The sequence below is a fragment of the Bubalus kerabau genome, chromosome 8 (assembly GCF_029407905.1).
Source record: "Bubalus kerabau isolate K-KA32 ecotype Philippines breed swamp buffalo chromosome 8, PCC_UOA_SB_1v2, whole genome shotgun sequence".
Lineage (NCBI taxonomy): Eukaryota > Metazoa > Chordata > Mammalia > Artiodactyla > Bovidae > Bubalus > Bubalus kerabau.
Window position 1 is genome coordinate 101719623 of NC_073631.1, and position 59456 is coordinate 101779078.

Genomic DNA, 59456 nt, shown 5'->3' on the forward strand with positions numbered 1-59456 from the left:
CAAACCCATTCAACACCTTTTTAAAAATAATGGCTAGATGTTCCTGGGTCACCTTAGTAAATATCGTATAGTAATACTCTAAAGGTGGCCAGGGGTCCAGTGGGCTGGGATGCACCCAAAATACAGGGGTAACTCCCCAGCAAAGAGGTAGTTTGCGGATAAGCAGTGGAGATGCTAAACTATTGTAATTTAACATCGAGGAACCACAGAACCTCCTTCCCAATGCATTTTGCTTGAGGTGAGCCTTGGAGACCCACTCTGGTAGTATTTCAGGATTCATGAAAATCTCGCCTTCTCCTAGAACTCAAGATGGTCTTAGGGAGTCCTGACCAAACCCCAACTCTGAGGAAGAGGTTTCTTAGGCATGTTGAGACTCTGGGGAGTTCGTGAACTTGTCCTTCTCAAAATGTCCTGGAAATGGGGGTAGCTGACCCAAAAGTAGACACTCCATTATAGCACCTCCCTTATGCTCTCAGTATACACCAATGGGAGTGCCTGGTCCCCACTGCCCTACCTTGCACACCAGGAAACAGTTCTAGGAGAGTAAAAATGGCTTGTCTACAGTCCCAGTAAAGTGATGGCAGGGTGAAGATTCAAATTTATATCTTCCAAACCCCAAAGCTGCATTGGTGCATATGATACGTGCCATGGGGACATTTTCAAGCAATTATGAAACTAATATTATGCTTTTAGTTATTGAGGAGTGCTTTGCCAAACTTCAGACTTAATTATAAATAGATTTATATATCTATAAATTAAGTCTCTTAACATCCATTCATAGAGTTGCATTGAGTACTGAATGAACTAACATATATGTCGAGCTCCCAACATTTCTTTTTTCCTGGAACATAGAAAACTCATAAAATGTGAGTGCTAATATTTTTATTGTGTTTGGGGAGTAGAAAGGAATGGTTTAGGTGAAGTGTGCACACAGTTTTCTATGACTCAATACAGAGACAAATGAACTCAATGATTTGGGGGCCCAGATCATGAACTCCTTATTGCCAAATTCAGACTTAAATTGAAGAAAGTGGGGAAAACCACTAGACCATTCAGGTATGACCTAAATCAAATCCCTTATGGTTATACAGTGGAAGTGATAAATAGATTTAAGGGACCAGATCTGATAGACAGAGTGCCTGATGAACTATGGATGGAGGTTTGTGACATTGTACAGGAGACAGGGATCAAGACCATCCCCATGGAAAAGAAATGCAAAAAAGCAAAATGGCTGTCTGAGGAGGCCTTACAAATAGCTGTGAAAAGAAGAGAAGCAAAAAGCAAAGGAGAAAAGGAAAGATATAAGCATCTGAATGCAGAGTTCCAAAGAATAGCAAGGAGAGATAAGAAAGCCTTCCTCAGCGATCAATGCAAAGAAATAGAGGAAAACAACAGAACAGGAAAGACTAGAGATCTCATCAAGAAAATCAGAGATACCAAGGGAATATTTCATGCAAAGATGGGCTTGATGAAGGACAGAAATGGTATGGACCTAACAGAAACAGAAGATATTAGGAAGAGGTAGCAAGAATACACAGAAGAACTGTACAAAAAAGATCTTCACGACCAAGATAATCATGATGGTGTGATCATTGACCTAGAGCCAGACATCCTGGAATGGGAAGTCAAGTGGGCCTTAGAAAGCATCACTACAAACAAAGCTAGTGGAGGTTGGAATTCCAGTTGAGCTCTTTCAAATCCTGAAAGATGATGCTGTGAAAGTGCTGCACTCAATATGCCAGCAAATTTGAAAACTCAGCAGTGGCCACAGGACTGGAAAAGGTCAGTTTTCATTCCAATCCCAAAGAAAGGCAATACCAAAAGAATGCTCAAACTACCACACAATTGCACTCATCTCACACGCTAGTAAAGTAATGCTCAAGATTCTCCAAGCCAGGCTTCAGCAGTACGTGAACCGTGAACTTCCAGATGTTCAAGCTGGTTTTAGAAAAGGCAGAGGAACCAGAGATCAAATCTCCAACATCTGTTGGTCATCAAAAAAGCAAGAAAGTTCCAGAAAAACATCTATTTCTGCTTTATTGACTATGCCAAAGCCTTTGACTGTGTGCATCACAATAAACTGTGGAAAATTCTGAAAGAGATGGGAATACCAGACCACCTGACCTGCCTCTTGAGAAACCTATATGCAGGTCAGGAAGCAACAGTTAGAACTGGACATGGAACAACAGACTGGTTCCAAATAGGGAAATGAGTTCGTCAAGGCTGTATATTGTCACCCTGCTTATTTAACTTTTATGCAGAGTACATCATGAGAAACGCTGGGCTGGAAGAAACACAGGCTGGAATCAAGATTGCCGGGAGAAATATCAATAACCTCAGATATGCAAATAACACCAGCCTTATGGCAGAAAGTGAAGAGGAACTAAAAAGCCTCTTGATGAAAGTGAAAGTGGAGAGTGAAAAAGTTGGCTTAAAACTCAACATTCAGAAAACTAAGCTCATGGCATCTGGTCCCATCACTTCATGGGAAATAGATGGGGAAACAGTGGAAACAGTGTCAGACTTTATTTTTTGGGGGTCCAAAATCACTGCAGATGGTGATTGCAGCCATGAAATTAAAAGATGCTTACCCCTTGGAAGGAAAGTTATGACCAACCTAGATAGCATATTGAAAAGCAGAGACATTACTTTGCCAACAAAGGTCCATCTAGTCAAGGCTATGTTTTTTCCAGTGGTCATGTACGGATGTGAGAGTTGGACTGTGAAGAAAGCTGAGCACCGAAGAATTGATGAATTTGAACTGTGGTGTTGGAGAAGACTCTTGAGAGTCCCTTGGACTGCAAGGAGATCCAACCAGTCCATTCTAAAGGGGATCAGTCCTGGGTGTTCTTTGGAAGGAATGATGCTAAAGCTGAAACTCCAGTACTTTAGCTACCTCATGCGAAGAGTTGACTCATTGGAAAAGACTCTTATGCTGGGAGGGATTGGGAGCAGGAGAAGGGGACGACAGAGGATGAGATGGCTGGATGGCATCACCGACTCAATGGACGTGAGTTTGGGTGATCCCCGGGAGTTGGTGATGGACAGGGAGGCCTGGCGTGCTGCCATTCATGGGATCTCAAAGAGTCAGACACGACTGAGCGACTGAACTGAACTAACACGTGTTACAATTGTCTCCCTATCCAATTTGGACTTGACAAAGCTTTAAACTAGTCAACCAACAAAGAAAAAAAACATTAGGGATAATTGTAAGATTCGATAGGGATGAACTCAAGACTATTTAGAATTGTAAAACAATTCAGAGTTGCAAATACAAACAATAAAGATAGTGAAAGTTGCTCAGTCGTGTCCGACTCTTTGTGACCCCATGGATAGTCCAAGGAATTCTCCAGGCCAGAATACTGGAGGGGGTAGCTGTTCCCTTCTCCAGGGGATCTTCCCAACCTGGGGATTGAACAGAGGTCTCCTACATTGCAGATGGATTCTTTACCAACTGAGCCACCAGGGAGGCAAAAAAGGACATAATAGCCAACCTGCCAACAATAAAAGGGCAGCCAAAAAGGACATAATAGCCAACCTGCCAACAATAAAAGGGCAGCCAAAAAGGACATAATAGCCAACCTGCCAAGACAAGAAAGATAAAATATCCATCCTTCATTCTGCAAGAAATGCGAACTTACTGCATGGTGAGAAGTGTGCAGCCTTGATCTGTGCCCCTCTCAGGAGGGCATTTCTGGTGCTAGAGGCTAAACTGGAGCCTCCAAGGGCTACAGACAAATCACAGCACATTTCTATAATGATGGGGGAAGACCATCCCAGAGGAACCCGTGTAGGAGACGATAGTAATATAGCTCAAAAGTTTTTAGCAGTAACAGCTGCTTCTGCTGTCAGTGTTTCTTCCAAAGCAGTTGTATTTATTAGGAAAGCTTTTGTAAATACAATTTTATTGAAATTGTGACATGATGTTTTGAATAAAGAATGTGAGAAAGATATGGTTATTCCTATCAATCAAAATATGAAAATAATGAGCATTCATTTTGAGGGGTAGGTGTTCTCTTGTATTTATGTAGCTGGTGAAGTTTGTAGAAAGGAATATCAGAAAAATGTCTGCAATTTCAAAAAGCACCTGTGGCCAACCTATACCTAATAATATAGATAAAAATTAACCCCCAAAGGATTAAAAACCTAAATGTAAAACCTAAAACTATAAAACTTTTAAAAGAAAACACAAGGCAAAATCTTCAGGACATTGGATTTGGCAATGAGGTCTTGGATATGATACCAAAGGCATAGTCAAGAAAAGAAAAAATAGACTGGGCTTTATGAAAATTTTAAAATATGTGCCCCAAAAGACAAAATCAACAGAGTAAAAAGACAACCCACAGGATGGAAGAAAATATGCACAAATCATATATCTGACAAGGGATTCATATCCAGGCTATATGGAGAACTCATAAAACTTAACACTGAAAAAATGACTTGATTCCAAAATGGACAAAGGATTTGAATAGGCATCTCTCCAAAGAAGATATACAAATGGCCAATAAGCACATGAGAGATGCTCAGCATCACTAATTATCAGGTAAACACAAATCAAAACTACAAAGATATACTACCTCATGCCCCTTAGGATGGCTACTAAAGGAAAAAACGTAATGAAAAATAGCAAGTATTAGCATGGATATGGAGAAGCTGGAACTACTATGCTCTTTTGGGAATGTAAAATGGTACAGCAGCTATGGAAAATAGTATGGTGGTTTTCAAAAAATTGAATATAGAACTACCATATGATCCAGCAGTTCCACTTCTGGGTATAAACCCCAAATCATTCAAAGCAGGGTCTTTTTAAAAATTTTATTGAAATATAATTGACTCATAATGTTGTGTTAGTTTCTGCTGTGCAGCAAAGTGACTCAATTATATAATATATATTTATACATATTACAGCAAAATGAGTCAATTATATATATTCTTTTCCATATTCTTTTCAGCTATGATTTATTACAGTATATGGATACGATTTATCACAGGATATCAGATATAGTTTCCTGGGTTACACATTAGGACCCTGTTGTTTACCCATCCTATACATTATAGTTTGCATGAAAGCAAATTATTGTTGAAGATGTATTTGCACACCCATGTTCTGCTGCTGCTAAGTCGCGTCAGTCGTGTCCGACTCTGTGTGACCCCGTAGATGGAAGCCCACCAGGCTCCTCTGTCCCTGGGATTCTCCAGGCAAAAACACTGGAGTAGGTTGCCATTTCCTTCTCCAATGCATGAAAGTGAAAAGTCAAAGTGAAGTCGCTCAGTCATGTCCGACTCTTAGCGGCCCCATGGACTGTAGCCTAGCAGGCTCCTCTGTCCATGGGGTTTTCCAGGCAAGAGTACTGGAGTGGGGTGCCATCGCCTTCTCCATTTTGTACCTACTGTTCATAATATAGGATGTTTTCCTCAGCCATATTTGTAAATGCTGACTTGATATCATTTTGCATGTTTTATTTCCATCAAAACCCATGTTCTAGCATCTCAAAAGTCTAACATCTCATCTAACATCTCAAAAGTCCTTGGTACCTTCAGGGAAATGGATGCTAATGGAGACTTTCAGAGCACATCTAATGCACCACACACACACACACACACACACCATTGGTCTTGCTACATTAAAGTGATACCTCCTTTTTTGACCAAAATCTACCTTTACTTAGTTTGATGGCAGCTGGGACCACTAGTTATTCATCTAATAGTCTCCTCAGATAGTACATCCAATGGACCATTCCACGAACAGTGCCCAATCAATATTTCTTCATTGATATAGCCTTTGATCGAAGATTCCCTTGAGTTACAGGATTTTGTTCTGAATAACTTATAGCTGCCTGTTTCCCAAAGCGCAAGCCACTTTCAGAGGCATGAAGTAGATGTGAGGTGGAAGGAACACTTCGCTTGGAGCCAGAAGTCTGGTTTATTTGCCAGCTCCATGTTCTTGGCAAATCACTTTACAACTCAGGGCCTCTTTCATGCTGTGGAAGTAATATAAAGTTTGGGGGCTGTTTTGAGGATAATTGGGATGATGTATAAATATATGGTATGGTTATTTGTTATTGTCATTTACAGGACTTTCTATAGGTTGTGAAGGAGTTTCACACAAAGATTTCCCCCAAATGTTTGGATTCATGAAAGTTAATTGGAATAAGTTTTTGTCTTCACAAGGTAGACATTTCTCATTTGTTGCATTAGTCCTGGAATGTTGATTAAAAATTCAGTCACTCTATTACAATTTGAGGGCTTAATAAAATGAGTGACAATTTGACAAAGACTTTTACAATTCCCAGCTTTTTCATTACCATTTGCAAAGCAAAGGAATGCTATTGAGACCAAAATGAGAGGGAGGTAGAGATTTAAAATGGAAAGTACCATGACGGGGCATCCGAAGTTTCCTTCGGATTAGGCTCTGATTAAAGAATGGAAAATATTTTTGCAATGAAAATTCTTGTCATTAAGCCAAACACCTTGGATTAGGTTCCTCTTGGGAGAGCTGAAGCTCCCTCCTGGGCAAGGTACCTTATCTCTTTAAGGGCTGACATCCCTTCTGTAACCAATAATCTCAGTATGGATCTGTCTGAGCCTAGTAGTTGTAGGACTTAATTTGTTAAAATAGATTGGTGTAGCATTTAATTGCCAAGAAAGAGGTAAATATTTAAGTTTCTCTATGTTGGTCAATTTTGAATCACAAACGTATATATTTTGTACACTTTTACAAAATATATTTAAATGTTTAGTTATAAAATGTGTTTATGTTTTATCATAAAAATGTGATATTTTGTACATGTATACAAAATATTTGGAAAATGCATAAAAACATAAAAATCACTCTTACTCATAATTATATTTCATTTTTGAACCTATCCTCATTCTATGTGTGTGGTTATATATATATATATATATACACACACACACACACACACACACACACACATATATACACACACACACATATATGCTTACTTGGGGCTTTGGGGCTTCCCAGGTGGTACTAGTGGTAAAAGAACCCGCCTGCCAGTGCAGGAGATGTAAAAGACACAGGTTGAATCCCTGGGTCAGGAAGATCCCCTGAGGAGGGCATGGCAATCCACTCCAATATTCTTGCCTGGATAATCCCATGAACAGAGGAGCCTGGCGGGCTATGGTCCTTGGGGTCATCAGTCAGACACGACTGAAGTGACTTAACACAGCACATTTATATATTAGATATATATATAATATATGGAATACACACTTTTAATGAGTTCATATTTACAAACTGGTAGGAACTGTATTTTTTTTTAATTTAGTGCCTCATGAACATTTGCCCATGTCATTAAACCTTCTCCTACTGAATGACTGGAGGTGGCTGTAGAATAGCCCATCGCCGTGTGTTTTGGTATAGTCTGGCCACTGGGTTCAGGAAGCCCTCTGCTGGGCCAGGCTGGTTAGCACTTCCCTGCCCTTCTGTGCTCTAGAGGAACGTGTGTTGTGGTGAGGACATCCCATGGAGCGATGCTTGCTGGCATCCTCTGCTGGGTCCACTGCCACACTCCGTGTGCTACCCCCTGGGGCTCAACAGAATCCGCAGCAGCAGCCTCTCATCACTGAGGACTTCAGCAACCTAGAACCGCCCCTTGGAGGGTGGGAGGAGGCAAGGATGCCTTTGGTAGTGGCCATCCTGCATATTGAGTGGGACTATAAAGAAAGCTGAGCATCAAAGAATTGATGCTTTTGAACTGTGGTGCTGGAGAAGACTCTTGAGAGTCCCTTGAACTGCAAGGAGATACAACTAGTCCATTCTGAAGGAGATCAGCCCTGGGATTTCTTTGGAAGGAATGATGCTAAAGCTGAAACTCCAGTACTTTGGCCACCTGATGCGAAGAGTTGACTCATTGGAAAAGACTCTGATGCTGGGAGGGATTGGGGGCAGGAGGAGAAGGGGATGACAGAGCATGAGATGGCTTGATGGCATCACCGACTCGATGGACGTGAGTTTGAGTGAACTCCAAGAGTTGGTGATGGACAGGGAGGCCTGGCGTGCTGCAATTCATGGGGTCGCAAAGAGTCAGACACGACTTAGTGACTGAACTGACTGACTGATCCTTCATACTGAGGGAGGCAGCCTGGCCACCACATGACCGGCCTTGACTCCCTATCCCACTCTGTACCAGCTGTAGGACCTTAAGTAAAGTGCCTCACCTCTCTGGGTGAGAGAAGATAATAATAATAATGCCTGCTTTATAAAGTTGTGAGAATTAAATAAGAAACTCATGCAGAATAGCCCATCGCTGTGTGCTTTGGTAGCACAGTATCTGGCAAATAGTAAGAGCTCAGTAGATGTTAGCCACTCTCAAAGTCACCTCAGTGTTCCTCGGTAAAGGTGGGGGATATTTGACAGAAAAACAAGATGGGACAAGGTACAGAGATGACTCACAAGAAGAAAGAATCCAGGAAGGATCCTGGAAAGGGTGGGGGGAGAGGCTGTGTGATGGTTAATTTTATATGTCAAGTAGTTCTGGTTGTAGTACCCAGATATTTGGTCAAACACCAGTCTAAATGTCACTGTGAAGTCTTTTTTTTTTTTTTTAAGATGTGACCCACATTTAAATCAGTAGACTTTGAGTAAAGGAAAACTGTTTTACTCTACCCTCTATAGTGTGGATGGGTTTCATCCAATCAATTGAAGGCTTATGTTAAGAGAAGACTGACCTCTATCCAGGAAGAAGGACTTCTATAATACCTCCAGACTGCTTTTGGACTTAAACTGTAACATCAACTCTTTTCATCATCTCCAGCCTTCCTGCCTGCCCTTTAGATTTTGGACTTAGCAGCCCCCATAATCATGTGATCCAATTCCTAAAAATCTCTCTCTCAAAGAGAACTATATATATATGTTGAATATCACAGGTTTAAACTGTGCAGGTCTACTTATATGCAGATATTTTTTCAATAGTAAACACTACAAAACTGAGGTTGGTTGAATTTGTAGATGCAGAACCATGGATACAAAGGAAATTCATGTATGGAGGGCTGAGTGTAAGTTATCCATGGATATTTGACTGTGCAGAGGCTCGGTGCCCCTAACCCCTGCCTTTATTCAAGGGTCAATATATACAACATATGTGTGTGCGTGTGTGTGTGTGTGTGTGTGTGTATCTCCTATTGATTTTTTCTCTGGAGAGTGATAACTAATACAGGCTGTCATCTAAAATGTAGGAAAAATAGAGAAAGGTAAATGGACATGAATGTTCAGATAAAGTCAGTGGGAGAGGAAAATGGGCAGTTGGGGGTATTGGGTATATTCAGAGCAGAAGCCATGCCATGTCTCTGTAGCTTAACACAGTTCCCAGTGTTTAAGTACCAACGAAAGAAAGGAGAAGAAGGGATGGAAGGAGGGAGAGAAAGAGGAAGGTAGCAAAGGGAGAGGAAAGGAGCGGGAGTGGGGCAGACAGGAAAGAGGGGAAGGAGGAGAAAAGGAAGCCCCACGGGAGGCTTGAGGCAAGACTCTTCTAGTTGTCCTTTTCTTTTTAATTCTTGACCTGATGCCTGAAGTATTCCTCTTCTGTTTACTTAAAATCAAGCAACAAGCCCAAATCTCTTACCATTTCCCCCCAACCTTTTTCCTTCATCAGACACCTCTCTCATCTACATCACTTGGAGGTCTGGCCAACAATATCTTTTTAAATTAAAGTATTTAGTCTGAAATCTGTCTTGGCAGAACTGTAACATTCTCCTTTGATTATGGATCAGTTGGAGAGATGGGACCAGGAAGATGAATGCTCAGATTGCTGGCTAATTACGTCCTGACCACTAGAATTCCCCCTTGTGGTTTCAGTTGGATATAGGCATGCTTTCCTGGCATGCACTGGAGTCACCCACAAAGTAGTCACATTCCTGCCCAGGGCACAGGGACTATGTCCCCTGGAAAACATTCCACCTGGCACAATACCTGGAGGGTACTCTGGAATGAAAGTAGAATCCAAAAGGTGATAGGCTATCATTTTATTGTGTTCATTTCATGGCTCCTTAGGGTTCATTTAAGAGTGGGTTTTCTCTTTTGTGATGATATTGCAAAGATCTGGAGAGACTCTGATGCTCAGAGGTCCTTCCCACCATAGAGTCAGAGAGTCTTTTAAGTAAGATTTGACTTGCATCAAGATAACAACCTACCCCTGAAAAAAGAGCACTTTAAGGTGGAATCAGGCATGTCTTCCTGACTTCCTGGGACTTCCCAGGTGGCACAAGTGGTAAAGAACCCACCTGCCGATGCTGGAGACATGAGAGATGTGGGTTCAGTCCCTGTTGGGAAGATTCCCCTGGAGGAGGGCATGGCAACCCACTCCAGTATTTTTGCCTGGAGAATTCCATGGACAGAGGAGCCTGGCAGGCTACAGTCCACGGTGTCATAAAGAGTCGGACACGACTGAAGCGACATAGCACAGCACACAGGCATGTCTTAGTGGGAAGTTTTCATAATAGAAGGAAAGAAGAGAAGAAAGACACTGAAACCCAAGACAGGAGAAAACACACCTGAAAATAAGCTTTACTTTTTTATTTTTCTTATTTGGCCTAGAATCATGTGCCCTCACTTATTCATGAAATTCATTTAAGACTTCATTGAGTGTCTATCACATGCAAGGCACTCAGGTATATATCACAAGGAATACCAAATGGTAAAAGGAACTTTAAACCCTTTTTTTATATTGACACACAAAGTTCTGGAGAGTTTTTAAAATTACTTCGAAGCAAGTCAGCACTGGGAAGTAAGTGACGTTAGTGTTTATTTTCCTCTCACCGTCTTTTCAGTCCCTGTTCTCTGGGCGCCCTGCATACACACACACATCTCTTTGGGAGTTGTACTGAATGCCTGCCTAGAGCCTACACTGATTTGTTAATTTCCACTCTGTGGCTCAGACTGTAAAGAATCCGCCTGCAATACGGGAGACCCAGGTTTGATTCCTGGGTCAGGAAGATCCCTTGGAGAAGGAAATGGCAAACCACTCCAGTATTCTTGCCTGGAGAATTCCATGGACAGAAGAGCCTGGCAGGCTACAGTCCATGGGGTCCCAAAGAGTCAGACACAACTGAGCAACTAACACTTTCACTCTAATTCAAACTTATCTGACCTCGGTCCTGTTCCTTCTCACCTGGAAAATAACCACAGCAAGCAATTTCCTTTTAAGGAGTTTAGCTGACTATGTGTTTGGCTCCCCAACATCCAGTTTCCTGAGATGTGGACAGAATGGTGAATGATAGGCTGTGAATGTGACTGAGAGCAGAGGCCTCCAGGAGATGCAATATTCCTCAGACCGTGTTCTCTGGAACATGAGTTTGGGGAGATAGTTACAAGCACTCAATAAAGAATTTATTTCTCAACTGAATGAACGTGGGAAACATGACATATTGTTTTCTCCTTTGGAAATTCCCAAGAAACATTACAGTTTAAGTAAAGACTTGATATTTTGCAGTAAAGAAACTCATTTAATTTAGTTTAACTTAATAATAATCCCAGGTGGAAAAATTTTTTTTTTTCCCTATGGACTGATGATTCACAGAACACTAGTTTGGAAAAGGCACACACCTGACCTAATGAAGTGGAAAACAAAGAACAAACAAACAAAAAAACCCCAGAAGTGTAGATGAAGGGATTTCAGGTGAGTCCAGACAGCAGAGAGAAGGGATGTCTTGAACCGCGAGGGCTCGTTTGGAGCAGAAGACATTCCAGCTCCATGACATGATCCTGCACAACCACAGAGATGGCTAGTCATTGTCATCCTACATCTCCTGGACAACCTCCTCCTCGGCAGGGTCTGTCCAGACCTTTGGGTGTCTCCCCTTCCAGTCTCTGTCTGCTTCTCAGCCAGAGAAGTTCTATGGAGAAGATCCTGCTCTATTCAGGTTTCTCCTTCTCTCAGGCTGTTTCTTCCTCTACAGCTCTGCATGCTGGCACCAGTTGTGGCTTCATGTTTGCCTAATGAGTGGAGGGGGCTTCATTTTCCTGGTCATTTGGATCAGTTCCATTCCTGTATTATCATATGTTACCCATGGAGCAAACATATGCCTGGTTGCAAAGATTCCATAAATGTAGAATCCTAGCTTCTTCTTAAAATACACACACTTCAACTATTTAAAAAAAGAAATGATAATAAACACATGCTCTAATTTGACACGTACCAGGTTTTAGCATATTTGGGACCACCAGTACTGTGACTCGTACTGTTGGGCGAACTTGGTTTAATTCAGACCTGGAAATAGCATTTCTCTTTATGTCTATGTGTATGTATATATTTGGATGTCTCATGGATAGATGTGCCTCTGAACAGAAAGTAGCTCTGCTCCTTTCTGTTCCTGAATTCAGGCCTGTGTATTTTTCCTGGGGTACATTATTACAAGTGCCTACCCTCCACTAACACAGGAGTGACCATGCTTCATTAAATGCTGGGCAAGCCTTATGTGCATGTGTTTAGCACATGCGCTCCTCATGGAGTGGAAATCAGTTGCACAATAACAAGTGGACATTTAATGCATTGCATTATGATAGTATCGCATTATTGTGGTTTTAATGAATTGTTTCATCTCTTCAATCTTCATATTTGCAAATATAATACATATATATGTATCTGTGGGCTTCCCAGGTGACGCTAATGGTGAAAGAACCCATCTGCCAATGCAGGAGTCATAAGAAATAAGGTTCAATCCTTGGGCCAGGAAGATCCCTCAGAGGAGGGAATGGCTACCCATTCCAGTATTCTTGCCTTGAGAATCCAATGGCAGAGGAGCCTGGTAGGCTACAGTCCATACGGTCGCAAAGAGTCGGACACGACTGAGACGCCTTAACACACACGCATATGTGTCTATGTCTTTGAGAGAGTTTATATTTATCTCCCCCATTGTTGTCATTGTTTAGTCACTAAGTCGTGTCTGACTCTTTGTGACCCCATGGACCGCAGCACTCCAGGCCTCCCTGTCTTTCAATATCTTCCAGAGTTTGCTCAAACTCACGTCCATCGAGTCAATGATGACATCCAACCATCTTGTCCTCTGTCATCCCCTTCTTCTCCTGCCTTCTGTCTTTCCCAGCATCAAGGTCTTTTCCAATGAGTTGGCTCTTCGCATCCAGGTGACCAAAGTAGCTTCAGCCTCAGCATATCCCCCATAGTAATATGAAATAATTGTATTTATAATAAGAAAAGGATCAAGTTAATCATGACAAATCTGACCAGAAAAAGCGTCTTTCCAGAAAACCAAGGCCCTGTATGGAAAAGTATCTCATGAAGTCATTGAAAGACAAGAAGAACAGTAATTATTATTTGTCATTGGGGTTCACCTTTTATGGTGTTAAAAGTTACTGGATGTACTTCATGCAGTAAAAATTTGCAAAATAGTTCTACAATGCCTGCCAAGTTACAGTGGCATTTTGAAACAGAATATAGTGAGAATAAAAAGAAGGCTATTGACATCTTGCAGTCTTGAGATTACTGTTCCTAGAAAACAGAATACACACTAAAATTAAATCTGACAATGAAAATTTACATGCAGCATCACGCATCATTCAAAGTAGATGGGCTCTGAGAGACAGAATGGAATGTTCCATCAGGGAAACCTCATTAAACGTTCCATTACTAAGGAGGCAATTGGCTACTATAAATATTCAACCACTACCATTGTCTGACAAGAGTATAGTGCAAACTTCAAGAATTATTACCCAATGTGCTTGGTGAATTAATTCAAAGGTTAAGATTTTCAAAATCTTCACAGATCCGGTGGACAACACTACTTTTCTTGCCTTTGTATTATAAGTTCATGCAGACAAATATGAGAAAGATGGATTCGTTTTAAAAACTTTTGACATGTACACAAAGAAGAAGAAATTTTAAGGTGTTTAGACCAGTTTTTAACAAACCCTCAAAGAGAGTGGCAAAAATATAAGCTATCTGTAGGAATGGTATGAAAACAATGGTAGGGAAAGACCTCAGAAGGAACAGTTCATTTTATTTTATTTATTTATTTATTTTAATTGGAGGCCAATTACTTTACAATATTGTGGTGGCTTTTGCCACACATTCACATGAATCAGCCATGGGTGTACATGTGTTCCCCATCCTGACCCTGCCTCCCACCTCCCTCCCCATCTTAAAGCTGTTGTGTGCTGCCTGCAAAGTGACTTCAGTCGTGTCCAACGCTTTGCAACCTTATGGACTGTAGCCCACCAGGCTCCTCTGTCCATGGGATTCTCCAGGCAAGAATACTAGAATGGGTTGCCATGCCTTCCTCCAGGGGACCTTCCCGACCCAGGGATCAAATCCATGTCTCATTATGTCTCCTGCTTTAGCAGGCAGGTTCTTTATCACTTGCGCCACTTGGGAAGCCCTCAAAGAATACTGGAGTGGGTAGCTATCCCCTCCTCCAGGGGATCTTCCCAACCCAGGGGTCGAACCCTGGTCTCCTGCATTGCAGGCAGATTCTTTACCATCTGAGCCACCAGGAACTGCACTGAATAGTGCCAATCAAATTGTCAATTTTATTAAGAAACAGTATTTACATTGTGTCCTTCCAAGTTGGATTTAAACAGTATGATTAATGAGTTCTAGAATTTACTTTTTCATACCAAAAACAGAAGCCAAATGAGATGAGATATTACTGGTATTGTTTGTTTGTGGCTATTTTCATTGGTAAAGAAACTCCATTACCACATTATTTCTCAAATATAACAAGAATGGGCTACTGTAGGTTTTTAAAAATAGATATAATAGATGTATTTTATTTTCAGTCACACTGCATGGATTGTAGGATCTTAGTTCCCTGACCAGGAACTGAACCTGTGCCCTTGGCAGTGAAAGCATGGAGTCCTAACCACCAGGGAATTCCCAGATTTTTTGTAAAGAAGTTTTAGGGTTACAGAAAAACTGAGGAGTATGTACAGAGTTCTTTGATGTCCCTCTAGTTCCCCTAGTAGTACTGGTTTCCCTTGTATTTGCATGTTGCTTGACTGCGGTAGACTTGTTGAAATGGATGACCCAATACTGATAGAGTATTGTTAACTATCAGTCTATAGTTTACAGCAGGGTTCACTCCTTGTGTAGTCCATTCTTGGGGTTTTGACAAGTGTGCAACATCGTGTGTCCACCATCACAGTGTCAACCAGATGGTGTCACCTTCTTGAGGACCACAGTAGTCTTAATAAGCTGAAAGAGCCCAACTGGGAAATCAGAGTAACCTGGCTACCTTGCTCACAACGGCAGGCAAAGCACCAGCAGCTAAAATGAAACACATTTCATTTCTATTCAGTCCATCTCATTCAACACATTTCATGCAATACAAACTAAATTGACCTGCTTTGATGCTGAGAAGGAAGGAAACATAAGGGAATAGAAAGTGGTGAGCAGAAGGAAAGGTGTGATGCAGAACATCAGACAGCATTGGACCCAGCTCACAGCTTTGCCATTCCCTGATGGGGCTCTGTCTGCTTCTGCTGGCTGCGCTCCTTGTCCACAAAACAAAGGGTTTGAAGCCATGATTGCAAAGGCCCTTCCAGCTCCAGTCGAAAGAGGGTACAGATAATTATAACTAGGGTAGTATGTGTTTAGTGGATTGGAAAACATTTTCCTCGAGCCTCAGGATTTCTTGTGCTGATTGCCTTTGGAGAATTCAAGAATTAAAAAGACTAAGAAAACATAAATAGAAAGATTCTTATTTTGGACTTTACCAATTTAGTCATTAAATAGCATGTTTGGGCTACAGCTAAAAGAAACAAACAAACAAAAATAATAATACTAACAGATTCTTTCCAGATAAGAATCCATAAATGCTATTCTCTTCATCTCCCTTAAGTACATGAATAAAGTATATTAAAGAACATTCTTCTTGGAATAGAAATAACACTTGAAACTAACGGAATGACTGCTCAGGGAAGCTCAGGGAAGGTGGACCTTTTATTTGGTATGGATTTGTCTTTCTTCTTATTTACATATAACTGAAACAGGAAGAAGGAGGGCAGGGCACAACCTTTGAAAGAATGACTCAGCCAGAGGACACAATATAAACTGATTAGACTCAAATGGGCCCAAGATGGCAGACAAGTCAACTTCGACTAGACCCTGATCCTCAGAATTGTTGTTGTTCAGTTGTGTCTGGCTCTTTGCAACCCCATGGACTGCAGCACGCCAGTCGTCCTTCACTATCTCCTGGAGCTTGCTCAAACTCACATCCATTGAGTCAGTGATGCGAAGAGCTGACTCACTGGAAAAGACCCTGATGCTGGGAAAGATTGAGGACAAGAGGAGAAGGGGGCGACAGCAGATGAGCTGGTTGGCCCATCAGTATTCGCTCATTGTAACACATCAGCAAGCTAAATGACACCCGGGGTTGTTGCCGTGATAGTTTCAAGGTCCACCATCAAAGACCAAAAAGTGGGTGGTGGCCCAATTCTTGGAAATTTCCACCCCTTCTCCAAAATACTTGGAATGACCCTTCCACTCATTAGCCTGTGAAATTACTCAGCCCATAAGAGCTAGCCACACCACATTTTGAGGCCACACTCAGCTTCTGTGACAGCCTAACTTTGTCTCTCAGTGACTTCTTTCTGCAGTGAGACATCAAGAACCTGGACTTCATTAGGTCTTAAAACCAGGTTTGCAATCTCAGTTGGAAGATGGTGGGTCTTGGACAGATTAGAGTCCCAGCACATAGGTTCAAGTCCCAATCTGAGGTAAACAGTTTCAGAACTATACTTAAGTCATTTAGTGGTGAGGAGCAGAAAATACAGAGGGCAGTTTTGGTTATAAGTGCTTGTGGATTTATTCTGAAATCCTAAGTTCTAGACTGAATATAGTTTAAAAGGTCCGGCACTTGAGGAAGAAGAATATTCCAAAGGAATGTGTGAATATTCATTGTTAAAAATAGCTAACATTTATTGAAGCCTGACATCATTCTAAGTACTTCACATGGATTAAAACATTTTATCCACTCATAAATATTATGAAGGAAACACTATTATTATCTCCATTTTACAGAGGCAAAGATAAAGTGGAGAAGTTAAATAACCCTCCAGGCTGCTCTACGGTGATTAAGTTGAATTTTGAACCTGGGCAGGCTGACTCCTGAACGTCACTTCCTACCCACTATGCTGCTGCTGCTATAAATTACATGTTTATATCTATGGTTTCATTTAATGGGAAAATAAGGAAACTTTAATATAATGATGTATCTCAGATAGGAGCCAAGATAAGTGGCCAGATAAAGCTGGTCTGTAAGACTTGTTCTATACTTAGAAATGCATGAATCTTGGCTTTCAGCTCTTTTTAAATTGTAGTAAATTACTGTTCAGATTTATGTCACAATTAGTAGTCTTCCATTGTTTAATATAGATTCTGTTGTAGTGCAGAGGGACCTAAGAGACTTGAGCTTACATTCAAATTTCAAATACGCCATCCATTTGTCACTGCTGCTGCTGCTGCTAAGTCGCTTCAGTCGTGTCCGACTCTGTGCGACCCCATAGACGGCAGCCCACCAGGCTCGCCCGTCCCTGGGGTTCTCCAGGCAAGAACACTGGAGTGGGTTGTCATTTCCTTCTCCAATGCATGAAAGTGAAAAGTGAAAGTGAAGTCGCTCAGTCATGTCCAACTCTTAGCGACCCCATGGACTGCAGCCTACGCTCCTCCATCCATGGGATTTTCCAGAATTAGGCAAATGTTTGACAGTTTGTTCTGTTTGGAGACAGTTCTCCATGGGTCTCTTGCATTTCTGGATGTTCTATAAGCAGAGGCGCTGACTTTCATCTAGATGATTTTTTCAATGATATTTGTATAGTAAAGAGCTTTGGAACATACAGGTGGCATCACCTCCCAGAGCAACGAGCAGGCATGCTTTACTGCTCTCTATTACAGAATCTCTGGGCTTCTCTGGTGGCTCAGATGGTAAAGAATCCACCTGCAATGAAGGAGACCTGGATTCCATCCCTGGTGGGGAAGATCCCCTGGAGGAGGTCATGGCAACCCACTCCAGTATTCTTCCCTGGAGAATCCCCATGGACAGAGAAGCCTGGCGGACTACAGTCTATGGGATTGCTAAGAGTCAGACACAACTGAGTGCGATGCAGGCACATGCATGTGTGCATGCACACACACACACACACAAGCACACATACACTGCTAGAAAAAGCAAAGTCCTTTGTTTCTGACCCAGCAGTCTTATGCCTTCTGTCAGCACTCACACAAATATACCAGGCCAACTTGCTAGCTTGTAAGAAGAGTAAAACCTCAGACTCTTCATAGTTCTTGACAACTGCATCTGGATTTTTTACTTTCTGAAAATATTGTCGCCATTACTTAGATGTCATACCTGGATGAATAATACTTGCCAAATGAATATTTTAGTTCAATTGAATGAACGAATCACCTTTTAATAAGAATCTACCAGGGGTTTTCTTCCATGCCAGCTTCACAGTTCTGCTTAGTGTAGACTATTATTTTCATTTTTTGAATGAAGAAACTGAGGTTTAGGAACATTAAGAACTTGCCCAATATCCTAAAGCTAGTAAATATGAAAACTAAAGTCTTAAACTTGGCCAATGTTCTTTCTGCCACCATTACCTCTTGTAATGTTTAGCTCTAGAAGTGTTAATTTTCAAACCAAATTACAAAGGCTAACTGGGAAAGGAAAGATGATTGTTTAAAGAGAAGATGTGAGCTTCAAATAAGCAGGAAAGGGTGAAGTGGAGAAAGAGTGACAGTGAAAGAAAAAAGAAAGAGGGGAGACCGAGAGGATGAAGATATATGTCCTAATATTTTTAGAGAGCAAATATTGGACTAGGGTTCCCTGAAACAAGGGAACAGGAGGAGATTAAGGGGCTGGTTAAGGGAACTTGGTGGAGATCCATGGAAAATCTCAAATATAGCACCCAAGTAAAGCCTGGAGGGAGCCAAAAAGTCAAGTTCAGGAGTCCAAGAAAACAGTGGGGGGGCAGGGGGGAGGGAGGGGTAGAGGCGGAATGCAGTTCATCAGAGTCCTGTAGAAGTGAGAGAAGGGGATCAAGCAAGAGGTCTTGGTGGTTGGAGGGGACAACTAGGAGTGATTTCTTGAAGCACTTGAATATTATAAAGTGAGGACAGTCTTTTGTCATTATTGGGTGTTTATCTGCTTTGTTTTCTTTAGGCATCAATGGTCTTTCCTATGTGCAGAAGGGAACTATTAAGGACCACATGTGGTTTGGACAGAGCGACAGTAACCACCAGTTACCACTGCTGGCCCTCAGGAGAATGAACTCTATAAGGTACTTGTTTAAAACCCAAAATGTTTGGGATCAATCTCCCAAGATACCTGCAGGGAGTTTTTCTGTCCCTGTTTTTATCTCTATTTCAATTCACTTTGAGCTTCACAGAGCCTTTAAAATAATAAAGTTTGCTGTTATACTTAACTCTCACTCCGGGTAGTAACTAAAGAGTATGATGTTAGCACATAGCCCTGGAAGCATTGCCCACCATATTTTGTTTTGTTTAGACTCACGCTTCATTCACTGATATTCTGCAAACATGTATCAGTGAAGATGGTGGCATCCTGGTAAGCCCCCCAACCCCGCTTCTTTATTTCTTGGCAGAGCATGGTTGAAATAAATTGGGAAAGTTTCTTTTCTTCAGGGGAGCTGCGAAAGAATGATAAATGGGTTCCTTGTTCTGATGCATCCTTCTGTTTCCTACAAGGGAAAAATCCAACAGCTGCTCATCTCTGTGTTGTCAGGAGCCCCATTTGCTCTCTAATAAGATCACTCACTGTTGTGTGGTAGAGGTGAAGGTGAGTTTCGTATTATTCATTAGGCTTGAGTCCTCATTAGTAACTTTTTTATAAAATAAACACTCTGCTCTGCAGACACAGAGAACAAGAGCCTACTTCATACAAATTACGATGATAAATGTCTCCTGTGGCCCTAGATTCCAACTCTTAACATCTGGGACCTCCCCATCTCCATGGCAACATAAAGTAAATAATAAAAATAGTCCACATCCAGGAAAAGCACAGCGGGGAATGTCTGTCCTGAAAGAAAACAAGCGCTTAACATGCATTCACATACCCGCAAGAGGACCCATGCAAAACTCAACAGTTGATCAATAGGAAAACAGCGGTGAGTGGATAACGCCAAGTGTGAAAGCAAACAGGCAGAAAACGTCAGATGGTTTGAAGTATTGTCTGCTTTCAAGAGGATGCCTGAAGGGAACGTTGCTTCTTATATTCATGGGCTTGTACAGTGTGTCTTTTACATTTTGTACAAATGTGTTTTGAATTATAAGCCTGTTATGTTACACCGTATTTAAAGGGAACCATAGATTATAAAAGCAATAGTATCAAGCAAGGAGCTGGGAACTGCTGATTTTGTTTTTGCCACATAACTTCTTAGTAAAGCCTCCGCCTGCCAAATAGGCCTCCTGCAACTCTTCCCAACATGCACTCCAACAACCCGGAGGGTCACTCCTCCCACACGCCTGCCCGCCCCAGGGGGACACAAAATGGTACATTTGGGAGGCTCCAGAGCCCCAACAGTTGGCGTGAGAGCATCCAAGCAGCCCTCTGGGAGAAAAGAATGTGCCTTCAGGGGCACAAGAAAAAGCTCAGGAATAGGATGTTTTCAAGAATGCGTTTTTGACTTAATTTCCTAGTTAGCTGTAGTGACTTTGGACCTTTCAGTTCACTGAGCCTGGTTTAACTCATCTGTGAAAATAGAGACAGGGGGACTTCATGACCTGGTGTCCCTACCAGCCCTGGAATTCTACTATTCTGTGAATTGAGCACAAAGCATGATTTTGTTTCAATCTTTCTGGGTAAAAATTTCTGAGTTTACTGTTCTACCCTAGCACTGAATGTGACCAGATGGCAGCATCAGGGCAAGGGGGAGTGGGAGGAGGGGAGGGTTAGACGAAGCTTAGGGGAAAGACAGAGGGGTCTAGAGCCAATCCCAGTGACTGGCTGTGTGACCCTGGGCAAATTGCTCAACCTTTCTTGGCCATAATGTCTTCATCCCTACCAATGGGAATGATGGTCCTCACCTTACAGCATCACTGTAGGAATAACTGCAAGTAATCAATAAATGGCAACTATTAACTTTTTTATGGATCTTTGAGACAGTTATTTAAAAACTATTTTGATCACAGAAGTAAGATTTTATAGTAGTGGGGCCACTTGTCTGGTGTGATTTATGGAAAGCCAACTCAATACTTTGTCATGGGGATACTATTTGGCACTACCTCTGTGTGAATCTATACTGAAGATCCACCATGGGGCTTTTCTTTGAATCCCTAACAGTAGCTTTTATACTCTGCATCTTTCTCCCAAAATTGTGAAAGTCTCTTGGTCATGTCTGACTCTTTGTGACCCCATGGACTATACAGTCCATGGAATTCTCCAGGCCAGAATACTGGAGTGGGTAGACTTTCCCTTCTCCAAGGGATCTTCCCAACCCAGGGACTGAACACAGGTCTCCCACATTGCAGGCTGATTCTTTACCAGGCGAGCCTCGAGGGAAGCCCAAAATACTGGAGTGGGTTACCATCCTTCTCCCAGGGGATCTTCCCAACCCAGGCATAGAACCCAGGTCTCCTGCATTGGTGGGCAGTTTCTTTACCACTGAACCACCAGAGAAGCCCAAAATTAGAGTGTAGCTAAACCATTCTGGCTTTAATTTAATAATCTAGAAAAGTTGGGCTCTGTTATATAGTAAGTGAAAGTTTTTGCTATATGAGTTGTGCACAGACATCTTGCCATGTATTCACAGGCAAATATTCAAATTAAAAGCTAACCATGTTCATTGGAACATTATGGAAACAACTTGAGTGTTCATCAGTGGATGAATGCATAAAGATGTGGTGCATGTATAGAATGGAATACTACTGGGCCAGAAAAAGAATGAAATCTCTCTCACCATTCTCAACGAAACAAATAGACTTCATTAAATGAGTGAAATCAGTTATACTGAGAAAGATAAATAGAGTATGATCTCACTTTTATGTGGAATCTAAAAAAATCCACACAAAAACAAGTTCATAGATACAGAAAGGCAGATTGGTGGTCACCAGAGGGGAAGGGAAAGGAGGTAGATGAAGTGCATGAATTCATTGTATAATGATGGACAGTAACTAGATCTTTCTTGGTGATCACTTTATAATATATACAGATGTTTTATTTTAGCAGTGCACACTTGAAATTTTATATAATGTTATATACCGATTTTTTAAAAATCACCGGAGACTAACACAATATTGTAAATCAACTATTCTTGAATTGCAGGGAGAAAAAAGCTAACTAGAAGTTAACCGTCACAAAGATGGCTTTGGGGGCAGATTTTTTTTGTTGAGGGGCTTCTCTGGTGGCTCAGATGGTAAAGAATCTGCCTGCAGTGCAGGAGACCCGGGTTCGATCACTGAGTCGAGAAAAGATTCCCTGGAGAAGGGAATGACTACTCTCTCCAGTATTCTTGCCTGGAGAATTCCATGGACAGAGGAGCCTGGCGGGCTACAGTCCATAAGGTCACAGAGACTTGGACATGACTGAGCGACTTTCACTTCTCTCTTTATTCCTTTCTTCCAGTTAAGTTCCTCTTCATCTCTTTTGTGTCTGTTGACCACTCTCCACCTCTTAATTTCCCTCCTAATCTTCTGATTTTAGTGTGCTCTTCTTTCCAATTCTGTGTTCTATATTCTTCAGTACTGTTCATTCCTCACTCCTTTACTACTTCTTATTCCATTCCTGACCTCCTTTCCTTTTTATTTTCTCAAGTTTCACTTCTGATCCTTCTGGGAGTGGGTGGGTGGGTTTTGCAGAAAGATAAATACTAGAAGGGCAGATGGACTTTCCTTGGAATATAAGAAACAGGACTTGCAGTTAACTCCTGGGACTGAATTTCCAGAGGATGGTTCATATCAGAGCATCCAGCTGCCCAGGATTTAGAGACATCAAGCGGAGAACCAGCAAGTGTCTGGGCAGTAGTGACTCCAGGGGCACTGGAGTCTAACCTGTCAAGGGAAGAGGGAGTCAGTTAGAAGTGGCTGCTGTTAGAAGAATAAGGTGTTGTATTTGATCCAAAAGACAAATCCAGCATTTGGGCTGCCTGACCTGAAAGGATGGGAAAAAAGGCTAAATGAAAAAGGCTAAATTGACCTCTGTTCCAATATTACAATATGAGTAACCCAAACAATATGATTAAAATAACTGATGCATTGAACTCCTTGGTCAAACAGGAACACTAGTTGATCTCTAATATTAACTATCAAAGAACCCACCTGCCAATGCAAGAAACATAAGGGACATGGGTTCGATCCCTGGATTGGGAAGATCCCCTGGAGGAGGGCCTGGCAACCCACTCCAGTACTCTTGCTTGGAGAATCCCATGGACAGAGGAGCCTGGCAGGATGTAGTCCACAGGGTCACAAAGAATCAGACACGACTGAAGTGACTTAGCATGCACGCACACCTCACCCTAGTCAGCTCTGAGTCTTATGCCCCTCTCTACCAGTTATCATCTGACTGATTTTGGATAAATTACTTAACCTTTTCAAGTTTTTTGTTCCCTCTATAAAAACATATGACACCTGTGTCTTTTATAAGTAACAGATTAAATGAGCTCTCATGTGAAGTGCACTCAGGGTACTTTGAAGTTCCTATGCAGTTACTGCATCTTGGTCTTGGGATTTTAATATTTCAGAGATGCTTTGTTCGTGTGATGGGTAGTTAAAGGTCCATTTGGCTCAGCGCCCTACCCTGTCCTCATGCCCTGACGTTAAGCGAGTTTGAATTAACCTTACATCTGTATCGTGCTGTATAATACATTGCTCTCTGCACCCTTACATCCAGCCATTCTTGGCATCTCCTCCCCAAATTCCCATTTGGCTCACTAATGATTTAACTTGTCTGGTATGGAAAGAAAGGTTAAAAGCCAGAGGCTTAAAACCCATTTTAAGCCTCACACCAGGTATGTTAAAGCAGAAGTTTCCAGGTAGGGGTGACTTTAACTCCCAGGGACATTTGATAATGTCTGGAGATATTTTTCATTGTTACAACTTGGCAGGTAGGTTGAGGTGGTGCTCCTGGCAGGTAATAGGTAGAGGCCAGGAATGCTGCTGAATATTCACAGTGCAAAGAAATGCCTCATCCAAAATTTCAACAGTGCTCAGGTCGAGAGACCCTAGTTTGGAAGTAGCCAGTTGGACAAATCGTTTTTGTAAATAGGAGACCTTCCTTTTCAGTTTTAGCCTCTTACTATTTATTAAGTTTAAGAATGTCTGGACAGAGGAGGCGTTCAACGGGATCAGAAAACCTTTAAAACTGAGCTGCTGTTATGAATTCAGAGAAATATGTTTGCCTTTTGGACAAAGAGATCTGTAGCCTTGTGCATGCCAAAAAAATTTGCTCAGGGTTTGCTGTGCGGCAGCAAGCGAATCTATCCATAAAAGGGATGGACTTCACTGCTCAGAGGGGTTCCCTTCAAGGGTTTCCCTTGCGAGCTAAAAAAAAAAAAATCATCGGGAAAGGCAAGGCTGGCCAGCCTTCTGAGTTCCAGCCCCTCATCAAGGAGTGTTTATATTTCCCCGGAGGTGAGAGCATGGAGGCTGTGGGGAAGGGCAGCACTCTAGCCCTAAAAAGGGGTTGTTTGGGAACCATCTTATTTTTTAGATGCGAAGATGAACCAGCTTAGCTGGAAAGTTCTTTTAAAGGAGAATCTGGGTTTTATTCTTAGGGGAAGCTGAGACGAAGTCATCATGAAGGGACAAATGCCTGGGCTTCTGGATCAGGAACATCAGGGTTAGACCCCAGCTCCTGCAGCGGCTTACTGACGCTGTCACCTTGGACAACGAAAATAAATTAGCTACAATTACCACACACCTACTACATGCCAGACTTAATGCTAGTCTTACACGTGCAATATGATTTCACTTTATTTTTACATTAACACTTTGAGGTAGCTTGGTTATGTCATATAGTCAGTAATGGACTAACTCACCTAGGTTTGTTTGACTCCAAAGCCTGTGATTTTTCCACTACACCCCATTCTCTCCCTAAATCCCACTTTTAGCCTCAGTTTCCTTGCTTGTTAAATGGACTCAGACCACCTCAAGAGAGTGTTAGAAAGATCAGCCCCAAACAACCTTGGATGCCTCTGGTCTGTAGGCAGTTCTGGCCTCCAGGGGGCGCTCAACACTCCTCTTGTCTACTTCCTGCGCCACTTTCAGCATCTTTAAGGACATTTATCAGCCTTTGCATCTGTGGGGGTACATCAGTGAGCTGAGATAAAGGCTCGTGCCCCTCCAGGAGGCTTGCTTCTGCTCCCTCTCCTTTCCTTTTATTTTTTTTCGTTTAAATATTTATTTATTTATGTAGTTGGCTGTGTCAGGTCTTAGTTACAGCATTGCAATATGCAGGATATTTAGTAGCAGCATGAAGGGTCTTTTAGTTGCGACATGTGACATCTAGTTCCCTGACCAGGGATCAAACCCGGGCCCCTCACCCTGGGAGCACGGAGTCTTAGCCACTGGACTACCAGGGAGGTCCCTGCTTCTTCTTCTTTCTCTGGAGCCACACTCAGCTCCCTTTGACTAGGGAGTCTCAGAGATGGGGGCAGTCACCTCCCTCTCCCAATGGCCAACCTGATCTCTTCCACTTCTGAGGGTGATGAGGTTGGGTGGCCTACATCTTCCTTCTCTGACTTGCATACACCTGTCCTCTCTTTCTGACTCCTCGGACACCCTCCTCCAGATCTACTGCCCTGATCTGGGCGTCTGTGTGGAGAGCCCAGGCCAGCTCCTCTCTAGGTCTCAGAGAAAGTCTTGCTTGTGCTGGCTGGAACCTTCCCTCAACCCAATATTTTTGATCCTTGATGCAGAAATAAACAGATAACACCTCTGCAGGCCTCTCTGCAATGGAACGGAAGGAGGACCCTGTAGGTTCAGCCTAGCTCCTTGGCTCCTACTTTGCATACAGGATCTAAATCCTGCTGAGAACAGTGTTGCTTTATCTGCTTTCATAATCAATGCTCCTATCTCTTTCAGAGAAGCCTTCAAAAGTGGGACGTTTAGGATAATGTTCCACTATTCCTTAATTTCCTGTCCACAGGATATTCACATCACCCGTTGAATCTGACATCCTCCTATGTCTAACAGTTAGTGCTTGATGGGTGTTACTCCTCCCTTAGACACAAACGAGAGCCTGAGAGATCATACAGTTTAGGGGTGTTTAACTTAGAATCCTACTAAGGGTAGAGTCAGTGACATAATGAGCATTTTCTCTCTCATTAGTCAACAATCCAAAACTTTTGACCCATGGAATAAAGCATGAGACAGAAGCAAGAGGCTTCTCTATGTCAGGAAGAGAGACACAGTTATCGTTACAGTATGGTTGCACTCTTGGTCAATTTGAATCCCGAGGATTTGAAGTATTCCAATACACTCTTTTGGAGAAGGCAATGGCGCCCCACTCCAGTACCCTTGCCTGGAAAATCCCATGGACAGAGGAGCCTGGTAGACTGCGTCCATGGGGTCGCGAAAAGTCGGACACAACTGAGCGACTTCACTTTCACTTTTCACTTTCATGCATTGGAGAAGGGAAATGGCAACCCACTCCAGTGTTCTTGCCTGGAAAATCCCAGGGACAGCGGAGCCTGGTGGGCTGCCGTCTATGGGGTTGCACAGAGTCAGACACAACTGAAGTGACTTAGTAGCAGCAATACACTCTTTATAAACAAAAATTTTAAAATATGAATCTCCTTATTCTTTCTGGAGGTGGGGGTGGGGGAGGAAAAACCTCAAGAAGAGTCTAATTCCAAATCTGATAGCCTGAGTGAGTAGAAAATCTTGGTTAGGCTGTGTGCTCCATGAGGGTTTGAAATACCTGGGGAATAGTAATGCCCATCAGTTGTTGACTGTGATGTATGAACTCATTACTGTTTACATGCTGTGAGTGGACTTAGTGTCTATCACTTGCTGTTGCTCTGTGTGACCGTCCTCTTTGTATCATATACCAATGCCATCTATATGCCTATTAAGTGGTACAGCTAGAGTTTTCTTTTTTAAAAAGTGTTCTTTGGACTAAAATAGGGGTCAACATACTTTCTCTCCAAGGGCCAGATAGTACATACCTTATGCTTTGCATACCGAATAGTCTTTGTCACAACTATTCAACTCTGCCATTAAAGCATAGAACCCACAACATATAAATGAAGGCATAAGGCTGTGTTCTAATAAAACTTTAAATACAGATGCTGAAATTTGAATTTCATATAATTTTCACATGTCAAAAAATCTTTTTTTTTATCTATTTAAAAATGTAAAACCTATTTTAACTTGTAGGTTGTACAAAACCAAGTGATGAGCCAGATTTAGGCCACAGGTTACAGTTTTATGGCACCTAGACCAGAAGTTAGATATCATAAAAAGGCATTAAGTATTATTTATTTTGCTTAGAAACTTTGTTAGAAGAAAAATAAGTTACAATGACTGTTGATCTGTATAGTACACACGTGCATATACACACAGGTATACACAGACATGCATATGCACTGATTCCCATTGGAAATTATTTTTGAGTTGTTGAGGAGGGTGTGTCTATAGGCTGCTGCTGTGGCCCAGAGGCACCAGCAAAAAACTGGATCAGTTTTCAAGTCCCTTAGCCAGAAAGGGCAAAAAGAGAAGATACTGTGATGTTCTGTATATAATTCTATTAGTTGGGTACCAGAAAAACAGAGATCTAAATACACGATGGTTTGAACAATATAGTAAATATATCTTTCTGCATGTAAGAGTCTGGACAGGCAGTGCAAAGCTGCACCCAGGTCCCTTCATCTCAAGTTTCGATCAACTTCAGCAGCCTGCTCTTACCCTCATAGTCCATGAGGGCTGCTCCACCTCCCCCCATCATACCCATATTCCAGTGAGAAAGAAAAGAGAAAGGGGCAGAAGAGGGCACACTTGGTCATGATTTTTTTTTTAAATTTTTATTTCTTAATTTTTAAATTATTTTTTCCCACACCATGCAGCATGTGGGATCATAGTTCCCCAAACAGAAATAGAACCCACACCCCTTGCAATGTAAGTGCATTTTCTTAAACACTGGACCGCCAGGGAATTCCCATGATTTTTATTTTCGGGGCTGGTGCACTGGAATGACCCAGAGGGATGGCATGGGGAGGGAGGAGGGAGGGGGGTTCAGGATGGGGGACACATGTACACCCATGGCGGATTCATGTCAATGTATGGCAAAAACCAATACAATATTGTAAAGTAATTAGCCTCCAAAAAAGAAAAAAAATGGTGCTTTCTTTTTCCAGACAAGATGGGGTAACAGGGACTGGTTTTATCCTCGTGTTCCAAACAACAACAGGACAAACTGCCAGACAGTGGTTTTCACGATGTAAGACATCAGGCAACAAAGGGCAGCAATCCCCGAGAGAGAGGAAACAAAGGCGGTGAGCTCTGAAGGTGTCCCAGACCTCGGTGCAAGATGGGGAAATCCAGAGTGGAGGGAGTGGAGTGGAGCTGGGAGCCCCGGGAAGCCCAGGTCGTTAGGGCTCACAGGCAGAGCACCACGAACGCGAATGCTGCATGGAGACAACTCTGGAGGTCTGCCAAGTGTCCCGCTAACCCCGCCCCCTCACCCCCCACCCCTTGGTTTCATCTGAGCGCTGATCACTACGCGGTGTGAAGGAACTAGCCAAGGCCTGAGAGTATTGGAAGGAAAATTCTCTAGAGCTCACCCAGAGGCAGGAAGAGCTCCTCTTATAGTAGCCAGAGTAGAAAACCTTCTAATTCATAGGGCGTCAAGTAGAATTCTCAGAGTTCTGCCTCAGTAGTGGGACAAAATGAATTCTAGCTTAAATGCTACTCTGCTTCCACCTAACAAAACCTAAAACCAAACATAAATAGATCAACAGATCATTTCCTAATGTAATGGGATAATTTGGGAGCCCAAAGATAAAAGTCCTAATCTTTGGAACCTAGAAATGTTACCAGATTTGGGGAAAAGGATCTTTATAAGTGTGACTGTGTTAGGGATCTTGAGATGAGAAGACCATCCTGGATTATCCCAATAGGCCCCAAATGCCACCAGAAGTGTCCTTATAAGAAGGAGACAGGACTTGCCAGATGGTCCAGCGGTTAAGAATCTCTGCTTGCCAATGCAGGGGTCTCAGCTTCGATCCCTGGTCAGGGAGGATCCCACAACTAAGCCCGGGCGCTTCAGTTACTGAAGTCCATGCACTCTAGAACCAGTGAACGGCCCGAGAGAAGCCTCTGCCGTGAGAAGCCCATATGCCACAGCTAGAGAGTATCCTCCACTCGCCACAACAAGAGAAAGCCCAAACACAGCAACGAAGACCCAGTGCGAACAAAAATAAATCAATCAAAGAAGGAGGCAGGAGTAGAGCCACACAGAGGCAAGGGCGATGTGAAGACAACTGGCTGAGATTGGAGTGACATGGTCAAGGGATGCTGGGCTCCACCGAAGCCGGAAGAGGCAAGACAGAAGCCGGAAGAGGCAAGACCGAAACCGAAAGAGGCGAGAGATGAAATCTCCCCCGGAGGCCCTGGAGCTGCCCCCACTGACACTTTGGTTTCAGACTTCTGGCTTAAAGAGTAAATTTCTAGTGTTCTGAGCCACTACGTTTGAGGTAATTTATTACAGCAGCATCACGAGACTAACACACCAAGTAACTTAATCACATCCCGTAACAGAACTCAGATATTTATAGGAATACAAAATTATTCAGCACCTAACAAGATAAAATTCACAGTGCTTACCACCCAAGCAAAAATTACCAGGTATGCAAAAAGGCTGGGAAATACGTAACGAAGGGAAAAGTCAATCGATTGAACTGACCCAGAAAGCACAGATGGTAGCACTAACATACATCCTTTTTCTCTTTTTTTGGCTTCCCTGGTAGCTTAGTCCGTAAAGAATCCACCTGCAATGCAGGAGACCGTGGCTGGATTCCTGGCTCAGGAAGATCCACTGGAGACGGGATAGGCTACTCACTCCAATGTTATTGGGCTTCGCTTATGGCTCAGCTAGTAAGGAATCCGCCTGCAATGTGGGAAACCTGGGTTCGATCCCTGGGTTGGGAAGATCCCCTGGATGAAGGGAAGGACTACCCACTGCGGTTTTCTGGCCTGGAGAATTCCATGGACTATATAGTCAGACACGACTGAGTGACTTTCACTTTTTCAGTTCGGGACCTAAGATTAAGACGTGATGCTGCTGCGGATGCAGCTGAAATCCTGAGTTCTACAACCAAAAGATGAAATGGAGAAAATGGGCAGATGGCTAGCAGTCCCAGCCATCATAGTAAAAACTTGTCTCACCAGTTGTATTAGTCAGGGTTTTATAGTTACAAACAACTGAAACAGATGTGGTTGATTTAAGTGAAAAAAAAATTTAATAAAAGGATATTGTGTATTTCACAGACTTTAGAACCAGGCTTAGAAATCGATCAGGAACAAATGAGACCTGGCAGCAGCCAGGACCATAGCCAAAATCTTGCTGCGGAGCCCATCTAGTGAGGATAATGTTCGCTGGACATCACAATCTGCCCTCTGACGTCACCTGGCACATGTGCAGCTGCAGCTTCCCGGATGCTGCTGCCACCGGAAAGTCCACATCACGGAGTCCGCTGCTGCCGGCTGCCAACAGGCATGCTCCTTGTCCTGTTTCTTTGGACCACTAACTATAGGCTGCCATGGGTGCATTGGACAACTGGGCTTCACCATAGTCTGAGTCCCAGCTGCTAGGAAGGCTGACAGAAGGAGTTTTCAGCTTCTGCCCCAGAAGGCATCAGGAGGAAAAGAAATCGTCTCAGAACTGGAAGAGGGTGCAGAAACTGAACAGCCAAGTAGTAACAGTAATTACCAACAAAGTCCATTTTATGAGTTCTACTGATGTTGGCAAACCATGAGTGCAGAGTGAAGGCGGGGGGGGGGGGGGGGGGGGGGGGGGGAGGGGCCTTAACATTGGTGCATGTGTAAAGTCTCTCCAGTCGTGTCTGACTCCATCCTTGGGATTCTCTAGGCTAGAATACTGGAGTGGGTTGCCATGTGCTCCTCCAGGGAATCTTCTCCACCCAGGGATCGTACCTGCATCTTACATCTCCTGCATTGGCAGGCAGGTTCTTCACCACGAGCACCACCTGGGGAGCCCTAGCATTCCTGACGCAACTTCTACTCTTCTGAATCCAGTTTTCACCATCTAAGCCCACCTTTGTTTTTTATTCCTAATGAATACATTTTAGTCATATTTACATGTATTTGAGATATGTGAGTGATCCTTCGGAAGTAAATCATCTAAGTCAGTGTTATTAACTTCCCATTTTTGGTGATTTTCTTACTAACATGTCCATTACTTTATGGACATCCTACTGACTACCAACCTTTGTACTGAGGATGGGAAAAGTAAAATCTAAAAAGAGAATGGCAGTTAAATGCATTCTTTCCTTTGTGCTCTGGTGTTTACTGTAGAGAATGACTTTAACTCTGGTTTAGTCCAACTTGCTTCCTGGATTATGTCTTTAATCCGTGATGATTCTTAAGCAGTCCGCTTCCCCACCCCACCTCCACCCCCACCACCAGCCTGGATTCTCCTTGCTTAAAAGGAAGTAGTAGGGAATATCTGACCGGAAGGACCAGTGTTTTAGAAAGCTGCATTAGTATGACTTAAGAGTGATGGGAGGATCTCTACGTTGTCCCTATAGTTCTGTCCTTTAAAGTTAATTCCTTGGACACTTTCCATAAGTCTCTCACTAAAATACCAAACAAAAACAAACAAAAAAACATAGAAGGGACAACACGTAAAATGATAATCACTTTTAACACCTTGGAGGCCTAAGTTTTTCCGGCACTAACTAACACTTACTTGGCACTACAGAGTGCCTTGGGCTCCCCTGGTGGCTCAGTGGTAAAGAATCCGCCTGCCAATGCAGGAGACTTGGTTTGAACCCTGGGTCAGGAAGAGCCGCTGGAGAAGGAAATGGCAACCCACTTCAGTATTCTTGCCTGGGAAACCCCATGCACAGAGGAGCCTGGCAGGCTACAGTCCATGGAGTTGCAAAGAATCAGACAGGACTTAACTAACAATAACAACAGAGTGCTTCACGTGCAGTTTAAGTCACTATTATTCATGAGGTCCTATCTTGGGGGTATTATTATTGCTGCTTTTCTACAGATGAAGAAAGCGAGGGTTGGAGAAGTCACATAACTTGCCCAAGGTCACACGGACAGTTAATGGCAGAGCTGTGATTCAAATCCCCAGAATTGCTCTGTAACTGTCTAGCCTCTGTGCTAGACTGGTGGCTGCCTCTCACCTAAGAGAGTACTGACCTGAACAAGACACAGGGCAGCTAAGTACTGATAAAAGGGAGAAGGGAGCCCAGGTCCAGGGCACAGCACACTGCCCGCGCAGGGCAGGCCTGAGTCCAGGTGGGACTCTGGGACACACAGAAGAGAGATCTAGGGGGCTGGACAGCACAGATCACCCCGTGGCTAAGGGTCTGCCTTCTTTCTGGCTGGAGGCCCTTGGCCATCTTGCGCTGATGGCTCTGACTTCAGGGATCTGCCTTCTTGAAGAAGTCCCCAACTACTTTCATTCCTGATGAAATCGGCAAACTCTGTCTGCCACCTTGAGGTCCAAGGACAAAGGTGAGGGAGGGGGGACTATTACACAGAACTCTCTGAACACTGCTTAAAGAGGCACAGAAAATGATTTGCTGCCTGTGCAAAGCAAAGTCAGCAACATGCATAACAGTGAGGCCAGTTGCTTATGAGAGAAAGAAAACCTGTTGGAGCCATCATTAAATGGAGAGTCAGACGGGAGACTTAATGGCCAGGATGGCAGTCTCTGTGGACTCTCCAGCCTTTTCACTGGAGAGATGGCTTCACAAAGCACCACACAAGCTCAAGTATTCACAGACAGGAAACCATAAAGTTGCTGCTCTTGTTTCTGCTGGGGATTTTACTACCTCTAAAGAAAACAGTGAGTTTTAGTTCTGTGGAACTATCCCTTTCAGGCATCCCAGGTGGTGTTAGTGGTAAAGAATCCGCCTGCCACTGCAGGAGACATGAGACCTGGGTTTGATCCCTGGGTCTGGAAGATCCCCTGGAGGAGGAGGGTATGGCAACCTACTCCAGTGTTCTTGCCTGGAGAATCCCCATGGACAGAGGAGCCTGACGGGCTACATAGGGTTGCAAAGAGTAGAACACGACTGAAGCAATGCAGCACGCACACATCCATTTCACAGAAAAGTCCAGAATTCAAACTCCATTCAAATCCCATCTTGGTTCTCTTGGTCTCTTTCCCCTCCCTACCCTACAGCGTCCAAAGTATCTGATTCTAAATAAAAAGCAAATAACCAGAAACATTAGAAGATAAGTAAAGAGAACTAAAGCAAAAGAACATCAAGCAATCCTTCAGTTTTTGCACCCAGACCAGACAATGGTGGAGAAAAACAGAAAAGCTTCTGCCAAAACCATCCTGCAATAACTCCACCTTTCTAGTTCTTTGCTCATCAGCAGGCGAGTCAGGTACTATCAGCAGAAATAGGCTTTACAAGTGGCAGTGTGAGCACTGCACCATGATTTAAGCTTCTTGAAACACCCAGACTTAGGGCACTTAGACTGATAACAGATTATATCTCAAAAATGTCTTCTATCCAGCATCCTTTCTTTTGAGGAAACACAGAAAGGAGCAATGCGAATGAGCCTATTTATAAATTTTTTGGCCTTATCCATTCTTTAGAATTGAAAAGTAGTATTAAAACACTGGGTAATACCATACTTAAGAACAACACAAGTTACAAAGCAGCAATGTAGAAGGCAATTTTAGAATTAAAATTAGACATCGGGCTTTCATGAGTCATAAGATTTTATATATCAGACAGGCTGGCATTTATGTGCGGGAGGGCCAGGGAGGGACTGAAGGTGGTGGAGTGGGGAGATGTGCAGATATAGAGTGCGTATACCCACAGGAAATCGGTTCTTACCCAGCCCCCACCCACCTATGCTTCCCCCTCGGTCCCACTGCTCTGTTATCTGTTGACCCACAGCCACCTCTCGCATCTGGTCTCTCCCCTTGTCTCTCCGTCATTCCATCTGTCCACCTGGACTTTTGTGGTTCTGATGTTACCTCCCCAGCTTCGACTTGCCTTTGGAGCAGCCTCCTAGGCTAACCTGCCATCCTAGTCTCTCTTTTTTTAAAAGAAAATGTAAAAAAAAAAAAAAAAAAAAGAAAGAAAGAAAATGTACACCCGTGGTGGATTCATGTCAATGTATGGCAAAACCAATACAATATTGTAAAGTAAAATAAATAAATAAAACTGAAAAATAAAATAAAATTAAAATTAAAAAAAATAAATAAAAGAAAATGATCCTTTTTACAGGAGTATAGTGGTGGTTCAGACGGTAAAGGATCTACTTGCAATTCAGGAGAGCCGGGTTCCGTCCCTGGGTCGGGAAGATCCCCTGGAGGGGGGCATGGCAACCCACTCCAGTATTCTTGCCTGGAGAATCCCATGGACACGATGTGTCAGTTTCTGCTGTACAAAAAAGTGAATCAGCTATACATTTACATATATCCCCTCTTTTTTTAAAATTTCCTTCCCATTTAGGTCACCACAGAGCATTGAGTAGAGTTCCCTGTGCTTTACAGTAGATTCTCAATAGTTATCTGTATTATGCATAGTATTAATAGTATATGCATGTCAGTCCCAATGTCCCCATTAATCCCATCCTCCCCGCTTTCCACTTTAGTATCCTTAGCATCTATGTCTGTATCTCCATTTGCTTTGCAAATAAGACCATGTTATACCATGTTTCTAGTTTCCACATATTTTATGAATTAATACATCGTAGTCTCTTGACTGGAGAAGGCAATGGCACCCCACTCCAGTACTCTTGCCTGGAGAATCCCATGGACCAAGGAGCCTGGTGGGCTGCAATCCATGGGCTCACGAAGAGTCGAACACGACTGAGTGACTTCACTTTGACTTTTCACTTTCGTGCATTGGAGAAGGAAATGGCAACCCACTCCAGTGTTCTTGCCTGGAGAATCCCAGGGACGGGGGAGCCTGGTGGGCTTCTGTCTATGGGGTCGCACAGAGTCGGACACGAATGAAGCGACCTAGCAGCAGCAGCAGCAGTCTCTTGACTGGAGTTCCTCCACCTGCACTAAAACTTTGCTCTGTTTCACAGACTGTGCCTCTTACTTTCCTCTCTTTATCTCCACCAATGGATCTTGCTCCCTGATTGTAATCACATGTAAGTTTTTCCTATCCAAAACCAGCTAAGCAACCCCAAAACTAAAATAAAATAGAAAAAAAAAAAAAGAACAAACCACAAACATAAACAAAACCACTGGTCCTCTACTCTGCTTCCTCACACCTCCCAGAGCAAGGGCCTTCACTCTATCTCTCTCCATTATAAAACTTCTTTAAAAAGTCGCCTTTGTCAACTGCTTTCTTTCTGATACCATTGGCTCCCTTCTCACTCCTTGCAATTAGGCTTCAGCTCTTATACCTCCATAATAAGTTTTTAAAGGTCAATATTCCAGTGTTCTCTCCTGGAGAATCCCAGGGATGGAGGAGACTGGTGGGCTGCCGTCTATGGGGTCACACAGAGTCGGACACGACTGAAGCGACTTAGCAGCAGCAGCAGTCAGCCAGTTACCAAATGCAGTGATTTTTGTTTTATTTTCATTCTGTTTAGCCACCTTATATGATCAGCCCTGCTCTGCCCTGCTCTGCCACTCCCAACCGTTGTCTCCATGCCTGGGAAATTCTCAACTTTATTCATTTCTTATCCCCTGCTTTATCCCTGTGTCTCCTCCCCTTCCTCTTTGGAGGAAGTTATTTGGATTTCCAAATAAGTTTCCCCTAAGAATCTGCCCTTGACCCTGTTCTCCATCCTTTCTTCTGCAAGTTTCTTCTTGGAAAACTCATCCAGTCTCATGGCTTTGACTCTTCTGTCCCAGTGACTCGTTTCTGAAACCTCCTCTCTCACTCTGACAACCCTCATGGCTCCCATCTGGCTTCACCAACTCCTGGCTGGAAGCTTCCACCCTCATGTTCTCCCAGTGTGTTGATCTTCAGTTCAGTTCAGTTCAGTCGCTCAGTCATGTCCGACTCTTTGCGACCCCATGAATCGCAGCACACCAGGCCTCCCTGTCCATCACCAACTCCCGGAGTTCACTCAAGACTCAAGACCATCGAGTCAGTGATGCCATCCAGCCATCTCATCCTCTGTCGTCCCCTTCTCCTCCTGCCCCCAATCCCTCCCAGCATCTGGGTCTTTTCCAATGAGTCAACTCTTCGCATGAGGTGGCCAAAGTACTGGAGTTTCAGCTTTAGCATCATTCCTTCCAAAGAACACCCAGGGCTGATCTTCAGAATGGACTGGTTGGATCTCCTTGCTGTCCAAGGGACTCTCAGGAGTCTTCTCCAACACCACAGTTCAAAAGCATCAATTCTTCGGTGCTCAGCCTTCTTCACAGTTCAACTCTCACATCCATACATGACCACTGGAAGACCCATAGCCTTGACTAGATGGACCTTTGTTGGCAAAGTAATGTCTCTGCTTTTGAATATGCTATCTAGGTTGGTCATAACTTAACAGGTTCAAATCTAAACCCCTTCTTTTCCCTGCTGACCATTAACTTCCTATTTCTGTTAATTAAGAAACAGAAAGAGTTTCTAATCACATCAGCTCAAAATGTTGGAGAATCTTTCATTCTTCCCTGTTTTTTTTTTTTTTTTTGGCCCATATTTGATTAGTAGTCAAGTTCTGTCAATTTGTTGAAAACATGTATCTTTTGTGTTTCTTCTTTCCTTTTTATACCCTCTGATACCCTCTAGTTCAAGATCTGACCTCCTCCCTCGTTATTTAATGCCATAATTTCCTAATAGGTCTCCCTCCTTACTTCCTTATCCCCTCCTTATCCCCTCCCTCCTTACTTCTCCCTCCTTACTTCCAGTTTCACCCCACCGTGCTGCACCTGATATTCAACACAGCACTACTGTGTTCATCTTCCTGAAACACATGTCAGAGCTGGCTGTTTTCCTGCTCAGTCATTTTTAATGGTGCCCAATGCCCTAAAGCATAAAGACCCAAACACACACAACACATGTAGGATCCTTCACCTCTAGCCCCAAACTACCTCTCTAGGTTTATTTCCCATCAGTTTTTTTCTTTTCTCTCTACCAGTTATTTACTCTGGCCACCACCACACAATCACATGTTAATTTTTTAAAAATATTTATTTATTTGGCCGTGTCAGGTCTTAGTTATGGCATGCACTTATCTTTAGTTGCTGCATATGGGATCTAGTTTCCTGATCAGAGACCAGACCCAGGTCTCCTCCACTGGAAATGTGGAGTCTTAGCCACTGGGCCACCAGAGAAGTCCCTCACATGCTAAAGTTTTACAGCCAGTGGCAAGAAACAAGCAAACAAAAACACTCTAACTCAAAATCATTTAATAACTCAATTTATGTATGTATAGATTTAGTTAGTGATAATGAAATTTATTGATTAAATTTAGGCTATACATGGTAAAATTACCACAGGAAGTTCTGAAGCAGGAGGCCCCTGGCATGGATGTTCCTGAGCTGATCCTGCTTCTTTGCAATTCTGTTGACAGAAGTGACTGGTATTTTGCTAACAACCTTACTCGAAGTTGGAACTCACCCAATTCACCCTGCGCTGATCACAGTGAGCTTTGTATTATAATTACCTGTTGCCAGTCTTATCCTTGCTGAGATTGGAGGAGGGCCCCATGAAATTACACCCTTCTCCTCTCCACCTGAGTTCTGAAGTGAAGGAGAGAGAGGAAGGAGTGGCAGATAAGATCAAAACAACAATTTATTACTAATAAAACTGGTTTTGAAGAAAGGTGCTTCTCTGTGTTTCAACAAAAGTCTTCCTAACACACGAAACCCCAGAACATGACAGATGCCTCTCCAGTCACAGGCAGGGTTAGAAGACAGGGCTCCTGAGTGGGCAAGAAGTAAGTGGCCCATCCCAGTCAGTACTCTGGAAATTACATATGGTAACTCACTCCTCCAAAGGGAGGAATAAGGGATGAGACAAGAACCCAGGGGTGGTTAGGGGAAACATCTCTCCTGGAAACCATCGAAGAACTCAAAATCCTCTCTCTGATAAGATCATAGACTTCTCGAAGTCAAGGGCTAGATTTTATAAATCTTTTAAGGTGATACACATATTGGGTGCTTAATAATATCTGCTGTGCATGCGTGCAAGCTAAGTTGCTTCAATTGTGTCCAGCTCTTTGCAATGCTATGGACTGTAGCCCATCAAGCTCCTCCATCCATGGGATTCTCCAGGAAAGAATACTGGAGTGGGTTGCCATGCCCTCCTCCAGGGGATCTTCCCGATTCAGGGACTGAACTCAAGTCTCCTACAGCTCTTGCACTGCAGGTGGATTCTTTACCACTGAGCCACCAGGACAGCCCCAATAGTCTGCTACATTACATTAAATTATATGATAATTATTACACATAAATGATATAGTGACTATGCCAAAGCCTTTGACTGTGTGGATCACAATAAACTGTGGAAAATTCTTCAACAGATGGGAATCCCAGACCACCTGACCTGCCTCTTGAGAAACCTATATGCAGGTCAGGAAGCAACAGTTAGAACTGGACATGGAACAACAGACTGGTTCCAAATAGGAAAAGGAGTACATCAAGGCTGTATATTGTCACCCTGCTTATTTAACTTATATGCAGAGTATATCATGAGACATGCTGGGCTGGAAGAAGTGCAAGCTGGAATCAAGATTGCTGGGAGAAATATCAAAAACCTCAGATATGCAGATGACACCTCCCTTATGGCAGAAAGTGAAGAGGAACTCAAAAGCCTCTTGATGAAAGTGAAAGTGGAGAGTGAAAAAGTTGGCTTAAAGCTCAAGATTCAGAAAACAAAGATCATGGCATCTGGTCCCATCACTTGATGGGAAATATATGGGGAAACAGTGGAAACAGTGTCAGACTTTATTTTTCTGGGCTCCAAAATCACTGCAGATGGTGACTGCAGCCATGAAATTAAAAGATGCTTACTCCTTGGAAGAAAAGTTATGACCAACCTAGATAGCATATTGAAAAGCAGAGACGTTACTTTGCCAACAAAGGTCCGTCTAGTCAAGGCTATGTTTTTTCCAGTGGTCATGTATGGATGTGATAGTTGGACTGTGAAGAAGGCTGAGTGCTGAAGAATTGATGCTTTTGAACTGTGGTGTTGGAGAAGACTGTTGAGAGTCCCTTGGACTGCAAGGAGATCCAACCAGTCCATTCTGAAGATCAGCCCTGGGTGTTCTTTGGAAGGAATGATGCTGAAGCTGAAATTCCAATACTTTGGCCACCTCATGCGAAGGGTTGACTCACTGGAAAAGACTCTGATGCTGGGAGGGATTGGGGGCAGGAGAAGGGGACGACAGAGGATGAGATGGCTGGATGGCATCACCGACTCAATGGACGTGAGTTTGAGTGGACTCCGGGAGATGGTGATGGACAGGGAAGCCTGGTGTGCTGCAATTCATGGGATCTCAAAGAGTCGGACACGACTGAGTGACTGAACTGAACTGAACTGAAATGATATAGTAATTATATAACAATTTATATTATATGATTTATATATTATAAGCTTGGTATGTTATATTATTACAAAATATCACATATAAAACATATTATATAAAATTATTTATATTCAGTTCAGTTAAGTTGCTCAGAGTGTCCAACTCTTTGTGACCCTATGACTGCAGCACACTAGGCTTCTCTGTCCATCACCAACTCCTGGAGCTTGCTCAAACTCATGTCCATCGAGTTGGTGATGCCATTCAACCATCTCATCCTCTGTCATCCCCTTCTCCTCCTGCCTTCAATCTTTCCCATCATCAGGGTCTTTTCCAGTGAGTCTGTTCTTCGCATCAGGTGGCCAAAGTATTGGAGCTTCAGCATCAGTCCTTCCAATGAATATTCAGGACTGATTTCCTTTAGGATTGGCTTTTGTTTGATCTTCTTGCAGTCTAAGGTACTCTCAAGAGTCTTCTCCAACACTACAGTTCAAAAGCATCAATCCTTCAGCACTCAGCCTTCTTTATGATTCAACTCTCACATCCATACATGACTACTGGAAAAACCATAGCTATGAGTAGATGGACCTTTGTTGGCAAAGTAATGTCTCTGCTTTTTAATCTTCTATAGGTTGGTCATAGTTTTTCTTCCAAAGAGAAAGAGTCTTTTACTTTTATGGCTGTAGTCACCATCTGCAGTGATTTTGGAGCCTCCCAAAATAAAGTCTCTCACGGTTTCCATTGTTTCCCCATCTATTTTCCATGAAGTGATGGGACCAGATGCCATGATCTTCTTTTTTTGAATATTGAATTTCAAGCCAGCTTTTTCACTCTTCTCTTTCACTTTCATTAAGAGGCTCTTTAGTTCCTCTTCCATTTCTGCCAAAAGGGTGATCTGCATAACTGAGGTTATTGATATTTCTCCTGGCAATCTTGTTTCCAGCTTGTTGCTTCATCCAGCCCAGCATTTAACATGATGTACTCTGCACAGAAGTTAAATAAGCAAGGTGACAATATACAGCCTTGATGTACTCCTTTCCCAATTTTGAACCAGTCCGTTGTTCCACATCCGGTTCTAACTGTTGCTTCTTGACCTGCATACAGATTTCTTAGGAGGCAGGTAAGGTGGTCTCGTATTCCCAGCTCTTGAAGAATTTTCCACAGTTTGTTGTGACCCACACAGTCAAACGCTTCGGCGTAGTCAATAAAGCAGAAGTAGATGTTTTTCTGGAATATCACATATAAAATGTATTATATAAAATTATTTATATTAAAAATTATTAAAATTTAAAGAGCTACTAATATGCAACAGTGACATTACCAGAGACTTACACAAGCAAAACTGGTCATAACACAGTGAAACAAATTCTTCTTGAGCCTGCATAGCATAAGGGGAGGCTTACAGAGAAAATGGACCCACTTAGAGCTTTGTGTATCATCAGATAGAATAAGGTAATTATTAGATAAAACGTTTCCTATGAAGAGTTTTTCTTAAAAATCCTATCAAAGCAGCCAGGTTTTTATTTCTTTCCAAAATTCCTAAGAAAACTTATTCATTTTATTTTTTTAACAGTGAATCATTTTGTACCACCCAGACCCTTCCTACAATGCCAACCATCTGGGTATGTAGAAAACTAGCATTTGTGACTTACTGTTTTCAACTTTCGTTAAGATATTTGGTGCCAAATAGATGTGACACAAAGGCGTCTCTTTGAAGTGCTTTAGTTTTGATATGTCACATTGTCACAGCACATAATTCAAAATTTAGACACATTAATCTATTTGGAGAGTCTTGATGGAAAAACTTATTGCACTTTAACAAACACCATTCAGTATATTTGAATAACTGAGTTCAGAAGGGTGAAATATTGAAGTAAACCTTAGAACTTAAACTTGGGTGGTAATACCATATATGCATATAATCTGCTGAGTGTGTGCATATCACATAGCTCACTTATTTAAATAACAGTCAAACACTTCTAAAGGAATGGCCTCTCTCTTTCTCTTGGGGGGGGTGTGTGTGTGTCTAGGTGGAACTTGATTCTCTCAGCAGAAGCAATTTTCTGTCCTTATTCCAGGTACTATGATGTCCCTTGGACTGCTTCTGGGACTTAATTTACACACCATCCTATTGCCCTAAGGGATTTTAAAGCTGAATTTAAAACTTTTTGTGAAGTTCCATGGCTGCCTGAGGTTGAGCACTGCTGGGAAGTAGGGATATATAACAAGCCACTCAGAGGGAACCACTGAATAATTAGGGAAATCCTTTAAGGTAAGACAGTGTTCATGCTGCTTCCCTGGTCAGGCAGTGTGTGGTGCTCAGGGGAGAGTGAGCTTCAGGGCTGGAGAAGTGCTGTGTGTAAACCTGGAAGCTCTGAACGGTCCTCTGAAAGCTGGCATCTGAGAGCACAGCTGGGATCCATTTTATGAGGAGTCTGATTGAGTCCCTGAGCAGTAGCCTATGGAGAACTATTTTAGGGACACTGATGACTGCCATCTGGGAAACTGATCACATTACTTTGATTGCTTGTTGTTTAGCTGCTAAGTTGTGTCCGACTTGTTTTCATCCCCATGGACTGTAGCCTGCCAGGCTCCTCCATCCATGGGATTTCCCAGGCAAGAATACTGGAATGGGTTGTCACTTCCTTCTCCAGGGTATCTTCCCAACCCAGGAATCGAACTTGAGTCTCCTGTCCTGGCAGGTGGATTCTTTACCATACTAACAGGAAAAAAAAAAAAAAAATCGACAGGGACATTGATCAGATATCTTCAAGAGCTACTCATACTTAAAATCCCAGAATGGAGAAGAATGAGTAGATACAGTGTCCTACTGTTACTGACCTTTTCAGGTTGGGACCTAATAAGGGTCCACCTGCCTGTGTCCTTTGAGCCAATAGAATGAGGCAGAGTTCAGTTCAGAAGCAAAGGAAAGCTTTGGGTTTGTTTTTGTTTTTGGCCATGTCCTGCAGCATGCAGGATCTTCTTTCCCTGGCCAGATATTGGACCCATGCCCCCTGCATTGGGAGCGTGGAGTCTTAACCTCTGGACTGCCAGGGAAGTCCCAGGAAAGCTTTCTTTATTCTCTGATCTAAGAACAGAGAAGTGTGAGCTCCTGCTCTAGAGTACACCTCTCCAGACAGGCTGTGGGTGAGACTGCCTTATAGGATCTCAAGGGGGCGCTCTCTGAACTCGCACAGCTGTGCTACTTAAGCTTCTGATTGCAGTGCTGGGTGCAGAGTCTCTGCACACGCCCCATTGCCACCATCTTGCACTGCAGAGTCGAGTGCAGAGCTTCTGCACACAGCCCTCCCAGCTAAAGCGTCCGAGCAGCCATTTTGCACCGGGAGCTCCGGTCTGAAGTCCAGAGTGTGAGGTCTCTATACAGGGGATCCTATGAGCAAGTGAAACTAGGTGAAGCACAAGGAAAAAGAAAGGAGAAAAATGGTCAGAATTTATTACCGAGATTCTATTTTTATTTCCCTGGGATTATTAATGGACTTTGCCAGTGATAGCACTTTTTAAAAAGCCCCTCTTCAAAGGGTTTTGGTTCTAGATTCTTCCTGCCTTTGGTGGTGTAGATGACACCACCCTTATGGCAGAAAGTGAAGAGGAACTCAAAAGCCTCTTGATGAAAGTGAAAGAGGAGAGTGAAAAAGTTGGCTTAAAGTCATTCAGAAAACGAAGATCATGGCATCTGGTCCCATCACTTCATGGGAAACAGATGGGGAAACAGTGGAAACAGTGTCAGACTTTATTTTTTGGGGTTCCAAAATCACTGTAGATGGTGATTGCAGCCATGAAATTAAAAGACGCTTACTCCTTGGAAGGAAAGTTATGACCAACCTAGATAGCATATTGAAAAGCAGAGATGTTACTTTGCCAACAAAGGTCCGTCTAGTCAAGGCTATGGTTTTTCCAGTAGTCATGTATGGATGTGAGAGTTGGACTATGAAGAAAGCTGAGCACTGAAGAATTGATGCTTTTGAACTGTGGTGTTGGAGAAGACTGTTGAGAGTCCCTTGGACTGCAAGGAGATCCAACCAGTCCATTCTAAAGGAGATCAGTCCTGGGTGTTCTTTGGAAGGAATGAAGCTAAAGCTGAAACTCCAGTCCTTTGGCCACCTCATGCAAAGAGTTGACTCATTGGAAAAGAGTCTGATACTAGGAGGGATTGGGGGCAGGAGGAGAAGGGGACGACAGAGGATGAGATGGCTGGATGGCATCACTGACTCGATGGACGTGAGTCTGAGTGAACTCTGGGAGTTGGTGATGGACAGGGAGGCCTGGCGTGCTGTGATTCATGGGGTTGCAAAGAGTCAGACACGACTGAGCAACTGAACTGAACTGATGGTGGTGCCTGCCATGGGAAATGGTAATGTAAATCCTTCTTCTTGATGTGCCTGTTAAAGGGAAAGGAGTGAAGGCAGAGGTCTTTTTCTGCTTTAAAAATCACCATCACCACCATCAAAAACCCACACCAAACATTTCCCTTAAACGCAGAGAATAATAAGGGAGTTATATCTGAACAGATAGGATGAAGTCCAAAAATCTCTTACTGGAGGTATAAGATCAGTGCAAGCCTATGGAGAAAGTCTCAAATTCCAATTTAGGGTGTAACCCAGTAAAAGAGGACAGCACGTTTATGTACTTAAAACTCTTTGTACATACACATACATATCTGACAGTGTAGAGCTACAGAAAAATGCTTAGACGTGCACATTGGCTCTATGCATCCACTCCCCTCAGGCTATTCCTCTATAGCTGCACACTCCCAGACTGATGGTCACAATCAGAGGTTCTGAGCAGCAGGACCCCTCCCTTTATTTTTAAGCCTCAGACACTTCAAAGAGAAATCACGTGTTTTGTACAGAGAGACAAAATGACTGCCACTCTCCATCCCTTAAAGAACAAAATGAAACAATATGTCACCTGGCCAGAGTCATCTGATTTGGCTAATGACAACTCTGTCCAGATGGCTTTAAGTTCCTTGAGAACACTCACCTGATGGTGCATAGGTAGGGTACATCACAAAGATGATGTTCTTGGCAAACTGTAGTACCTGCTGCTTTACTGGGAGGATTCTTTTTCTTTTTTAAATCAAATTAGAAAATTCTCACCATTCATTACCTTTTTCATTATTGACTTGGGACCTTTCTCTTTCCTTATTTTCTAGAAATCTTTTAATTTATTTTATTATTATTTTTAAAATTTTGGCTGTGACTCGTGGCTTAGTACCCCCACCAGAGATTGAACCCAGGTCCTGGGCAGTGAAAGCATTGAGTCCTGATCACTGAACTGCCAGGAAATTCCTGTAGAAATCTTTTTAGACTTAATTGAAACTTCTCATGATTTCTACATTTTCTATCTTCACTTCCAAGTTTTCCATTTCATTGTTTCTCTGGGCTGTATTCTGGTATGTTGCTTTAGCTTGGTCTGCTCATTTAGTAATTCTTCTTCAATAGATTGCATCTAATCTACTGTCTATCCATCGAATTTTTAATTCCAATAACTATATTTTGTTTCTAAGCTTTCTATTCAGTTCTTTATTTTTTTCTTTTGAACTTTTTATTTTGTATTGGAGTATAGCCAATTAACAATGTTGTAATAGTCTCAGGTGAACAGCCAAGGGACTCAGCCAAACATATACATATATACATTCTCCCCCACCCCCTTCTATTCAGTTCTTTAAATCTACCTTTTCTTTCTTCCTTCTTTCCTACCTTCCTCTCTCTCTTCCTTCTTTCCTTTCTTTCATTTTCTTTCTTTCATAGATTTCTTTCTTTTCATAGATTTCCTTTTAGATTCCCTGGTGGCTCAGATGGTAAAGCATCTGCCTGCAATGCGGGAGACCTCAGTTCAATCCCTGGGTCGGGAAGATCCCCTGGAGAAGGAAATGGCAACCCACCCCAGTACTCATGCCTGGAAAATTCCATGGATGGAGAAGCCTGGTGAGCTACAGTCCATGGGGTCACAAAGAGTCGGACACGACTGAGCGACTTCACTTTCACTTTTCCTTTTGTAATGTCTGCAGTCATTTTGAGCATGCTTATTTCATTTTCTCTTTCAGATTGTTTTAGTAGCTCAATTCCTTGGGAGATGGGAAGTGATGGGGGTAAATTCTGTTGTCTGAAGTATCTTTTGTTTCTTTTTTAAAAACACTTTTTGACTATGCCATGGAGCATGCACAATCTTAGTCCCTCAACCAGGGACTGAACCTGCCATCCCTGCAGTGGAAGCTCAGTCTTAACTGCTGGACCGCCAGGGAAGTCCCTGTTCATAATTTCTACTGACTCTTGCCCATGATGGATTTGTCCCTCCAGTGTTTTGTAATTTCTTTTATTGTGAGCTCATCTCGTGTGGGACTTGCTTATTTCTGTGAAACTACCTGTATTCTAAATTGTGAAATGTTTCTCTAGCGTGTCTTTTATAACTGCCTACGCCAGACACTCCCAAAATATTACTAGACTGGGACCAGTTTTTATATTAATTTCTTGGCTTGGAAGTTTCTGGGCCATTCCAGTAGGGCAATTTGAAAAAACAAATTCATTTGTAGAGTTGTTCCCGGGTTTCAAATTCTCAGGAAAGACTTCTTTTCCACAAAGGGTGCCAAGTACATTTTCATGTCATCTTGCTGTGCTGGTTAGAAAATTTTTTTTCTGGTCAATACTCTCCCTGATGGTTCAAGCCTATCAAGGATCTTGGCTTCCTGTGGGAGTCTTATTTTCATCCCCATCTTTTGCAGGTTTATATCCTTGGTCCATTATTAATAAAATCCAGATTCCAAGGCTGGTGAAGATCTGTGACTCACTCCAGTTCTGAGGGCAAAAGGAGCATCACTTCATATGCTAACTTCTTTGGTTTCATTCTTCCTCCTTCTGTGATTTCTTTTTCTTTCCTATGATCTTAACTTTGCTTAAAAATTTGTTTTTGCTATATTTTATCCTGTAATCCTTGATATACTTAGGAAGAAAGAGTTTTCAAGTTATGTTAGCCTGCCATACCATCATAATCAGAAGTCCTTTCACCTGTGCTTTATATTTTCTTCCCCATACTCTTAAGTCCTCATGTTAAGACGGCTGCATTAGCTCCCTAATGTAGTTCCCTCCAAGAGCTCTAAGATATGATCTCTCAAATGTAACTTTCTAAAATGCTGCTGTGACCACAAGACTTCCAGGCTTTACAACAGTTAATGGTCTTCTTGTGGTCTGTTGCATAAAGGCTAATTTCCTTGTCCTTGTGTATAAGATTATTCATTGATTCACTCAACAGTTGAACAAATCTTTATTGCACCAACTACATGCCAGGCCCTGGGCTAGGGCTGGGGGTACAGCAATGGATAAAATGAGTTAAGACTGTGCTCTCGTGGTCCCAGAAATTTTACAGTTCTGTGTTTTCTCCAAGTCTGTATTTAACCAAAAATGGTAGACTTGGAATTAGAGTCAGGCTTTTTAAACTTTTGATCCATTGAACTCCTCTAGTCACAGGTTTAGCTTCGTATTTGATCTGAAATACTATGTGGCTCCCACCTAAATTATGTCTGCTGTCTGTTTTAGAGTTGGGTTTACTGTACATCTAAGTCATTTCGTCTTTTTGCTGGGCACATAATTAGACCACATTTCCCAACTTCCCATGCAGGTAGAGGCGGTTATGTGACTGAATTCTAACCAGTGAAATAGGCAGAGGTGATATGTACTACTTCCCAGCCTGGACCACAGAACCCTGCCCCTGTCATCATCTCTCCTTTCTCTCCATTAGCTGCTGAATATAGAGGACTCCGAAGACCAAGAAAAGGGTGAATCCATAACATGGAAGAAACATTTCCTGAATTACACATGGAAAGCAGCCTGTCAACCAGGAGAACTTTGTATGACTTCTTGTGAGTGAGAAATAAATTTCTATTGTCTTAAGTCACTGGGGTTTGGGAAACTCTTTTTTTTTTTTTTTTATAGCAGATAATAAATCACCCTTCAAATAAAAACCTAAAATGGGACTACAAGAATGATAATCAAATGACATAACTTTATTCTTAAATAATCTATTAAACTATATGCCCTATGTTGTTCTTTGACAAACTGGATATAGACATCAATAGTCTCATCAAATTCAAAGGAGATAGCAGCACTCCCGGAGAAGGCAATGGCACCCCACTCCAGTACTCTTGCCTTGAGAGTCCCATGGATGGAGGATCCTGGTGGGCTGTAGTCCATGGGGTCGCTAGGAGTCGGACACAACTGAGCGACTTCGCTTTCACTTTTCACTTTCAATTCATGCATTGGAGAAGGAAATGGCAACCCACTCCAGTGTTCTTGCCTGGAGAATCTCAGGGACGGGGGAGCCTGGTGGCTGCCGTCTATGGGGTCACACAGAGTCGGACACGACTGAAGTGACATGGGGTCACACAGAGTCGAACACGACTGAAGTGACTTAGCATAGCATAGCATAGCATAGCAGCACTCCAGGAAAATTTAAAATGATATTCAATGATACTGTAGATCCAGTGTATCTTAATATCAACAAGGCGTGCATGCTAAGTGACTACAGTCATGTCCAGCTCTTTGCGACACTGTGGACTGTAGCCCACCAGGCTCTTCTGTCCATGGGATTTTCCAGGCAAGAATACTGGAGTGGATAGCCATTTCCTCCTCCAGGTGATCTTCCCAACTCAGGGATTGAACCCACATCTCTCACATCTCCTGCATTGGCAGGCAGGTTCTTTACCGCTAGTGCCACCTGGGAAGTCGTCATCAGGACATTTTTGAATAAAATTGTGAAATAGGGGTACTACTCAGTGAGCTCAAAGCTGTCTAATCAGTTATACTCCAGGTGATTAGTGGACACATTTAAGTATGTTCTGCAATTCCAGAAATATTGGGCTATTCTCTTAGCCTTGTCTTGGTCAGCATTTTTATTGGTGTCTTGCACGAGGATGTAATAAGTATGCTGGTCAAATGTGCTTGTGACACAAGTCTGGAGGGGCTAGAAATGAGATATAAGATCACTGACAGAATCAAGATTCATTATCTTGATGTGCTGCAGTGCTGGGCCAAAACCAGCAATGTGGCATGTAATAAGGATAAATGCAAGGTCTTGTTTTTAGGTCCAAAAATGAATTATAAAAATACAAGATGGGGAACATGTAACTTGGCAGCAGTTGGTGTAAAATGGCTCTGGGGGTCTTATTTAACCAAAAGCTCAATTTGAGCCAACAGTGTGATATGGCTTCTCAAACACGTGCTTTAATCAAAGCATCATGGGACCATCACGAGACGCATTAGGCTGTGTGCTCCTCAGATGAAACCTGGGGTATTATTTTTAATTGTAATTTTTTAATGTATTTATGTATTTATTTTTGGCTGCTCTGGGTGTCGTGGCTTTGCAAGGGCTTTCGCTGGTTGCTGTGAGCAGGGCTGCTCTCGGCTGTGGTACACAGGCTTGCCACCACAGTGGCTCCCTTTGCTGAGGGAGCTCCCTTTGCTCTTGGCGTGGAGCTGCAGGGGTTGCGGCACACAGGCTCGGTAGTGGTGCCACGTGGCCTTTGTTGCTCTGTGGCATGTGGGATCTTCCCACACCAGGGATCAAACCCATGTCCCCTGCATGGGCAGGTGATTCTTATCCACTGTGTCACCAGGGAAGTCTTTAATTATAACTGTAAACTTCTGTGTATGTTGGAACAGTGACGAACTGAAGACTCCACGGAGGAGGTGTGAAGATGGTGACTAAAGATGTCTGCTGCCTTGCATCCATAGCATGCCACTATTTAGCGCTCATTTCTCCAGCTTTGCACTACAGTCTGTCTCATCCACTAGGCAAGCTCCATTAATGAAGGGATCCTAATAATTACAGCATCAACAATGGTTACAGGTAATATTGACTGAGTTTTTCCCTTATGCAAGGCGTTTCTCTAAACGTTTTACATATATTCCCTTATTTAACCTCATGGCAGCTCTATGAAATGTGTCCTACTAGTGATCCCCTTTTATGGATGAACTAAGGCACAGTGGGGTCAAGTTCCTTAGTAAATGATGCAATCGGGGCACAGTTTCAGGCAAGCTCTGAAATGCCAACCTTAAGCCCTCATGCGCAATCATTTTACTGAGGGAGAGTAGAGTGGTACATAGAAACCAAGTTGTACAAGAAGCAAGAGGGGCAGGTGTCAAAAACATTTTAAAAACACTTGATGCTCTTTAATCCTCCAGATTTCTTTGTAAACTAAGCATGGCCAGTTTAGAATAAGGAAACAAGCCCAGAAAGACTACATTAGTTCATCCACCCATATGTTTATCAACAAACATTTACTAAATGTCTATTGGGTTCCAGACAATACCACTAGATCATAGGAACTTTATAAAGCAGGTGTTATTTCTATTTCATATTTAAGGAAATGGAAGTTCATGTATACATATGATACATGTCTGGGTCCGACATTACATATTTTTCTTTCAAAGCTTGAAGTTGGAAGGGTCATTCTTCCTCAATGTTAAATTTCACAACCCTCTGTGCTGGAAAGGGGTTTCCATATCTAATTAGTAGTTGAGTTCTTGGTTTCCAATATGATGTTCTTACCATAGGTTATGTGAAAAAAAAATCAAAGTGACATAAATGCAAAGAAGGGTCATCACTATCAGTAGGGATGAACATTCTTAAATAAACACCTGTTAGAAAATGAGTTTATCCTTGGAAGGTGCTTTGAGATCTTTGGGAAATGTGATTGGGGTTGAGGGGAGCAAGCCGGGACACCTTCCTGTCCAGACATTCCAGGCTCCAGGCCTCCCAGCTGTGGAATGTCCTGGAATGTGCTTGAATCAGTGTGGGCTGTGGAGTCTGGGAGCAGTAGGGCTCTGATGCAGGGGCTGGTCTGGACCCACCTGGGACCTCTGGTGCGGTTCACCAGCGAGGTAAAGAAACTAATAGGAAATGCAAAAAACTCTCCTGACAAGGCAGGAGACATGGGTTTGATCCCTGCATGGGGAAGATCCCCTGGAAGAGGAAATGGCAACCCACTCCAGTATTCTTGCCTGGGAAATCCCATGGACAGAGGAGCCTGGTGGGCTACAATCCACGGCGTCACAAAGAGTCAGACACGACTGAAGCTACTTAGCACACTTGCATGCACAGCTTGTCACTGCAGGCCTCCCTGAAAGCAGAGGTGGTTTCAGGGAGAAACCAAGACCAAAGAAGAGAGTGGTTGCTCTATCCTTTCTTACAAATACCCACCAAATCAGCATAATATCCAGCAGGGGCTGTCCAAACATCTCCCTCACCCCTGTGACCACGGAGAGTTAGAAGGCTGTGTCATCTATCCTTCCTTTTAAAGGAATGGTCTGCTTTAAGGTCAGAACTGAAGAGAAATTGTGGGCCCAGGCAGTGAAGGGTAAGGAGTTGGTAGTGAAAAGAGAAGCAGAGTGTTTGGTGCCTCAGTCCCAGAAGTTCTGGGAACTCTCCTACCCACTTCTCCCTTTTAGAACAGACGCAAAGGCTAGCCCCTCTGCAGCAGCCTTTTAAAGTGCTGTCAATAAGGGATCTTTCAAGGATAGTTGGAATGCTCATCAGGGGAAAGATTTCTGTTTCTCTCCTGGGAGGCCTCAGAGACGTCTACATTTCCCAGAACTTCCCAGAAGAGAATCAAGGGGAAGGAAACTTACTGCTTAGACTGCAGTTGGCAGTGACTTTGGGGATCAGCTCCCCGCCCCCCAGGCCCTGGCTTGGTGCCTCTATGGGGAAGCATCTTTAACTTTCATTGCCAGGGGTGTTTTGCTTCTAGTGAGTGGAGGAGGAGATAGGAGAGGAAATAAAAGCACAAAAATGAAAAACAAAGAATTCCTGAAGGTCTGATAAGTTGTTCAACTATGCACCAAAACATAAATATTTGGCCAAATTAGTTACTCCAAATGCTTTATATTTCTAAAATTGAGCCATAGTTTTGTTATACTTTGAAGTTTTCCAGCTCTTGACAATCCTGTGCAAATCTAAGGCAAGTGGGGCTTGGAGTTCATTTCCCTCCCTGAGATCCCAGCAAACACTTAGCTTCTTTTCTTTGAGGCCTGGTAAAATGATTTTGTTTTGTTGGTCATCTCTTTCCAAAGGGACATGTTCTGTGTTTGTGCAGTCACTTGAGTCAGCATTTTATTAGTGAACAAGCAACAAGCAGCATGTGCTGGAAAACCATAGCTTGGAACTGATGAGAAAGCTCTAATGGTTATTAAAATATGTGCATCCTAATATAATCTGCAGTGATGCCGCAGCTTAATTTCTGCTCACCTTTTGTTGAATTCACCTTTTGAGATTTGCATGACTTCAATCACGGAGTATCTCATGACTGAAATTGAATTTACTTATGCTATGGCATGGCAGAAATCACTGTTCCCTCGGGCTGAAGAATGAACATCCATAAATTGAGTGTTTATATGATCCTCAAGCTGTTGGTTAATTTCCTCAGTGTAGTCCTGTTACCTGAAAACTTGAGTTCACCTTTTGGTGGATGTCAAGCCAAAAGACACAACCAAGCCAAGGAAGGGGAGATGGAAGGTTTTCTTACTATACTTGCAGCAAGTAAGGAGAACCAGGGATCTTTCCGAAAGCAGTGTTTTCCCAGACGGCAAAATTGGGGAAGTTTAAGCCAAAGATACTCATGAAAAGGTTTGAGTTGTAGGCAGAGACCAAACTTTAATTAATTAAAGTCAGGAGGGTCAGTAAAGGTCAACAGCCTCATCCTTTACGTTCCAGCTGACCTTGTGTGGTTGAGTGCTTCAGGCTAATCTTTACCTTGAGATAGAACTGGGACTCTTCACAAGTGGTATATTATCTTTGCTAGTGTTATTTCTCGTGCCATAAGAGTCTTTGTTTCTGCATTCTCTTGTTCCCTAGAGATCACTAATTACTGAGACTTGGTCAAGGGTATGACCAGGCTTGAGTCACAGAATGGTTTAGGCCAAAAATGGCTTCTCTTATGTCGAGAAAGCTATGCCTAGTTTTATTTCTCTGGGCATCCCTTCCTTAACTGCTTATCTCATGAGTTGTTTGCTATCATTTTAAAAAGCAGTGAGATATTTTAAGGTCTAGGAAACAATATGTCCCTCTTTTCCTGCAGTACCTATGTTTAAGGGAGTTAATTTTTTTTTTTAATTTATTTTTGGCTGTGATGGGTCTTTGTTGCTGCATGGGGTCTTCTCTAGTTGCAGTGAGCAGGGGCTGCTCTTCTGTTGTGGTGTGCAGGCTTCTCATTGTGGTGGCTTCTCTTGTGGAGCACAGGCTCTAGGTGCGTGGGCTTCAGTAATTGCGGTTTGCAGGCTCTAGAGCGCAGGCTTAGTAGCTGTGGGCTTAGTTGCTCTGGGGTATGTGGGATCTTCCCAGACCAGGATCGAACCTGAGTCCCCAGCATTGCAAGGTGGACTCTCAACCACTCGACCACCAGGGAAGCCCGAGGAAGTTAATTAAACAAGGAGGATATTAGATTAAAGTGGCTTTAATGCCTTAGTAGCCTAACCTAAGCCAAACCTAAGCAAACCCAAACCTAAACCTGTAGACACCTCAAGGTAAAGAAATCAAACCTAAGGAGAACCCATCAGAACAAACCAAGTAGACTTTCCCAAATAAGGCAACTGCTTAAGCTATAGTCAAGCAGATAATTGCTTTGTTTTTGCCTCTTCTCTATCAAGTCTCTACTCTAGCATCTATAATATAAATGGTGAAGCACTCTGGTTTGCTGGTACCCAATTCAAATCGATTTTTGCTCAAATAAACTCTTAAAAGTGTAATATGCCTCACTTGATCTTTTATCAAGGGGAAGATCAAGACAGAAAGATGGAAGAACCAAGCCCCATGGTTAAGCCTTTGGCCAGTGGGAAACTTTTTCTCTAGTGGTAGCTCACTGTGCATCATAGTCATGAGAATTATTTTTAAACATTATTTGGCTGCGCCGGCTCTTAGTTGCGGCACGCGGCAACTTTAGCTGCAGCATGCGGGATTCTTTTAGTTGTGGCATATGGGATCAAGTTCCCTGACCAGGGATCAAAACCGGGTCCCCTGCATTGGGAGCATGGAGTCTTAGCCACTGGACCACCTGGGAAGTCCCAAGAACTATTTTTGTTAAAGAAGACAATGTGTGGTGTTACTGAGAACTGTCACTTTCTAGTCAAAGTGCTAAAGAAGTATCAAGCCTACTCTCAGGCCCCAAATCTTTTGACCTCATTCCCAGGAAACAAGACTACGGACCACCTCCAGATGTTGCTGATGAGAGTGAGTGTGTAGCTTAGAGTTCAGGTCAGATATTTAATGCAGAAAATCAGAGGTCCTGCCTCTTTAGAGTTAGCTCTAAGGATTTATTCTATTCTCTTTTATTAGGAAATACTTGTGTTTGGGGATGAGGGTGGTTATGAGAGGGACAGAGCACGAGTGAGTGTGTAATTTTTGTGTAGGAAACTTTGAAGATATTGAAAGCACAGGAGATTCACCTATATATGCAGACACTGACCGAATTACTCTGAAATTGTTTCTGTTGTTCGATCACTCAGTCATGTCCGATAATTTTCGACCCTATGGACGGTAGCACTCCAGGCTTCCCTGTCCTTCACTATCTCCCAGAGTTTGCTCAAACTCATGAGGATGAGATGGTTGGATGGCATCACCTACTCGATGGACGTGAGTTTGAGCAAGCTCTGGAAGTTGGTGGTGGACAGGGAAGCCTGGCGTGCTTCCCTGTAGTCCATGGGGTCACAAAGAGTCAGACATGACTGATCGACTGAACTGAACCGAACCTTTAATCAAAGTAAACCAATCCCAGTAAGCTTACCAGAGCAAAATTCTTCAGACGATATTATCTCCACATCTTCCTGGTCACAGTCACTTGGTTTTCTCAAAGGAGCCTCTGCCTCTCCTTGACTAGCCCCTCAGTTCCTGCCCTTCCTAAGCCTTGGAAGGCCTCTCTTTTCTCTTGAAAGAGCAGATGAAACTCCTGTTCCTCCAGGAAGGCTTTCTTGGAGAAAAGGAGCAACTTGCCTTTCTCTGGACTCTTGCAGAACTTTACTTGCACCACTTCATGACAGTTATTTCATTATGCTGCATTGTAGCCGTGTATATTCACATCTTATCTCTTCTACTTATCTCATCTGACTTATAAGCTCCTGGAAGGCAAGATCTGTGATATATAGATAGTCCCTAACTTAAGATTCAACTTACGATTTCTTGACTTTACAAGGGTATGAAAGCAATATGTATTGAGTAGAAACTGTACATCAAATTTTGAGCTTTCCCCAGACTAGTGATATGCAGTGCAGTACTCTCCTGATGCTGGGCAGTGGCAGTAACCTTCTCTCCCAGTCAGTTATGCCATTGTGAGGGTAAACAATGGATACACTCTCAACCATTCTGTACCTACACAACGATTCTCTTTTTCACTTTCAGTACAGTGTTCAATAAGTTACATGAACTATTCAACACCTTATTGTAAAATATGCCTTAGATGATTTTGCCCAACTGCAGGCTAGTGTAAGTGTTCCAAGTGCATGTATAATATCATATAAGAAATGAATCACCAGTCCAGGTTCGATGCAGGATACAGGATGCTTGGGGCTGGTGCACTGGGATGACCCAGAGGGATGGTACAGGGAGGGAGGTGGGAGGGGGGTTCAGGATGGGGAACATGTGTACACCAGTGGCGGATGCATGTTGATGTCTGGCAAAACCAATACAATATTGTAAAGTAAAAAATATATATATATGATGTTTGGTAGGTTAGGTGTATTAAATGTATTTTTAGCTTACAATATCTGAATGTAACCCCATTGTAAGTCGAGGAAGATCTGCATTGTACTTCGTGTCATTGTGCAGTCATTAAGCCATGCCTGATTCTTTGCAACTTCATGGACTGTAGCACACTGGGCTCCTCTGTTCTCCACTATCTCCCAGAGTTTGCTCAAATTCATGTCCATTGAGGGGTGATGCTGTCTAACCATCTCAGCCTCTGCCAACTGCTTCTCCTCTTGGCTTCAGTTGTTCCCAGTATCAGGGTCTTTTCCAATGAGTTGGCTCTTCACATCAGGTGGCAAAAGTATTAGAGCTTCAGCTTCAGCATCACTCCTTCTAGTGAATAATTCAGAGTTGATTTCCTTTAGGATTGACTGGTTTGATCTCCTTGCTGTCCAAGGGACTCTCAAGAGTCTGCTCCAGAACCACAGTTCAAAAGCATCAATTCTTTGGCTCTCAGCCTTCCTTATGGTCAACTCTCACATCCATACATGACTACTGGAAAAACCATAGCTTTGATTAGATGAACTTTAGTTGGCAAACTGATGTCTCTAGTTTTTATTATGCCATCTAGGTTTGTCATAGATTCCTTTCCAAAGACAAAGCATCTTTTAATTTTATGGCTGTAGTCACACACAGTGATTTTGGAGCCTAAGAACATAAAATCTGTCACTACTTCCACTTTTTCCCCTTCTATTTGCCATGAAGTGATGAGCCCAGATGCCATGATCTTAGTTTTTTGAATGTTGAGTTTTAAGCCAGCTTTTTCTCTCTGCTCTTTCACCCTCATCAAGAGGCTCTTTAGTTTCTCTTCACTTTCTGCCATTAGAGTAGTATCATCTGCATATCTGAGATTGTTGATATTTCTCCTGGAAATATCTTGATTTCAGCTTGTGATTCATCCAACCTGGCATTTCGTATGATGTATTCTGCATATAAGTTAAAAAAGCAGAGTGACAATATATGGACTTGACGTACTCCTTTCCCAATTTGGAACCAGTCAGTTGTTCCATGTCCAGTTCTAACTGTTGTTTCTTGACCTATATGCAGGTTTCTCAGGAGACAAATAAGGTGGTCTGGTATTCCCATCTCTTTAAGAATTTCCCACAGTTTGTTGTGATCCACACAACCTATGGCTATGTGGATCATAATTTGTATCTTCACACTAGTTAGCATAGTACCTTGTACTTAAAAGGCACACTACTATTTATTTAGCAATGAAATAAATGCAACCAAGGCCAGATCTACTGCACAGCAGTATACTGCCTGTGACCAAAATGTTCTTACAAATAAGGATAGAAAAAGTCAAAGCTCCACTTTCTAAGTTTCAAATAAATACTTCCCTGATTTTCTCTATCAAAACTCAATACTGAGCATATTAAATTTGGTCAGAATCAACTGAGCAGTTTAGAGTGTAAACTCAAGTAAACTCAAGTAAACATTTTTCTTTCTCTTTCTTTTTTTCTTCCTTGGGAACAGATGACACTTTACTAGACAAAAAGGAAAAATATCTGGGTGGGAGAAATTGGGTGGGGCCAGTTAAGCCCACATTCCACTACTAGATTTAGTTGAAAATACCAAGCTGTTTTCAAGAAGTCTGAATTTAACTGACTCCCTCACACCGTACTCAGGGGTGCCTTCCTTGGAGAACTGAAAGCAGAAGGAGTTGGGAGCTGAGAGTAATGCTGAACAAAAGGTAATTATTTTAAATCAAAACATATGCAGGAAGGGTGAACTTAAGCTAAATTCCAAGGGGCAATTGCCACTCAGCTTTCACTTCTTAGACCTATCTTCTCTGATAAATTTTCCCTGGTTACATAAAAAAAAAATGTGGGGTGGGGTTTGCTCTGCCATTCTTTAAAGTAGCACTTTTAAATAAACTGACTCGTTTTAATATGCTAGTGCATATTAAATATAATTAATTATAATTAAAATAATTAAATATAATCTCATCTCCTGATTGCACTATGTATAATACCTGGTACGATGTGGTCTTAATATGCAAGTAATGAGAAGATGAGGAACAAGTGGTAGAAGAATTAAAAGGAGGAAGAAAAGGTAGGAAAGATAGTTCCTGTCCTGTTTACTCAATGTCTGAGAGTTCTGGGAGACTTGGGAAGCCTTTTGGTTGTGGCAATGGTAGAATTTATTTTTCAGTTTGTAATGCATAATGTTATCTCTCACAGTTGTGTGGATTTGATGAAACAACTGCTATTAGTTTGGGATGATTGGGGAGAATCTATGGGCAATCCGTGCAAAGAGCCTAACTGGGCTGATATCTCCAGCAGTGATAACTTTAGGGCACAGAACTTAAGTCCTGTCATTTGGATACTTGGACTTTGGGGAAGGAAGAAATTGGTGAGAAATAATAATTAGAGGTTAGCCTAATGAGGCTAGAGAAATGCAAACAGAGGCTTGTTTATGTTTCTTCACAAATACAGAGAAATGCCTGTCAGCCCTGGCCCCAACAATGGAAGTGACACAAGAGTGCAGGGCAAGGAACAGGACTCTCAAGGCCAAAGCCAAAAAAGTGAGATCAAGGGCAGGTGTGCTGTGGGTCTATCCTCGAAGAGCTTCTGGCACAGAAAGGCACGATGCACCCCCAGCTAGGGACCGAGATGGACACTCCAACTTTATGAAGGGATTCTGTTTAGCCAACCCTAGACAGGGGCTTTTCAGAGTTCCAGAAACAGCAGGGAGTTTTAATAGTGCCTAGGAAATACACAGATGTCTGAGAAGTCAGAGGAGCAAGAGTGGGTGACATTTCTGGAGTTTTATTTAGAGAACACATAGATATTTAGAGCTCAGGGTTGGAGCAAAGATGTTCTTGATCTCACAGAAAGAGCAAATTCTGAGACCTCTTTAGGGAATGCAATTCACAGTAAAGAACAGCATTCTAGGAAAAGCAGGTCTCCCAGAACTAGAGAAATAAGAGGAAGAAAGAGAGAACGACCCCTTCACAAACCCCAAAACAACTGTTCTGATAAGGTGAGAGCACTGGGGAACTCTGGGTCAGGATGGGTACTGCCCCTCAGGATCCTGAGACCTACCCATCCTCTGAGTAACACCTCTCCAGTGGATGACTTCCTCTGGCACATTTCTGCCCATTGATGACCCAGCCTAACTTCTAAATCCTCCAATAAAATGGCACCAGCCACTTTACCATCCTCTCCAGACATCTGGCTTTCCTTTGATCTTCCTCTTGATCAAGAAATTCCTTTTCAAAACCCCATTGGTTGCCATGGATTTTTAAAAATTTTTTATTTTTTGATATTTTCTTCTCACTTAGGGCTTTAGCATTCCCAATGCTTTCTCCATTAGTTTGGGTCCATTCAGAAGATAAAACTGCTACTAGTTATTTGAACAGAGAGAATTTAACATGTTTTTAAAGCCTGTTAATGAGATATAGAGCTGGTAGCAAAGTAACTAAAAGAATAAATCTGTGCATGCTAAGTCACTTCAGTCATGTCCGACTCTTTGCGAACCTATGTACTGTAGCCCACCAGGCTCCTCTGTCCATGGACTTCTCCAGGCAAGAATACTGGAGTGGGTTGCCATTTCCTACTCCAGTGGGTCTTCCCAACCCAGGGATCGAACCCAAGTCTGTTGAGTCTCCTGCATTGGCAGGTGGATTCTTCCCCACTGTGCCACCTGGGAAACCCAGTACCACTATCTATACATAATTTATTTTCAATGATCAATTCTAGCTCTTACTCCTGTACTAGTTTGATCTGTCAGAAGTGTGTAATTAATTTCAAGCTCACTTTGCTTATACTACACACTCGGTAGGTTAGGGAAACAGTATGATGTAGTGTGAATCCTGGACCACATTGTGTGTGTGTGCACTCAGTTGCTCAGTCATGTCTGACCCTTTGTGACCCCATGGACTGTAGTCTGCCAGGCTCCTTTGGGTCCAGGAAAATTTCCAGGCAAGAATACTGGAGCAGATTGCCACTTCCTTCCCCAGGGGATCTTCCCCACCCAGGGATTGAACCTGTGTCTCCTGTGGCTCCTGCATTGGGAGGCAGATTCTTTATCACTATGCCTCCTGGGAAGACCCCTGAGAAGCCCCCTGGACCAGATTGCCCATATCTAAATGCTTGCCTTCCCTTTTACCTGCTGTGCATGTCCTTG

At 42.7% G+C, this 59456-nt stretch overlaps 1 long non-coding RNA gene across 1 annotated transcript; it reads left to right on the forward strand.

Annotated features, from left to right (window-relative positions):
- The first annotated feature begins 19136 nt into the window (after positions 1-19136).
- LOC129658654 (uncharacterized) lies at positions 19137-49418 on the forward strand. The gene is made up of 4 exons (XR_008717491.1): positions 19137-19255; positions 45371-45529; positions 47337-47457; positions 49256-49418. It is a non-coding gene; the product is annotated as an uncharacterized LOC129658654 (long non-coding RNA).
- The last annotated feature ends 10038 nt before the right edge of the window (positions 49419-59456 follow it).